Source organism: Mytilus trossulus, chromosome 13, assembly GCF_036588685.1.
Source record: "Mytilus trossulus isolate FHL-02 chromosome 13, PNRI_Mtr1.1.1.hap1, whole genome shotgun sequence".
NCBI classification, from domain to species: domain Eukaryota; kingdom Metazoa; phylum Mollusca; class Bivalvia; order Mytilida; family Mytilidae; genus Mytilus; species Mytilus trossulus.
Window position 1 is genome coordinate 41807375 of NC_086385.1, and position 72089 is coordinate 41879463.

The 72089-nt window shown below is 31.6% G+C and overlaps 2 protein-coding genes across 2 annotated transcripts; one reads left to right on the plus strand and one right to left on the minus strand.

Moving 5' to 3' along the window:
• The first annotated feature begins 9433 nt into the window (after positions 1-9433).
• LOC134694384 (angiopoietin-related protein 1-like) lies at positions 9434-12133 on the plus strand. The gene is made up of 2 exons (XM_063555389.1): positions 9434-9896; positions 11892-12133. Exons 1-2 carry the CDS (start codon positions 9434-9436, stop codon positions 12131-12133), a joined length of 705 nt encoding a protein of 234 aa, XP_063411459.1.
• A 5678-nt stretch (positions 12134-17811) lies between these two features.
• LOC134694385 (techylectin-5A-like) lies at positions 17812-59556 on the minus strand. The gene is made up of 5 exons (XM_063555390.1): positions 59250-59556; positions 56703-56839; positions 21377-21473; positions 19851-20015; positions 17812-18053 (listed from the first exon to the last, which is right to left on the minus strand). The coding sequence occupies exons 1-5, from the start codon at positions 59554-59556 to the stop codon at positions 17812-17814; spliced, it is 948 nt and encodes a 315-aa protein (XP_063411460.1).
• Between the last annotated feature and the right edge of the window lie 12533 nt (positions 59557-72089).

Sequence of the window (72089 nt, forward strand, 5' to 3'; positions counted from 1 at the left end):
GGTATCATAAGGTCAGTAGTCAAATCCGAAAACAACGAATGTTTGTAAATAAATTTGAGCATGAAAAACACTATCCTATACGTTTTTTAATCCCCATTCACATTGTAAAACAAAGCAAACAAAAACACTTCTATCCAACCGACTTTAAAATTAGTAAAGACGGAACGATTATCGTACTCAGACTCAGAAATCAAAACCAATCAAAATACTGGATAATCGTACTCAGAAATCAAATAATCAGAATACCGGTTTGGTGTTTCGAGTACAAATTCTGGAACAAAGATTACCGAGTAAAGATTTATGACCGAGGCCCTGGTATATAACTCAAATTTTCATAACAGATTCGTGATAATCTTTAGTTTTAGTGCACGCATCTCTAGAGGTTTTAGGTTTTTGTGTCTCTTGGTTGATCTTTCCTTAAGATAAAAACTTGATATTTACGCTTAATGACGGAAAATATAGGGACGCAAATGAATAATAAATGTTGAAATATACTGAGGGGCGAGTTTAAATTCTGAGTCCGAATCTCATAATTTTTTCAGTGAACACTTAAAATGAAAAATACCGTTCTCCGAGGAAAAATTACAATAGAAGTCTATAAAAACTGCCTTAATCAAACTTTATTAACAAACAGAACGAATGTTAAACAACTGCCATGTTCCTGATTTAAATCAGGCATTTCTCGGAGGAAATGGTGGATAAAATGTTTTTTTTTAAGCCATTTGAATGACAGATGATAGAGTTTTATCACATATAATCCTTAAAAGTGAAGTAATCATTAATCTACCAGACAGAGCAGCGAATCAAGGGAATTTGGTCATCAATATTTGAATTTAATTTACGAGTGCAATTGAATGTATGCACCTGTGCTAAATCAGGAATATGATGTACAGTAGTTGTCGTTTGTTTATGTAATATATACGTGTTTCTCGTTTCTCGTTTTGTTTATATAGATTAGACCGTTAGTTTTCCCGTTTGAATGGTTTTACACTAGTAATTTTGGGGCCCTTTATAGCTTGTTGTTCGGTGTGAGCCAAGTCTCCGTGTTGAAGGCCGTGCTTTAACCTACAATGGTTCACTTTTTAAATTGTTATTTGGGTGGAGAGTTGTCTCATTTGCACTCACACCACATCTTCCTATATCTATTTGAATAAGTCCCTAAATTGAAACTCAAAGAAGTGAAGTCAACGACGATAAGTAAGAAAATCTTTGAAACTTAACTTTTAGTTGAAATTCATATAGTGACTTGTCTAATGTTCATCTTATGACAATTTTTTTTCAAAATGTCAAAGCTTTTTGCATTAATTAGTTGTACCTTTTTAAATCTATAGAATCATGCATAATTTAGTTTTTGTAGATCATATTGTTTGGAAACTCAATCGTATTTCCTGTATGAATTATATAGGTCTTTTCACATATTGATTAAGCAATTAAGATTATTGTCATATATAAGATGTAAACTAGGTCCGAGATATCTAAAACGTCTGTGCGACATTTAAACGATAAGTAAGAAAATCTCTGAAACTTAACTTTTAGTTGAAATTCATATAGTGACTTGTCTAATGTTCATCTTATGACAAGACACAATGTTTTTACTTTACGCAGTATTTATACTACAAATATCTCTTCCAATTTCTTTCGCATCGACGGATTTTAAACGAAATTTGTTTGATAAGCAAAAAAATAAAAGAATTATTTCGAATAACACAACATTATCCATAGATATCGTGCGATCATCAGTTGAATGCGCAGGTGTGTGTTCTTTAGTCCATCAGTGTTGTTCTACCAGCTTTGAAACGGATTCTAGGCGCTGCATGTTAGATACACAGAGTACACCAGAAACTGAGACAACTGACAATTCACACGTTATGATGAAGATTCAAGGTATTTTATAGACTATTTTTTTTAAAAACTTTTGTAACATTTTTAAAGGGTGAATCTTCCCTAGATTCAGGCAATGGTGCAAAAAAGACAAACAAAAGCCCATTCGAATTAACATAGTTTAAGTTAAAATTGTATATTGGTACAAACATATAATACTTTTTTTTCTTCTTTTTCCTGTTCTGATATTAAACTCAAGATAACATATTTATTTGAAATGCACTTGAACTTACCAAAAAGTTATCAAAGGTACCAGGATTATAATTTGATACACCAGACGCGCGTTTCGTCTACATGCGACTCATCAGTGACGCGCAATTAGTTCCGTACTTTGCTATAATTCTAACCAAAAGCTATTCAGAGATTTCTCGAATTACAAGAAACTCAAAATCGAAAGACTTACCATTTCTCACTAAGAAGTAGAGTGAATTCAAAATATAATGCCAAGTTCGGACGTTTTGTTTCCAAGTTTGCTTTGAAATTCTTCTCACTTGTCTTATTCTGAAAAAAAAAACTGGCACTTTAAAAACGTTCGCTACAACTTTTTGTCAGGTATTCGGGTTATTTATATTTTGACCACCGAATTACAATAAAAATTACAATAATTTTTTTTTTCATAGATGTATTTGTCATAGGTTTATGTGTCATAGATGTATTTGTCATTAGGTTTATATGTCATAGGTGTTTTTGTCATAAGTATATTGTCATATGTTTATTTGTCATAGATGTATTTGTCATAGGTTTATTTGTTATAGATTTGTTTGTCATTTGTTTATTTATTATAGATGTATTTATCATAGATTAATTGTCATAAGTTTATTTGTCATAGTTTTTTTTTTGTCATAGGTTTTTTTGTCATACGTGTATTTGTCATAGTTATATATGGTTCATAGATTTATTTGTTATAGGATTATTTGTCATAGTTGTATTTGTCATAGCTGTATTTGTCATAGCTGTATTTGTCATAGATTTATTTGTCATACATTTATTTGACATACATTAATTTATCATAGGTTAATTTGTCAGGTTTATTTTTCATAGTTTTTTTTGTCATATGTTTATTTTTCATAGGTTTATTTGTCATAGGTTTATTTGTCATAGGTTTATTTGTCATAGGTTTATTTGTCATAGGTGTATTTATCATAGGTGTCTTTGTCATAGATTTTTTGGTCATAGGTTTATGTGTCATATGTTTATTTGTTGTAGGTTTATGTGTCATAGCTGTATTTGTCATAGATTTTTTTGTCATAGGTTTATGTGTCATATGTTTATTCGCCATAGGTTATTTTTTCATAGTTTTTTTTGTCAGGTGGATTTGTCATAGTTGTATTTGTCATAGGTGTATTTGTCATATGTGTATTTGTCATATGTGTATTTGTCATAGGTGTATTTGTCATAAGTGTATTTGTTATAGGTGTATTTGTCATAGGTGTATTTGTCATATGTGTATTTGTCATAAGTGTATTTGTTATAGGTATATTTTTCATATGTGTATTTGTCATAGGTTTATATGTCATATGTGTATTTGTAATAGATATTTTTGTCATAGGTTTTGCAAGAGAAGAATAATCAATGCTTAATGTATAAAAGCTCAACATAATCCTATTCTGTTGAATTTTTAATGGTTTGTCTCACAAAAATAAGAACCGAATCTGTCAATCTTTTTAGTTTTTTTTTACCTACGTTAGTTATTAAAATTAAAATTTTCATAATCGATGCCATAAATCCATCTTTTGATTGCTTTTTTTTTTTTTTTTTTTTTAATTTTTGATTTCATAACATGCATAAAGGACGTTTTCGAAGTGAAGCAATAATGCTCTTTCATGGATCGTCTTACAACACCATGCTATTTCCCCCTATTTACACTTGAGAGATTCTGATGTAACCACAAAAGCATATTCTTGCCAACCTTTGAAATGTTTAAGGAGGCTCGTGGGTATAAGATTTTCAGAAAAAAATTAAACATTTATTTTTTATTACAAATTTTATTGATTACCTTTAGTAGTTGCTACTTTATCATATGGTACAAAAATCATTCCACCAAAAAAATCAATTCGTGTTGGCCCAGGTGACTTTATAAATCATTGAAAAAGCTCCAAATTTTCTCCCGTTGGTGCAAAAATGCCATTTTTTGGCATTAAAATTCAAATATCTTTTTTTTTAACTCATCGGTGACTTATATTTGTTATTGTTGTTTTCGAAAAACTGTACATAATATTTTTTACATAAATTAGGCCGTTAGTTTTCTCGTTTGAATTGTTTTACATTGTCTTATCAGGGCCTTTTATAGCTGACTATGCGATAAGGGCTTTGCTTATTGTTGAAGGCCGTACGGTGACCTATAGTTGTTAATGTTTGTGTCATTTTGGTCTTTTGTGGATAGTTGTCTTATTAACAATCATACCACATTTTCTTCTTTATAAACTAAAAAATTATAAATCTTAGCGATTGGTGTAATTTTGTTCTTTTTTTATTTCGATATTACCTCTTAATTTATTTCAAATTTATTTAAAATACAGTTTTGAAAATCTTATAAAAAAATCTTGTTAATGTATTATAGTTTTATAAGAAAAACTTAAAATGCTAAATGTATAAACAAATTTGTAGATAAAACGATCAAATATCAATAAGTCATCAATCAGAAACAAGGAAATAAACCTTTATTTGTTTTTCTGCGTTTTTAGTTTCTGGTATTTAACTTCCCACCAAATTATATGGCATTTATCTCAATAACAAGGAAACAGATATATTTTTATATACTTTTAGTTCTATCATTTATATACTATCAAATATTATAGTCTTTTAAACAAGCTTGTTATTTTCAAAACAAAGCTGTCAACATTTCGTATGTATTTATAACATTGTGTGAGAGCAACATCAGAGAAGAATTTATAGAATCTGAATCATGATGAAAGACATCAGGAATAGCCATTCGGATGTTTTAATTTTTTTTTTCAATTTCTACACTTCAAAAGTCTAAAAGTCTTAAAAGACCAGTTTTTGTCTTAATTTGCATGAACATTTACTCGACATTCTCCAAAAGTATGACTAGTGTCCTAATTTTTCTTGACAAATTCTCATTTATATCAAATTTGTATGAAATTTACTTGACATATTCTCGACATTCTGAATATGGTCTTAGATTTTCTTGACAAATTCTTGACATTTGATTACTTTCTTGAAATTTTTCGAAATGTTCTCGACATTCTTAATTTTTCTCAGTATGGCTTGACATATTCTGAACATTTTGAATTGTGTCTTAAATTTACTTGACAGTTCTGAGTTTTACAAATCATGCCAGATATTCATGATATAACTTTAATCTGTATTTCTCTTTATATACTATACTGTTGTTTCAAGTTACACTTCAAAAATAAAATTTGGGCATGTAAAATTATTGAAAATTTGGGTATTAAATATTTTACAAAATATGCAAATATGGCTACGAATTCTAACGTATAAAATAATTTAAATGTGGGTGTGTTGATATAAAACAATTTAAAATTAGGTTTTTATATAATTACAAATTTGGATTCCTAAATCTTATAAATTAAATGATTAAAACCAATCAAACTGTAGAGTGACTGACATATTTAATTCTCGTTTGAATTGTTTTTACATTGTCTTATCGGGGAATTTTATAGCTGACTATGCGGTGTGGGCTTTGCTAATTGCTGAAGGCCGTACGGTGACCTATAGTTGTTAATGTTTGTGTCATTTTGGTCTTTTGTGGATTGTTGTCTCATTGGCAATCATACCACATCTTCTTTTTTATAAACTAAAAAAGTATAAATTTTAGCGGTTTTAACACGTGAAACAATGATGCCCTTCCTTTATATTGAGATTTTTTTTTTCAATAACTATTATATTATCTTTACTGTTAAAATAGCAAGGTCCCAATTATACGCCGGCATGACACAAAAACGTCGAATCAAAGAATTCAATTTTATACAAACATTTTACCAATACAGAGTATTTTTTTTATCTACATAATTGATATTACCAAAAATTAACGAGTAGAATATGATACCGATGGCAATAGTATATGTTACATGTAGTTTCAAATTAAGTTTAACGTTTTTCCTCCTTTCACTTTCTGGAGTACCACAACTTTATTGTTGTAAGAAAATCATGACGGTTGAAACAAAAGAGGAGAAAACAATGGACCGTATAATCAGCATGACTTTATCTTATGAATATACTATAACTGAAAATCCAGGCTGAAAATGGGCGTACCAAGGTACTTTATTTAATCCCAGCAGGTGTTTTCCGATATAGATTCATATGATAGATATAGTATAATTGTTTGATCTAAGCTATACATATTTGGTATCTCTTGTTCAATTGTCTTTGCCATGATTTTCTAGTCTCTCTACGACTATTGAGCTTGGTTCTGTATTTTGTGTCTCTTGTTATTTTTATAGATTCAATTGGTAACCTTCAACTCAGAGATTGCAGTGACCTCCCACTTTGCGCGAAGAGTGGAGAATATGAAATATACCCGGATGTCAATAACAAGATAGATGTATACTGTGACATGGATACTAATGGCGGTGGATGGACGGTAACTTTAGATAAGCTACCTTTAAATCATGCATCAATCTAATTGGGAACAGATCTTGAGTCAACGTAAAGTTTTCAAGGTTTCGGCTTCACTCCATCTTACTTCATGTTCTAGTAATTACTGTATCACATCAGCCAATGACATGCCAGTCTTTGACTTTTGAGCCTTTTGAAGGCATGTATGACAAAAGACCTTTGGAATTCCTGAAGGTCTCTAAAAAGATAAGAGAGAGGGGAATTACAATATACATGTACTTGTTATCAAATCATGGTGACAGGTTATGTTTTTAATCAGATTGATAATCATGGTGCAGCAAAAAATGTTCAAATATTTTAATGCTGAAACATATGCCAGAAATTACGATTACCCCAATACAACGTTTGTTCAATGAAAACCGATTGTTCAAGATTACTAAATAATTAATAAAGTTTTTAAATTCATGTGATTCATACATTAGATATTCTGTATATTGTTTGTTTAGATAATTCAGCGACGGGTTGACGATTCTGTAGATTTCTACAGATACTGGAGTGACTACAGGAACGGTTTTGGAAGTGTTTCTGGAAACCACTGGCTTGGTGAGTATCATTATTGAATGATTCCAAAATGAAACTCAGGCGGAAAATACCTAGTAAACAATTAGTTCAAGAATTAAAATAAAAAGGTGACTCAAAACATTAAAGAGACGCGAATGATACCAAGGGACATTCAAATTCATTATTAAACTCCTTGGTAATTGTTGTGAGGGTAAAAATGTATGTTGAGTTTCACCAGTTGATTGTCAATACATAACTAATTTAAAAAAAAAAATGGAATGTGATTTGTTCTAACACACATTATTGTTTATGGATTTACCTCACACTTTTTTTTTTATAGTTATGTGTTTATGAGTGAAACATTGTTTGAGTAAAGACAAATGGCAAGTATTTCCTTGTACGATTCGGGAAGACTTTTTCAAACGAATTATTTGTCCGGAAATGATGATGCTTTGGGTCTTGATATGGGTTTAATAGAACAACATTAAGTGATTTTTATAACAAAAACATATATCAAGTTTATACAAATATTTCTGTAAAGAACTCAATCAATAACTGTTATAAATATCAATTTTATTAAAAAATCGTTTCTTCTTTAAATATACATGGTTAAATTAATGTTCTAGATGACTAGTGTCGTGTACACTTAACCTTCATTGAATATCGACTAAACATTATTTACACTACATGTAAACATTCAGTGTTATCAATGGGAACATAAATTTTTTATAGTTTACGTGTGAGTTACACTAACACAACACCGAGTTTAGGTCAATTGAACACGGCCTTACTTGTATTGATCAATGTTTAAATAAAAACGAGTCCTTAACCAATCCAAATATCTCAATACAACTTCGAAGACACAATTCTCCTTTTCTTATAACAGCATAAATATACAGAGATGTTGAAATAAGAACGAGTCCTTAAGCAATACAAATATCTCAATAGTACCTCTAGGACACTCTCTTCTATTTTTGTAACAGCACATATCATTAGAGAATCAGTGACTTATCGTATCATTAAGGATGTTCGCTGCTCAGTATCAAAATAAATATCTTTTCATAAAACTAGTATGTAATGATAGGGAATAAACTGAGGAATTAAAGAGGCAAAACAAAAATATAGGGGTCAATGTGCTTGTTTTCGAGATGTTAGCCATTGAAATTTTGGCGGGAAAATGTTCTCTCTTTATTTTTCATTGCTTTATCATTGACCACTTAAAGTTCTCAAATACTATTAAAAAAAAAATTTATAAGACTTTTACAAATACCTTATAATTATACATGTAAAAGATTTATAAAAAGAAAAATGGGGTTCATTGTGATTTTTGTAAGGCATTCAAATGGATTAAACCAGAGGATTCTGAAAATCTGACAAAAATTCCAAAATATGACAAGCAGACATCCGTAAATACATATTTAGCTTATTTTCCTGTATCTAAATATTTGAAATAGTTGGTCAAATTACTATTAGTTTCGTTTTGAACCAAACTGTGTAAGCAAGTATCTATTTATTATTACTTCAATAGTAAAATCATACACGCATATATACGCATAGATATTGTTTAGAAATAATTGACTTGATAATGTTATTTTACCTGGTGTTTCGATTTAGGTTTTATATTACCAAGGCATTATCCTCATCAGATACCATAGCCTTACAGCAACATGATAACAATAAACAAAGTTCTTTTGTTTTTGGTATGCATAATGGGCGATTTCATTACGAGACGTGATTTGTCAATGTTCAGGTACTATTTGGTTTCAAAATAACATCCGACATAAAAAGGTTTAATCTTAAACGAAGTTCAATTTTCAGGTATTTTCATTTCAAAATGTCTCTAGCTAGATGATTTAATATTAATAAAAAAAGGATTTACGTTAACAGTTCTAAATCACAGGCTTAGCAGTATAGACAAATACAAAAACACATCATTTACATACGACTGAAATCGAAATTATCCGAGACCAATAACCTCCAACTGCTCATTTAGTCGACATGAATCACCTCCCACTGTCAAATTAAAATGAAAAATCAAACATCGTCGTATCTGGGGTATTTTTCGTCGATTCGGGGAAAATCTGACAGTTGTTTCACATGCCCTGGTATATACTCCACTCATGAATTACTTTTGTTTCCTTGAGACTTCCCAAAATTTGTCACGTGTCCCAAAAAAAACCCCAGCCGAATCAAGTGAAATTCAAAATTTATTCTTACCTTATGAATAACGAATCTCCAGAACTTAGCAATACAATTATTCGAATTACTAATATCATTGAATTTCATATTATTAATGTGTCACATTAGGATATTTCATGATGTTATGTAATTTCCTATTTGCCTCGACTGTTGATGTCTACTTGTTAATTTGAATATCTTTATAATGTCTATTTCAGGTAACGACAACTTAAATATATTAACCACATCAAGAAACTATGTCGTGAGATTTGAAATGCATGACTTCGATAACTATACTGCTTACGCAGAATATCAATCATTTAAAGTCGACAACGAGGCTTCACAATACAGGGTTACATTTAGTGGATACAGGGGCACTGCTGGTAAGTCAACGGATTTTCACACTACAGGGTTACATTTACTGGTTACACGGGCTCTGCTGGTAAGTCAACGGAGCTTCACACTACAGGGTTACATTTACTGGTTACACGGGCAATGCTGGTTAGTCAACGGAGCTTCACACTACAGGGTAACATTTACTGGTTACACGGGCAATGCTGGTAAGTCAACAGAGCTTCACACTACAGGGTTACATTTACTGGATACACGGGCTCTGCTGGTTAGTCAACAGAGCTTCACACTACAGGGTTACATTTACTGGATACACGGGCAATGCTGGTTAGTCAACAGAGCTTCACACTACAGGGTTACATTTACTGGTTACAAGGGCAATGTTGGTAAGTCAACGGAGCTTCACACTACAGGGTTCCGTTAACTGGTTACACGGGCAATGTTGGTAAGTCAACGGAACTTCACACTACAGGGTTACATTAACTGGTTACACGGGCTCTGTTGGTAAGTCAACGGAACTTCACACTACAGGGTTACATTTACTGGTTACACGGGCAATGTTGGTAAGTCAACGGAGCTTCACACTACAGGGTTACATTTACTGGATACACGGGCAATGCTGGTAAGTCAATGAAGCTTCACACTACAGGGTTACATTTACTGGTTACACGGGCAATGCTGGTTAGTCAACGGAGCTTCACAATAAAGGGTTACATTTACTGGATACACGGGCAATGCTGGTAATTCATTAGTGTTAGTTATTTATATTATGAAATCACCTTACCCGGGGGCAAATGTTTTACGCCATATACATTACATGATTACTCGTGTTTTTAGTTCTTTTAATTTATTTTTTACTTATCCGGATACAATTTTATTTAATACAAAATTATAAATATCCGAATTTCTTCAAATATCAGTATAAAAGGTTTAACTGAGAAAACACAATAAAAAACGTAACCCTACCGAAATACAAATTTATAAAATAAAAGTTAATTTGCATGGGTTTTCGTGTGATTTTGTTTCATTCTATCTTGGATACAATTAAAATAAACATAACAATGTTTTTATTTGTGGCTAATAGAGAGATACCAGTGGGGCATTCAAACTCATAAGTCGAAAATAAACTGACAACGCCATGGCTAAAATAGACCAATAGACAAACATTAGTATACAAACACATCATATCTATTCATGGATATTTTATTTGAAAATCGTTGTTTTGTCAACTTACTATGCAGCAACAGCTTGAAAATTTGTGTCTCATGAAATCCTGACATGGAACCTGAATCATTTTGCACGCGGCACCTAGACAGTCGTCCCTCCCTTAATAAACATTCATATTTAATTATCTAAATCGGAACAAAAAGACCGATTGACTGTATTTGCGATAGCGCTAATTTTTGTAAATTGTGCACCTTCATTTGGAAATATTTAAAAATATTAATTTTCTTTAACTTGATGTTTTTGGACATTGACTGATCGGTCATAAAATGTCATTATATTGTTTTTATAATCATTAGTTTATCGGAACCATTTGATTTGCAATATTTGTCCGACAGTCAATGTTATTCTATTAACATGTAACATTTTTTTCTTTATAAAGCTTTTTGTGTTATGAGTAATATTTGAGTGTCAGCATATTTTCACGAAGACGTATATTTGTTTCAATATATAAATACTTTTGATAAAAAATAGATAAAGTCACAGCTTTACACAGTTTTTAAGTTTTCTGATGTAAAGAAGACTTAATCCTTTGATCAATTCAATTAGGGCTTATTTAGCCTAAAACTGAAGCTACAGATGTTTTTTTATATTGTTTTGTTAATCCTGTAAGTGCTAAATGTATTATTTAATTGTCAATCGATAACCTTGTTTCTGTTATGCGATTGTAACCTAGCAAAATATATGATTTCTGAAAGTTTTACTTCAGTGAGAGTCAAATAATCATACTGATAACTTCCGCTTGTTTGTATAATTACGTGTATTCGATCCTGAAATCATTTAATTTTTGACTACTACATAGGACTTGTGTCTTATTGTACCAGTGGAGTAAAAGTTTTTTCAGGCAAGTGACTAGGTCAAAGACATTGTCTATCATTGGCATTGCTAATTTCTGCAACCGGTCGTGTTGCATCCCGTTATCATCGTTATTCCAGTACCCAGTTGCCCGGTTACAGTTATAGATATTCGGTCCTTCTGACGGTTAATCGATTGACAACACTACTGTTAGTCAAGCGCACCCTATGTATCTGTAAATCGGGTGTTCGTAATTAAATTGAAAGCGATGGTTTTGTTTTTTAATATTTAATTATTAATTCATTATTTGACTGTTGGAAAGATATCGTTCGTGATTAAGTCATGTGTTTGCGTTTTTTTAGGTAATGGATTTGAACTAAACAATGGAATGAAATTTACTACAAGAGATCGTGACAACGACCTTCACCCGTATCATTTTGGAAAGGGACAACAAGGTGCGTGGTGGTACAATGCATGCGCAAAATCTAGTTTAAATGGCATTTACCAACCAGAGGGAACCACAGGTTCAAAGACGATATATTGGAAAACATGGAGAGGAACTACACTGAAAGCTACCGCAATGAAAATAAGACCTTTCAATTGAAATATCCTTTAATTTTTCGCCTCATCTTTTAGTTTGCATATATGTTGTGGCATTTATTCAATTAAGAAATTGTGTTGCTTTATGAATTTTTTAAAGGAAATAATTGAAAATATTTGTTTGACTTTATTGTTATTTGTAAATGTTTTGTATCTTTTTTTTTATTTTAATAAAAAGGTTGAAATTAGTAAATTATAAATGTCAGTTGATCCTGGTATGTCTTTAAACCAACAACAACGCTATAAAAAATCTAGCCTTTTTAACTTTTTTGATTCGTGCGTTCCTGATGAGTCTTTTGTAGACGAAACATGCGTCTGGCGCAAATACAAAATCGCAATCATAATATCTATGATGAGTTTACATACACAATCATAGGCATTGTCAACGGCTAGTTCCCCCCAAATGTAAAATTCATGAAGCAGCTCTCATAGAGCCGTTCTTCTGTCGAGACTCGGCAAAGTATCAATACATAACTAACGTTACAACAAACCAACAAGACTATATAACATCAACACGAATAGAACCGTCATTCCTCTCTTTGATACAATATTAACTTTCGTCGGGAACATAAACAGTTGAAAGTCGAGGATCTACAAAAAAGAAGAAAAGTTAAGATCTTTATGATAAAAAAAGACCTTAAACAGATCTTTATTACATCTAATATCTACTAATATTATTTCTATGGGCTTTTGAACATTAGTTTCTTATCCAAGCGCTCTGACTTCTGAACTGATGATATCATCCGAGAATAACAATTCACCAGTAGTGGTAAAGACCCAGTATTTAAAACTAAATGAAAATAACACTTTCTAAATTCCATGCGACCAAAGCACGTTTCTTCATCAGAACCAATCAAACGCAAACCTTTTGAAATCCAAGGATGTCTTACTTTCGTTTTAGTACAATTGCAATAATTTTTGAAATATCAAACATAATTTCACAACCTTTCATTCCGAACGACCAGGCAGCGTTTTATCATGAAATTACATGGACACGGTGAAAAATAGAATCTTTAAGTTCATCCTTTAAGCCATTGAAGAAAAAATTTAAACTGTTAAATCTTCGGTCTTTTACTTGAAAGAGATACAGCAATGATGAGAAGCTTGCATAAATTAAATCATGGACATATGTGTCCCTACGGCAACAAGGTGTTTCATTGAAAATTTTAATTTAAACCATACACCATACACCATTACACAAATACACAATTCATCATTACACAATACACTTTAACTACACCATAACACAATGAACTATAACAACAATGCATTACAAAAATGTTTCTCTTGCATAATCTTTACAAATCTTCGCAGTTTGAAAAATAGCTGCATGACCCAATCCTGTTTATTATATATTTGTAAAAATCATGATTAAGACTACGTTTTGTTAACATATAAACATATCATTTATGAGGTATACCCCATGTCTACGGTAAGTAAACAAAAACAAATAGTGGTATGATTTTGAAAGAAAATACCAACTGCTGATTTTTTATTACGCTTTCTTCCCTAAATTAAAATTTCTGTGTAAAATGGAAAAAAGAGGTCATCATTTTTTAATCGACACGGTACCTAAATTGCATCTAGTACCCAAATTACACATATTTAGCAAAAGTAACAGTGGAAAACTTACAATTTTTTCATAGAGACACAGCAAATTGTATTTTTATGATTTGACAATATGCACGTCTTTCAACATAGGTAAATATATTCAAATATACACAAAACGTTCACAGTATACATCAGCAGATGAAGTGTATAGTGGAAAAAGTAGAATTTACGGAAACGTCACCATGCAACGTCCACAAAAAGGTCATCTTATAAAAATTATCAAATGAAATATGCAACAAGCCTCCATTTCTTAAAAAATGAATAGTAAACATAGATTAATGTCAAATTGTTCTAAATATTTGAAGATATAAAACAAATTATACATAATTCGATTTTTAAGGTTGTGAATTTTAGCATGTATACAATTTGGGTACTCGTCATCAGAATCATGAATCGTTTGGAGGTCTGTTCAAACTCATTTTTTATGAATCCCTATGGATTCAAAATTTAATTGGTGGAACCTTATAGTGAATAATGATTTATCTACAAAGTAAACACATAATGGAAACGTTTGTCTGGATAATAGATAAACATAGGCGAAAAAAACTCTGTCAAAATAAGTGCAATTTGGGTACCCTCACGTTATATATCCCTAGTTTCCAATTTTGGGGTTATTAGAAAAAGAAGAGGGGCAGCAAATGATACCAAAGTCATAAGTCGAAAATAAACGGACAATGGCTAAAATAGGAAAATACAAACCGACAAACAACATTACACAAAACAACACAAAGAAAACGGAAGACTGAGCAACATGAACCTTTACAAAAAACTATGGGGAAAAGGGGGGGGGGGTGATCGCAGTGGCTCCGGATGTGTTAGCAGATCCTGCTCTACATGTGGCAACTGTCGTGTTAGCGTGGCTTATTGAAAAAAAAAACCCGATTCGATCATAACATATGTATAATGTGTTTGTTCCGTTTCATTTGATGTAATACGGAACATATATGTGATGTAGATATGTTAAATTGCCAAAACACAATCATTAAAAAATGGTATACAAAGACATGCAAAAAGTCATTTTTCAACTTATGCCGTTCTTTTCTTCTTTTTTTCAGATTCGAATAATTTTATATCAGAGAGGTTATATACGTGACCTCCTACCGACCTACTTGTTTGTCTGCCTCTACTTATAGTTGACTGCTTAATTATTTTCATTTTTTTTGTGTCTCACCAAAATTGCTCTTCGTAAACATAAACTTAACACAAATGTTAGGAACTATAAGTATCCAGAAGGGCGACCAAATAACAGTTATATTGAAAAATGTTTTTGTAAAGAAAACTATTATTCATGGAAGAAGTAGATGAGATAATAGTCCATAGACAAAAGCAAGTGATACAATAACAACAGTTAAAATCCACTGGCCAATTTTCGATGTCCTAGTTGTGTTATGCTCGACTGGTTGTTGACTGTTTTTTATAGTCTCGATAATGTAAGCAAAATTGATAACAAAAAATATATATCTTTGCAGAAAAAATCTAGGGAATCTATATATAAAAAAAGAGAAAACAAATAATTACCGTAATGTTTGCTATCGATGACTTATGCAATACCATTGCTAATCATATCTTATTGTGCTACAAAAATAATTCTAATTAAGATGTATGCTGTTTGCTTTTCTAATATCAGTTAGTTGATTTGATTAAGGATGGTGATAATTTTGTGTCGTTAGGTAAAAGTAAAATAACAAAAATACCAAACTCCGTGGAAAAGTTTGAACGGAAAATCAAAATCTTAAATACACCAAATGAAGGGATAAGAACTGTAATATTCCTGACTTAGTACAGACAGTTTGTTATGTACAAAATGGTAAATCAAACCTGATTTTAAAGCTAGCTGAATCTCTTATTTGCATGACAGTCGTATAAGATTACATAATATGAACTTTATAGCGCTTTGATTAAATTTTCTTTGTCCTATTCTATCATAAAGCTTTTTATTACTTGTATTTCATTAGTTCCTTACTTCATCGGCTTTCAACTATTTCAGAATTCCTAATGAAGGTTAATCCAGTCGCCTCCGACCTAGAAACACAATTGTTATATACTAAACAATAATTTCTTTGTGATGATGTTAGGTATTAAATATAGATTCTAACACTGCAACAAGTTTATTACGATATTTCTCCACTCGAGACAGTTAAATTTTATTATTTAAAGCGCGAGGCTTGCCGAGCACTTTAAATAATAAAATTTAACTGTCGAGAGTGAAGAAATATCGTAATACACGAGTTATAGTGTCGGAATCTGTTTCTCTAATGCTTTTTATCGTTCTTTTTTAAAGATTTTCAGAAAATTGTGCTCTTTATATGCGACGTCATCAGGCAAGGTCGCCTTTTTTTTATGACGTCACAGTAGGAAAATTGAGAAGAAAACAAAACATTTTGACGTCATAATCAAATTTCGACTAATCATTTGCCGAGAACAGATTTTTCACTAGTGAGGAGAAATATTTTTCTCACACAGGTCAGGAAATGTGAAAAAAGCACAAAAATTAGAGAAGCGTAGATAATAAATGGTACGTATTAACAGGAGATTTACGCAGCAAAATAATCAACGCGTCATGTATACATCAGATACAATAACACATCAAAAATTATAAAAAATATTAAACAAGTATTAATAATTCTGTCATGGGTTTTGCAAATTGTTGAAGTAAAGGAAGCAAATAGTTATCCAAGGTACCAGACTTATAATTTAATTAGGTGATTTTTCGTGAAATTAAATAAATCAAAAATTTAAAATCGATATTATAAGCTGGAAGAGTATTAGCTAAGGAAAACATTAAATTAAAATTATTGATAAGTCATGGAGCTCGTTTTCGAAATATTATTTGATACATAAAATATGGCGGGAAAAGGCTGACTCGGACCATTACCTTATATTTGCATTGGTATTTTTTGGTCACAAATCATAAGAAAGAAATCAAGAATCTGCTTAAATTTTAATTAAATGACCTTTTGTGAGCTATTAGGTCTTATATTTAAAGATAAATAGGTGTGGTGGGGCCAAAATATTTTATCTTAAATCGTATGCAAAAGCATCAAGGAATCCGGACATCCGACATAAAATCCAAAGCCTCACCTCAGTACATTTTTAAGCCATATCAGTAAAAAAGGGTAAAAAGACAAGTAAGCTGTGACAAAATTTAAAAAGCGGACGTCACCTTTTGGAATAAAAACTGCAGCAATAATATTCCAATATCAATTTTATAAATGTAATATGAACTGATAAAGGATATGCAGAAGTTAAAAAAAAAACAAAAAAAAAACACAAAAAAAATTTTATTTTTGGAAGTAGACAAAAACCAGGCATAAAGGATGACATATCTTCTTCTTGTATCATTGTTAACTCTTACGTTGTTCATTTAAATGCAGTCAGTTTTACAATTTATACAACTTTCATTCACATACATTGAAGATTTTAATTGTGAAAAAAAACTAAGGTTAAGCATTCAGCAATTCATATTATACGTATTTCACTCTGATGGAGCATTAAATCGTAAAAGTTAAATGTCATTGAAAATACACTTCAAATATGCATGAAGCAACGCAATTTCTCAATTGAATGAATGCGACACCTTTGATGCAAAACAAATGACGAGGTGAAACGTTTTTAAATCTCCTTAATGATATGGCTCATTTTTTGTTATCGATAACTAACAGTGAAAAAGTATAACCGCAATGGAAATTCACTTTAAAATATTTATACAGCAACACAATGTCTTTATTACATTAATGCCACAATGTTCATGTAGACTCAAATAATAAAAAAAACAGTTTCCGGACCATCTAGTTGATTGGTCTCATTTCCATTTCGGTAGCTTCCAGTGTAGTTTCTTGTAGCATGGTTTACGCTTTCGTTTATTCTTTTATATACTTTTTTCAGGAAAAATGGTGATTGTTATTCGAAAAGAAACTAGAGTATAACATTCTTCTATTCATACTATTAATAAGTTACTCTGATTTTTATTAGTAGAAAATATTTATAAAACAGCACAATGTCTTCATTCCACTAATGCCCAATGTTCAACTACATGTAGATTCTAATAAAATCATAAGGTTTTCGAATCTTCTAATTGATAGGTCTTATTTTCATTTCGGTAGCTTTTAATGTAGTTGATCTCCAAGTTTTCCAATATATCATCTTGGCAAGAGAGGTTCCCTCTGGTTTGAACATGCCATTTAAACTAGATTTTCCGCATTTATTGTACCACCAAGCACCTTGCTGTCCTTTCCCACAATGATGCTTGTGAAGGTCGTTGTCACGATCTCGTGTAGTAAATTGCATTCCATTATTACCTTCAAATCCATTCCCTAAAAACCAAACATGAAATCATTGATCCAGTTTATTAATTGATCGATTAACAATTGATTTGTTTTCTTTTTTATAATATCATAGCAAGGTAGAACACGAATTTCATTGCAATGTTAAACATGTATATTCTATATTCATTACTTTATAATTATTTGAACAAAACCAGCATTACATATCAATATATATATATTTTCTGATTTAAATTACAACTACTTTAATGAGGTAATGCAATGTATAACACATTGTATATTATAAATTCTATTATAAAAAGAAACTTATATACAACATTTTATGCTGCAAACTATCAAAAAGTTATAACAAAAACTCGGCAGTTCGAATTTCCCATTAGTCCAAAGGTCATGAGATCCCCGAAGTTTATTTTTGACATACATCCTTTACCTAAGTGTTTATCAATTTTAACACGATAGATGGTTCTTCGCATGGAGTACAAAATTAGAGTTATGCTTTTCTATTAAGTTCTTAAATTTTTGTCTTTCAACTGTGAATAAGGAGAGTATTTCACTTGCAGAAAAATACTTAAAAAGTATATACAAAACTTTTGTTTTTCTCTGGGTCATGTGCTTGATATTAATAGATACAAAGCTTTGTTTTTCTTAGGGACTTGTACTTGTTATTAATAGATACAAAGCTTTGTTTTTCTTAGGGACTTGTACTTGATATTAATAGATACAAAGCTTTGTTTTTCTCTGGGACAGATATTAATAGATACAAAGCTTTGTTTTTCTCTGGAACATGTACTTGATATTAATAGATACAAAGATTTGTTTTTTTCTCTGGGACATGTACTTGTTATTAATAGATACAAAGCTTTGTTTTCCCTGGGACATGTACTTGATATTAATATATACAAAGCTTTGTTTTCCTCTGGGACATGTACTTGACAAATTAATTTACTTTGACCCTTTTATAAAAATATTAAAAAATCAAAAAAGTTGAACCAAACGTTTTATCAGAAATATTACACGGGTTATATAGCAGTTTGACAAACACTAATTTTGATCATTGTGGAGCTTTATATTGCCTTCACAAAGCAACGTAATTAAAACGTCTAGCTGATATTACAGAGTTATCTCCCTGTTGTGTTAGGTACCACCTTAATATACGTTTGATCTCTGGTGGATACTCGTCGCTCTTGTAATGATCCAATATATATTTATCACCATTTAAGTATTAAGCATAAAAAGGATTCAACTATTGTCAAGTTTGAATTAAAAATAAAGAGAGCTCTGACATGGCGTAAAACTGTTAGCTTTTATTGTTATCAAAGTCTTCAAAACACTGCATAAATTATTAAAGGAATAAAATACACGAGCCATACCAAAAATATTGTGGGTGCTAAGGAATGCGAACAGAAACAGCTTTACTTGTTGTATGCGTTTGATGACTCATGATATGTATTTTTTCAGAGATTGTTTTTTTTCGGTGAAGGCATATTTAAGGAAACGAAAACAGAATTTCGGTTTCTGTCATAAAAATCATAACGATCAACAAAAGCATAATGTCTGCCTTTAAATTTTGGAAAACTTAATATTAAACTTAAAAACAACATTGTAAGCAGTGGACACTTATTGTGAAGGAATCACGCCATAAAACGCTCGGGAATATGTTTTTAACTTGGATATATATATGTGATTTTGATTATTATTATTAAGTATTACCAAGGCACTAGCACTTTCGTTATTAAACCTTATTAACATTTTCTTATTCGAGCGTCACTGATGAGTCTGGCGTAAATATAAAATTTCATTCCTGTTATCTATGATGATTTTACTTACCAGCAGTGCCTGTGTATCCAGAGAATGTAACCCTGTATCGTGACGCCTCATTCTCGACTTTAAATGATTGATACTCTGCGTAAGCAGTATCGTTATTGAAGTCATGCACTTCAAATCTCACGACATATTTTCTTGATGTCGTTAACATATGTAAATTGTCGTTACCTGTAAAAGATATTATATGGGTTATCACGATTGTTTTAGTGTAAACAATTATTTGTGTGACAATGATAATAAATTATTTGAGTTTAAATGTTTATACCTCAGTTGCCGCGATAATGATGCAATGTTGGCTAATTTACTTTTTTCATGATGTTGAAAACTCATCACACACTTTTTGATTTTTTGTTTAAAGATTATACAAAATGCTTTGGATTCTTAATTTTTTATAATTTGAGAGTGAAAAAAATCTGCTTATTAAATCATGACTCTGACAATAAAAAAAGGTACTACAATTTGTCGATAACCTTTATTTTGACAATGCATAAGGACATGTTTTTTCTAACCGTTTATCACGTTTTAAATGCTGGATGTGTACTGATTGATATTTTAGTCTTAGATACAAATCTGCTTTAATTAGTTGTTTTGGTTTTGAACTGGCAATCAGAAACTTTGACTGTGAGTACTTTTAGAAATGTACTTTGCTGTATTTATTGATGGAATAACCCAAACTATTCTACGGCCGGTGTGTTTTTTGTAAGATGCTTTCTTTTTTATATCGATCTAATGAGTAAGCCATTTTCATTTTTTTTTTTAAAGTTTTTCTATTGTTGTACTTCGTTTTGTCTTACATGTATCACTTCCAATGTAAGGGGAGGACTGAACCCTAATAAAAAAAATTAATTCCGCAATAATCTGTATGTGTCTGATATCATTTATGTCTGCAATATTTTTTTCCGTAAATTGATTTGTTATAAAATAGCTGTTCTGTTTTCACAAATAAATTGTTTCATATTTTTAATGTCTCGGCATTTTGATATTTGACTTCACGGAAAGGGTTATACTCCTTATTGTACGGTAGCCCATAACTGCTTACATCTATTTAATTTAAACTTTGTGGGATAGTTGTCTCATTTGCAATCACACCACACCTTCTTAATTTTATATAATATAATGTATAAGCAGTAGATCCGGTAATGATGAAAAGCAATAGACGTAAGGTGCGAATGAATCAACGTTTACCAAATATCCTGGTTAACAAATTTTGTTTACATACATGTAATTTATGTTTTAAGAGTTGTAATCATATAGATAATTTTTATTGTTTGCTTGTTCTATAATGTTATATTCGCCTAACATATTTAAGAAATAAAAAAAGTACTACTAGTTGATGCCGCCTCGTTAGTCATCTTTTATTTAATTTTCTGCTAACAAATTGTGTTTACAAAATATTATTTTCAGAGTTGAAATCATTCAAATAATTTTATTGTTTGTTTATTCTACAGTGCAATATTCGCCTGACATACTTAAGACATTTAAAAAAAAATATACTTGTATTGACCCAATCAAACCATACTGATACTCACCAAGCCAGTGGTTTTCAAAAACACTTCCAAAGCCATACTTGTAGTCACTCCAGAATCTGTAGAAATTAACGGAACTGTTGACACGTCGTTGTATGATCTTAAAATATATTATTAAATGAGTGATTACATCATTCTGTTTGTCTTAAAACTAAAAAAATAATACAATAAATTTACATATTACATATATTTGACTAACCGTCCAAAGGTATTCCCGATGATAACATTTTGGAATATAACGTCATTTAAAGTTTGAACGTATCAAAACACTCATTAACTAAATCAAGTGTCTGTTTTATCGAAACACTTTCAGTTATAGGACATGTCTTACGATCGTCTCATGACATTTTGAAGCTCTGTTCTAAGTGTCTTTTTAAAACACAAACACAATCGATTAGAAAATAGAATTACGACCAACACAATCGATTATAAAATAAGATTTCGACAAACACAATCGATTAGAAAATAGGAATACGAAGGTTGGGTGGGATGGGGACGTTGGTGTGTGAATGAATGTTAATGTATTATCGCGTTTGATCCGTAATAAAAAAATATGGTACGTCATATTTATATAAATGATGCACGGGATTTGAATCAAAGTTGAAGTTTTGTATCTAACAACATATGGATACCCGTGTCTTAGATTACATTGTGTATTGCCCTTTTCATCGACGGAGGGTTATCTAACAAAACAAATGCGAAGAAAAACAGCCAGGTAAGATTATGCATCTACTTCAAATCCGATAAAACAAAATCATGAATGTGACTAAAAGAAGGACGAAAGATACCAAAGAGACAGTCAAACCCATATATCAAAAATAAACTGAGAACGTCTGGCTAAAACCGATGAAAGACAAGCAGACAAACAATAGAACACACGGAACAACATAGAAAACTAAAGAATAGGCAACACGAACCCCAACAAAAACTAGGGGTGATCTCAGGTGCTCCAGAAGGGTAAGATGATTCAAAACAGTTTTTTGACACAAAAAGTAAGAATGTGTCGAAGGAACAAGGATGCCCCAAAAATCCCACTATTATTTTGTATGTTTGGTGAACCGTGAAATTGGGATAACATCTTTAATTTGGCAGAAAAATTAAAAAGATCATATAAAAGGTAACATGTGTACTAAGTGTCAAAATGATTGAACTTCAACTCAATGAAAAACAACTTGACCAAAACTTAAACCTGAAATGGTACTAACGGATGATCGAGCGTACGAACGAATGATCGGACACAAGACCAAAAACATAATGCCCATAAAGAAGAGATGCAAGATCAATATGAACAAAAATCGAAGATACATGTTTTATATTTCAATCAGATCAATCTGTACAAAAGTTAAAATCATTTTGATTACTTGATACTCAAGAGAAAACCACATATTTTCGACTGTTAAACTTTAAAATAAGATATTTATTTAGTTATGCAACTTCATCCATTTATCATTGAACGGATGGTTTCATATATCTGATATTTTAAAATTTCCAAATTCATAAAATATTAATAAGTCTTTAGAAACGCTTCGCGTGTATCTTTTATTATTAAGCTACTGTGAAATAGGGTATCTGCAATTAATTTATTGACTTCTATTGAATGTGTTGTTTGAAAACTACTGATAATTATCATTTCCTTGAATGTTGCTTTGGAAAAATCATTACTTTGGCTATTGTATCATCTGTTTAGTTTGTAAATTTCATTTGCTTTTATCATAGTCAAAAGTTCATTGCTACTTGCAATAACCTTCAGATATAATGCATCTATTCACAAAATATTACTTTGACTTTCAGCTTTATCATACAATTTCAAAATGGCCATAATTTGGTTCAATAATGGAGCTTACTAAAGTCTTACGTCTTTGTTTAATTAAATCTAATCAATTTTAATTAAGGAATATTTCTCTCTCATACAGAGATCTGATTCCTTGCCTTGCCTGGGCTTGACTTGACTATTTTATGTATGTGTCCTTTTCGCTTAATAAAACATATTTTTAATAATTTTAAGATTCAAAAATATAACGGTACCGTCCATCCACCACCATTAGTATCCATGTCACAGTATACATTTATCTTGTTAGGTTACATCCAGGTATATTTCAAATACTCCGCTCCTCGTGCAAGTTGGAAGGTCACTGCAGTCTCTTGGTTGAAGGTTCATTTTGTCTGCAGAAAGGACATAATATAATAAAGTCTAAGAAAAATCATGGTTTTACTGTGTTACCCGGATAATATTTTGTTTCAATTGAGTTATGACTTTTAAACAGCGGTATACTACTGTTACCTTTACTATGGCGCAAACAAAAAAACGGACGAAGAGACAGCAGAGACTGAACAATTAATATAGACAAATCTTATATGTTGCATTTTGTTTATACAGCTGTTTCACAAACCCCGCCTCTTTTGGGGAGAATATTAACATTCATTTGTTTACGTACTGGTTCCCATATATGATGTTTGTACTTCATCTCGTAAATACAAACTTTTGAAAAATACAAGCATACATACACATGGATAACGATAGACCATAATTGACAGGAGGGGTAATACAGCATTTGTGTAAATATTTGAATTCTTAAAATCTAAAGGAATACAAAGGTTAAAAATGTGCCGCCCAGCCTTTTGTTTTGACCGTCGAAAAAATAATAGAACTGCATATATATAGTGAATTCCTAAATTTAATTTCAATTCTAGAATATTTGTCACAAAACTGCACAATTAAAGCAGAACAGGTTGAGCCGTTAAGAGTTTCTATGGGCTTTTGCATTGTCTATATTAACACTAGTGAAACCTATAATAGTTAAATATTACATATATTTTTATGGTTAAATAAAACAGTTTTATTTGTAAAGAGTTTTCTATGGGAAATTGCAGTGTCTATATTTACAGTAGTGAAACCTATAATAGTTAAATATTACATATATTTTTATGGTTAAATAGAACAGTTTTATTTGTAAAGAGTTTTCTATGGGAAATTGCAGTGTCTATATTTACAGTAGTGCAAACTATAATATAGTTTTATATTAAAACATTTTAATGCTTTTAAAAATAGAACAGATTTATTCGTTAAAAAATATGTTCGAAAATTGTATTCTCTATATTAACACTAGTGCAACCTATAAAAGTTTTAAATTACATACTTTTTAATAATTAAATAGAACAATTTTAGTCTTAAAGAATTTGTTTGGAAGTTCCATTGTCTATATTAACATTTGTGCAACCTATAAAAGTTTAACATTACATATATTAAAATGATTAAACAGAACAGTTTCAGTCGTAACATGATTTTCTATGGTCAATGATATTGTCAATATTTACAGTAGTACAACATATAATCATGATAATAGTTGTATATATATTGTAATGACTACATAGAACATGTTTACACGTAAAAAGACTTTCCATGGGAAGCATTGAATATATTTACAGTAGTGCAACCTTTAATAGTTTTATATCACATATGTTTTAATGATAAAATAGTTAGATAGGCGCTTTCGAAGAAGAATATATTTTTTTTACTTAAAAGTTTCTTTTAGAAATGTAGTTAAACCTTCAGTCTGTAGAAAAAAACAAAACACAAATTAAAATGAAGACGATCATCCAATCGAAAGTTCTAGAAACTCAAATATGCCACAATATCTGAATAAGTACATCGACTCCAAAGTCTCATAAAGGAGGCAGAAAAAAGACCACCTTGACAGTGAAGCTGATAGATTGAAAATAAACTGACAACGCCATGGCTAAAAATAAAAAGACAAACAGACAAATAATAGTACAGAAGATATAAAATAAATAATTTGTAGTCGCACGTTTTCGTTAACAATAACATGCAGTTTTTATATGTTGTGATGTTATGCTATTGTTTCAGAAAAAGGGAGAAGGTTTGGGCCCATTAAAACGTTTAATCCCGCTGCAAATGTTTGCACCTGTCCTAAGTCAGGAATCTGATGTACAGTAGTTGTCGTTTGTTTATGTAATATATACGTGTTTCTCGTTTCTCGTTTTGTTTATATAGATTAGACCGTTGGTTTTCCCGTTTGAATGGTTTTACACTAGTAATTTTGGGGCCCTTTATAGCTTGTTGTTCGGTGTGAGCCAAGGCTCCGTGTTGAAGGCCGTACTTTAACCTATAATGGTTTAATTTTAAAATTGTTATTTGGATGGAGAGTTGTCTCATTGGCACTCACACCACATCTTCCTATATCTAGTAAATTTTAATTTGTAAGGTGTATAGTGCGAAGGTGTAACGTTAACGTGTATGATTTAATGGTACAGGGGGTATGGTGAAATGGTGTATGGTGAATGGTGTAATGGTGTTTGGTGTTAGTGGTACATTTACACCATCCACAGACTGTAACGACTACTTATACAGCATCATAGGTAGTGATAAGGTGCTAGAAAATGACGTTAACATGTATGATCTAATGGCACTTGGTGAATGGTGAAATGGTGTATGGTGAATGGTGAAATGATGTAATGGTGTTAGTGGTACATTTACACCATCCACGGACTGTAACGACTACTAATACAGTACATAGGTAGTGATAAGGTTCTAGAAAATGATAAATATTTAGAAACATCAAAGGACCTTTCTAGAATTGTCCTTAATCAGGGTTTGGATTTTTAAAATTGCTGTCTCATGTTGTTTTCAAAAAAAGTTATGCCTATAAAATAAGATTTGTTTAGACAATGGTAAATTGATAGTAAATTTACAGAACAGAAAAAAAACAGAAACAAATACTAGTAGGTCTTTTTTTTACGATACAATAAAGGCAACAGTAGTAAACCGCTGTTCAAAACTCATAAATCCATGGACAAAAAACAAAATCGGGATAACAAACTAAAACCGAGAGAAACGCATTAAATATAAGAGGAGAACAACGACACAACACTGAAATGTAACACACACAGAAACGGACCAAGCATCAGACAAAATCTCACGAGAATAACAAATATAACATCAACACCACATACATGAATTTGGGATAGACAAGTACGTGACACGTCTTATCGCAATGTGAATTTACAAACCATAGCAAATTTAGGAAGAAATTTAGTAACAGAGCTTCAACATTGACAAAAAGAAGAAAACAAATAAATTGTCCATGTCTTCGATTGTTAAGATAAACATTACAATTTGGTTTACATTCTCTCTTTTATGTATAATATTTATTTTATAAATTTCGTATTGGAAACTTTATTCTTATAAAAACTATGATAATTTTCAACAAAAAGATTTCCAAAAGGGATGTTAAAACTATATATATATATTAAACACTTGACAAAACTAAAGAGAAGCGTGCACATTTTTTTTTTAATAAAACAACATTGAGAAATCAAAAACAAGATCAGCAAACATCCTTATTTAATATAAAAAGTTTAAAAAAAGTCTTACAAATACCTGGAATCTTCATCATAATGTTTGAATTGTCAGTTGTCTCTGTTTCTGGTGTACTCCGAGTATCTAAAATGCAACGTTCAGATGCCGTTTCATAGCTTGTAGAACAACACTGTTTTACCATAGAACACTTACACGCACATTCAATCGATGATGGTGTGATCTCTATAGATAATGTCGTATTACTCGAAATTATTCTTTGATTTGTCTGCTTTTTAAATCTATTTCTGTTGTTATCTGCTGATGCTAAAGATATAGAGAGTATCACATATAAAATAATATACATTTTGTCCCGTTTTCAAATTACCGAAAGAAATGTCATTATATGAAGTCGCAACAAATTAGTGAGTATTATCGGTTTTACTGAATTGTATTACCTGCAGCACTGATTGGTAGTTCTTTGTTTACATTTCATATTTAAAAATAATATTTATCGATATGTTAAAATAACCCTAAGATTCACACGGGACAAAAAATTCAAACATCCAAAAACTTTCTTTTACAATACATAAACTATGCACGACTCTGATGATTTTCAAAGATACATGTATTGCATGAGAGTTTTTTTCAATTAGATTTCGAGTTATTTAAGAGATTTATTGAAAATTTAAACCTATTTGTCTCGTTAATTAGTACACATATTGAATACTGAATATCCTTGATATAATATCCTGTCTAAAATATTGAAGAGTCTACTCTTATATAGGACTACATTTAATTCAACAATAAACAACTGCTGTATAAATTTGGAAGTAAATCTAGCTTCAAACGAATCATTTTTTTTTTCGGAAAGTACTTTTACCAAGTCAAGTTTAGACATTGTTTTTTTCTTTTGTTCCGTTGATTCATGAGGTCTTAAGCTGTTTATTTTAATAAATATATGTCTTTTTTTAAAAATTTCTAAGAGTTTGTATGTTACTTTGCGACTGTCAAAATAAGCTATGCTGGCAATTACGCTATCCAATTGCAATGTGTGAATGCTTTATAAATTGTTTTTAATTATTTTATTTTAATACGATACTAAATTATAATCCTGGTACCTTTGATAACTATTGCCTTAAATGCTTGAAAAATAAGCATCATCATGAAATTTACTACAGATATGTTTTTGTTATAAACTAAAACTTTGCCTTATACCTCGCTTTTTTCAATTTATGTGTTTATGCAATATCTTTAAAACAAGGGTTCATCAACATTTAACACTATTAGGGGATAAGATTTATAGTACCATTTCTACTGACACTACTGCTAAGATATTAGTACATGACAAGCAAGTTCCAATTTACTGGTTACAACATATTGATACTGTATTATTAAAGTTCCTCATACAAATTTTGAAAATCAGTTTAAATTATGGGATATGTCTTCATCTTGCAAGTTCTTATTCCTGATCAGGTTTTCTTTTTTTTTTTACCTTAAAAGTTTTTGGTTTATTATATTTCCCTTTTTGTTAAAATTGGATTTAAAATATTTTAGCTTCGAAAATTAACGAAGAAACAACTTTTGCCAAAAATACGCATCTTGTCCTGACATTATTTTCACCGTTAATGTTATTACTAAGAATTTTATTGAGTTATCTCTCCTTATAGTGCTTAGTTGAATTCATTAAATCTTATCAAATGTTCAGTATTAATACACATAGCTCTTGGTATGAAATAAATCACAGTACTTTTTCAATAAACAAAAGTACAATTAAAAAGCAATCCTATCTCAAACTTTGCATATTAACATAATACTAATGTAGTTTGTAATATACAACATTTTCTACATTTGAAAATGTCTGTACCAAGTCAAGAATATGACAGTTGTTGTCCATTTATTTGATGTGTTTTATCATTTGATTTTGCCATTCGATTAGAGATTTTCCGTTTTGAATTTTCCTCGGAGTTCAATATTTTTGTGAATTTTCTTTATAAAACATATACACTGATGTATTTCGTGTATGATTCAAACAGTGATGATTAATGGAAATCAGAGCATGGGCTATTGTTTCGGAGAATAATGTACTGGTGTTATTATAGTGAAAAGAATGATGTTATTTTAATGTGTAATGGTGTTTTGTGTAATGGTGAATGGTGGAATGGGTTATATTGTATAGTGAAATGATGTAATGATGTGTGACGGATGGTGTAATGTTGGAAAGTGTATATTTATTGTGTTATGGTGAATGGTATAACGGTTTATGTTGTATGGTGTAATGATGTAAAAGTGTGTAGTGGTGTAATGGTGAAAGGTAGGGCGATAGGCGTATTTTTTAATGGATTGTGGTGTATTTTCTGAATTTACCTTTATCAGAAACACTCAAAGCCAAACTTTGTAATCCGAGTTATGAATAACAGGATATTAACAAGTCGAAAGCAAAATGATTATAACATTGAAAAAAAAAGTAAAATCGAAAAGACAAATAGCTATAAATACATCGCAAAGAGAACTTAAGACTGAGCAACACGAACCCCATCAAAAGCGGGGACGATATAAGGGGTAGGTAAGCAGTTGTAGATAAAATCTATCCATACTTTTCAAGGCTGTTGAAAAGTTCGATGAAAGTCATTTTGTCAATTTCATAAAATTGATATGAACTCCTGGTTGTAAAAGAGGGGCGAAAAATAGCAGAGGGACATTCAAACTCAAAGATCTAAAAAAAAAAACTGTCTTTGCGAGGGACAAAAAAAAAAACATCAAACAAACAAGTATTACTTCAAAAGACACAACATAGAAAACTAAAGACCAAGAAACACGAATCCCCCCCAAAAAAGGAAACAGATTGTAGACATATAGTCCATCAGCTAGTTCTTAAAAGCGCTCTAGTTAAGGAGTTTGTGTTACACCCCAGGGTACCGCGATTTGTTTTGATAGAATTCAACTTCATTATCTTATTGATAAAATACAAGGTGTTAGACTAAAAAAAAAGTGTCCAAAAGAGGTTTAAAAACGTCCCTTTCAAATGTCCCCTTATTTAGCAATCACGACTAAGTAATTTTTAATTAAATTTTTTTTTATAAAGCGACTAAGAAAAAATAAAAGATAGGTGTAAACAACTTAAACAGATACAAAACTATCATATTTAATGTTACTCTGAAGACTTTTTGTTTAAAAAAAAAGTTTTTTTTACGTTACAAACAATCCGATTTTTGGTTAAAATTAAGGCATATTTTTTCCTTTCATAAAGAAATTCGTTATACATTTACCCGTTTTAGTTAATTAAACTTTAGAATTAATCATTATACAATATTTCAATCATTTGCAGTATTTATATATCGTCTAAAATATGAAATATTTGATAAAATATATGTACGTGCAAATACTCGTTAAATTACGGAAATCATCAAATTACCGTCTTTGATTCAGTATACAACATGTACAATGCATTCACACATAAGCATTATCAATTTGCAACTGAAAACACACATTTAAATGTCGATTTATGATGTTTTGGTGAGACAACTTATTTTATAAAGTGAATGTGTAACAAAATATTACTGAAAAAGTACAAATTAAGGTGGATTTTTTTTGCGTTCAGAAAAGGTGCACTCTATCGAACTTAATAAAAGTGTGCTTGATTACATTTTGTGTTTTAGCTATGTAGTGATTGACTTAAGATTATTAAGTCCTTCAATCGACAAACACTGCTTTGAATGAACATCAAATAGTCAGTAATGAGGATTGGCCATACTTTTTACTTTCGTAGGTTTCTAAGAGATACAAAAAAAAAATGGCTTTGTTGTTTTCAGTTTAAATAAAGATTCTGTTAAGCGTTGATTGTAAAATGTATGTATGAAATTGTTATCAAAGGTACCAAAATTATAATTTAGTATGCCAGACGCGCGTTTTGTCTACAGAAGACTCATCAGTGACGCTCATATCAAAATATTTGTAAAGCGAAACAAGTACAAAGTTGAGGAACATTGAGAATCCAAAATTCCCAAAAGTTGTGCCAAATACGGCTAAGGCAGTCTATGTCTGGGATAAGAACATCCTTAGTTTTTCGAAGAAATCAAAGTTTTATAAACAGGAAATTTATATAAATGGCCACATTATTGATATTCATGTCAACACAGATTTTTGACTACTGGGCTGGTGATTCCCTCGGGGACGAAACGTCTACCAGCAGTGGAAAGAGCTTCAATATCCTTAAAATTCGAGATTTGGTAGGAATGGGTAACCCTGACACATCCGCCAAAAAGAACTTTAAAAAACTCGAAAAAAGGCTCTCTAGTTTGAATTAGGTCCTCTTCCAATGTATCTTGCAAATTTTGATGGTACACATGTAATGAAAATTAAAATCTGTCCTGGATGGATTTTTAGAAAATGGTCATTCCTTAGGAAAGCATGTGGATATTTGATGACATGGCAGTTATTCAACCCATTACTAGGATACCAAGCACTTGTTTTTATTTGACAATTGTTATTTTAAAAACCCTCCATTCGAAAAGAGGTCCCGCACTGATTAGTTTCCCACAATATCCATAAAAAATTAAAACAGCAGGTCCTTGGGAGGGCAAATCATTACGATAAGTTCTGGACCTTCACAATCGTGTTCTTGGGAATGGAAGAAATGTTTGTTAGTTGGGGAAAACAAAGTTGCTCTTGTTGAATTCTTTGGTTCGGAAAAGAGTAAATAATCCAATAGATTTACACTTGAATGTATTGATTTATTTATATCACATGGAAGTATGTGCCACAAAATAAATGTTGGAAATGAAATAGCGTAGAATGGTTTTATCTTATAATCAAACAGGAAGAAGCCGATTACAAAATGTTTCTTAATGCAAAAAAATGCAGCTGACAAAAGTTACGACTCCATTGTTATAAAACCTTCTGACATTGATGTGGAAGTATTGGCGAACTATTTCCACAGTTGCATATCAATTGTAACATTGTTTAATTTGTGAGAATGTTTGTAGAAAACTGCCAGGATTTCACGGCAGTACAGGTTGTGATTCAGTAAGTGTTTTGTCTGGTAAAGGAAAAAAAGCAAAGAATTCGGCTTTTTGACACGTAATGTGTTTTCGGAAGGTCTATTCCATCGTGGTGAAACCTTTGAAGAGTTTGACGAAGAGTTAGCAAAACACTCATGAGGTTTTCGTGTTATATATATGGCTACGAAATTGATAATATCGATGAATAAAGATCATAACGTTTTGAAATGCAACCAAAAAAAGATTTATTTTCATCTACTGCCCCCAGCAAAAGATGCAATGTTAAAGCACATTAAACCATCCAAATTTCAGACGAAGATTTGGAAATCTGCTCTCAAACACAACACTGGTATGTTGCTAAACAACTATAGTTCAATTGTTTAGAAAAATTCGATCACTATCAATTGTCTAGACCAACAACCAGCGTTAGATGCTTTAATAATTCTGAAGTGCTGTTCATTTAAAGCTGGTTGTGCCAACAATAGATGTTCATGTATTCAACAAGGTTTATCCTGAACAGATACCTGTATGTAAATGTTCGAAAGCTTGTAGATAAGGATTATCAAAACGTTGATATTGCTAACGATGACGACGAATATGATGGAAATGATGATAATGATAATTCGGTAGATGCAGGTGACCAAACTGATGATGATTCTATGGATTGACCTTCTGCGTGACCTTAAAATGTAGTGATCTTGTTGTTAAAAAAAATTAAAAAGATAGATATCAAGAAACCCTGACAGTTTTGTGTGTTTTAATATGTAAGTTATTTCATGAATGTGGTGTATAAATTTGTGACAGAATCGTGCATTTCTAGTTGCCTATGTTTGTGTCTGTCGTTGATTCTATGTTTTTGTTTCTTACCTTTAAATGTTTTTTTTCAACAGCCTTTACATTGTAGTTACATTATGCTTCATGTTTCAATATAAAAAGTATACCATTTTATCAAGAAAATTAGTACTTTTGCTTCTTTTCATTCAAAATCATGAATTTTGGAAATTACCCTCCCCCTTTTTTCTTGGTCCTCTACGATTTAAAAATTAATTGAAAATTAGCCTGCGTTTTAATAAGATATGATTTGTTCCATTTAATAAAAAGAATAGTACTGAATTATTGGTTATTTTTACATTTTTCTGTAAATATAAGCAAAACAAAATTTTTGTTAAACCCTTAAATAAGTCCCCTTTTAACCCCTTTTGGACGCTTTTTCAAAAGTCTAACACCTCTTTAAATATTCTTCATATATTACTCTTTAAATTTATACCAAAAAATTGCGGTACCCTGGGGTGTAACACAGAATTGAAATTGTGCCCTACCAGCATATGGACTAATATTTATGATCAACTAGTCGTTCAATGATTTCTCAAGATTTCTCAAGTACAAACACTTTCGATAAGTAAGTAAATTGAATAACAAATATGTATAGATTGTCAAACCTGCCCAAGAGACCACCTGAATTAACAAAAACCTGTGTTAAAAGACCACTTATTTCAGATTCCTCGGTGGTACATAAAAAATGAACACATATTAAAAGACCACCTGTCTGAAGAGACCACTTTTGTTACACTCTCTTGAGTGGTCTCCTAAAAATGAAATAAATCAGTTAGTAACACGATGGCGTCGTTTCATTGGATTGAAAACCCATGTCTGTCGACGTCCATTATGTTGTTGTTGTCATTGTTTTGTGGTTCAGTTTTATGATATATGTTTTAATGGTGTATACCTTGATGTGTAATAGCGAATGCTATATTGTGTTATGATCTTATATGATTTGTATATCTATAAACATCTAAATTGATTTTGTCCGTTTCAAATATTACCTTGGTATACAATTCGACACACCATATTGCCGAAACTACTTCTTTATTGTTACGTTTTTGCGCAATAAAGATGCATGGAATTAGTGATTTAAAAAACCCCAGATGCATATCAGTTATTCATATTCTCATGAATCATAAATAGAAATAATACATTGGAGTTTATTTCTAAATTATGCGAAATTGTATGAGCTTGGACGTCACATGAGAATGAAAACTCCCAAGATGAAGATTATTCCGTTTCTTGTACGCTTCAATTTGTAATAATATCTCTTCACAATGAAGTTTTTGAGGTAGGTATTATTTCATTCTAGATTCTTTTGAAGTAATCGAATATTAAATGGATTTGAGAAATTGAATATAGAAGTTGACTCCTAAGTACCGAAATGTCAATTATGCATTTGATGATTAAAATTTGCCAGAGTTTCATCATTTGTTAATTGAAAATTGTGAATTTTAAGAATAAGGATTCAACATATTTGTTCTAGAGGTTACTAAATCGCTGGCTCAAAACTTTATAAAGTTATTAAGTTTTTGAGTTAATCGCTTAATTTAACACACCAATAATCGTGATAATATCTAGCATACTCATATCAGAAACTTGCATTTTTTTTGGCAAAAAACTAAACATCAAGTGCGTAGAACTTAATTAGATTAATGTTAATTTAAACAAGAATCGCATTTTCTGATATTTTGCTTTAATCTTTCTGTGTATAGTGTGAGCAGTCCAGAAGATTGAGAACACAATGACGTCATATACCAACATTGCTAATGATGCATTGAAAAAAAAAACCCGAGAGGAAGTGTGTTGACTAAAGATTATTTCAAGGTTATCACTCTCCGACGAGTTTGTAAACGGGACACTACCACCGAAATCAAAGCGTTATGAATGTTCGTAATATATAATTCAGACAATCTGTATCAAGAGTATAAACATTATTAACGTTCAAGTAATAGTTAATGCAATTAGGTTCAATACACCATTTTGTACATAAAAATACCTGTATTAATGCAAGTTATGAATATGACAATTGTTGTCCATTCGTTTTATGTGTTATGAGTATTATTTTTGCTATTTTACGTTTCATTTAAAAAAAAATGCATCAGTAATATTGCTTCTTTTATATCATAAGCAATGCAAATTGTACTCCAAAAAAGACTATACATTCTGGGACTTCAATTTATAGGTTTGGGCGTTTTTCTTGAAGGTTATCTTTCCAATTGAACTACAGATAAAGGATACAACAGATACACTTAAGTCGGCCCCATATCTTGTCTTACATCTAAAAATTGACAATGCGCGTCGGTTAAAAACAAAACTTACCGACAAAAGAGATGATTTCAGCTTTCCAATTGTGAACTTTCCATTTCTAAGTAGCAAAATTCCCGCAGCACCTGCATACAGGACATATACATGTATCTCCGAATAAGTACGAGATTCCAATGCTAGCATTTCTTTTATAATTTTCTTGAAAGAGAGTTTTTGATATGAGCGTCACTGAAGAGTCTTGTGTAGACTAAACGCGCGTCTGGCGTACTAAATTATAATCCTGGTACATTTGATAACTATTTACATCACTACGTCGATGCCACTGCTGGTGGACGTTTCGTCCCCAAGGGAATCACCAGCCCAGTAGTCAACACTTCGGTGTTGACATGAATATCAATAATGTGGTCATTTTTATAAATTTCCTGTTTACAAAACTTTGAATTTTTCGAAAAACTAAGGATTTTCGTATCCCAGGCATAGATTACCTTAGCCATATTAGGCATAATGTTTTGGAATTTTGGATCCTCAATGCTCTTTGACTTTTGTCTTGTTTGGCTTAATACATATTTGATATGAGCGCCACTGATGAGTCTTGTGAAGACGGAACGCGCGTCTGGCGTACTGAATATAATTCTGGTACCATTGATAACAATGTACACCACTGGGTCGATGCCACTGCTGCTGGACGTTTTGTCCACGAGGATATCACCATCCTAGTAGTCAATACTACGGTGTTGACATGAATATCAATAATGTGGTAATTTTTATAAATTTCCTGTTTACAAAACTTTGAATTTACCGAAAAACTAAGGATTTTCTTATCCCAAGCATAGATTACCTTAGCCGTATTTGGCACAACTTTTTAGAATTTTGGATCCTCAATGCTCTTCAACTTTTTTCTTGTTTGGCTTTATTAATATTTGCTATAAGCGTCACTGATGAATCTTGTGTAGACGAAACGCGCGTCTGGTGTAATAAATTATAATCCTGGTACCTGATAACTATCTGCTCACAAGGAAGCTATTAAACCAAGAATTCCCAATGGTGAAGTTGAAATCATCCCTTCGTAAATTTTACGGACGCCATCACGAGTTGGTTGACCGTTATGGAATAACCGTTTCACAAATGATATTGTATATTTCCTTGCGTCGTAACTACAATCCCCTTCCCTTTCATGAATGTGAGCTACCGAATTAGACTATTTACTGGATTTGTTATAACATACGCAACACGATGGGTGCCACATGTGGAGCAGGATTTGCTTACCCTTCCGAAACACCTGAAATCACCCCTGTTGTATAGTTTGTCTGTTTGTCTTTTTTCATTTTTAGTCAGGCGTTGTCAGTTAATTTTCGATTAATGAGTTTGACTGTCCTTCTGGTATCTTTCGTCCCTCTTTTATCTAGAAAAGAGCATCCGAAACATAAAATATTTTTAATTTTTTAAGTTTTGTAACTTTTACTCAATTGTGACTTCTGCCGGTAAACTTTCAATCTCCAATGGTACTATTAGTTCAGATGTCAGCAGTTTCATAAGCATGACATGATTTGTAGCATTTCTTTTCTCAAAATTCTCCGTCTATGAACTTCGAAAAAGATAAGGAACTAAGATTCAAATTCACGTAGCCAAAATTTACTTTATATGTTATTAGCAGTTGATTTAAAATTAATTTAGAAGAAAGATTTCTTAAATCGTCCGATTATAACATTTAGAAATTGTAAAGAAATTAAGGTTTCAACTCCCTCGGACAAAGTACACCTTAGATAATTTTTGCTATTTGTATGATTCTTTTGAGTCATTAAGGTTGCAACTGTTTCGGTTCTTGTAATCAAATATTTGGCTTTGAGTGTTACTGATGAAGGTAAATCACGAAAAGCGCGACGAACACTTGCATCTTATAGCTCTTTGTTTTCATTTTCTTTGTTCTATTATATCATAAAGCTTTGATTGTTTCTTTTGTTCATTACATCATCGGCTTTCAACTATTAGAGAATTCCTGATAAAGGTTAATCCAGAAAAATCATCGGACGCAACAAAATTTTAATTACCAATCAACAATTTCTTTGCGATGATTTTAGGTATCGAGCGTAGATAATGAATGGTATTTATAAACACGACAGCAAAATAGTTCATACGATTTGTATACATCAGGAACAATATCGCTGCTAAAGTTCTTAAAGAAATATATAATTATAAGTTGATGGTATTTCCGCCATTTGAAGTGAACTAGGTTTAACAAAACAAGGAAGCTGTGAAAATATTAAACAAACAGAAAGCAGTTCTTGGAAAAACAACTAAACACTACAACGATTATTCTAATATCAATCGGTAAAGGATATTGCAGAAGTTAAAATAAAATAAAAGAAATATATAACAATTTGATGGTATTTTACCTATGGGGGTTGCTAACTAACTGTTGAAGCAAAGGAATTACAAAAAGACAATCAAGCTTAATTTTTTTTGAGAAAACCGGACAGTAGATCTTGGAATAACAACTTGACACTACAGCGATGATATTCGAATATCAACTGATTATTGATGTTGTGGAGGTTTAAATGAAAAAAAAAAACAACAAAAAAAACAAAAAACAACAATATTCTTTTACTTCGGGTAGTGCCATGGAGTAGAATAAAGTCCAATCATGATGAATGAAATTTCTTCATCTTTCTTTTAGCAAGGTTTACGTTTACATTTTTCATTTCAATGCAGACAGTGTGCAACTTTAATCCACAAACAGTAATTATTGTAATTCTGTAAGATACTACAGTATAGCATTCATCAATTCATTATATTAATAGGTTACTCTGATTTATTTTTCCTTAGTTTGTTAATCTAATATATAACTGCAATAGAAAATATTAATAAAGCATGTCTCCATTTCATCAATGCAACAATCTTCATGCAGTCAAAAGCTTTCCGGATCTTCTAATTGATAGGTCTTATTTTAATTTCGGTAGCTTTTAATGTAGTTTGTCTCCATGTGTGCCAATATAGCATCTTGGCACCTGTTGCGGTTCCCTCTGGTTTGTAAATGCCGTTCAAACTAGATTTTCCGCATGCGTTGTACCACCACGCACCTATCTGTCCCTTTCCACAGTGATACAGGTGAAGGTCGTTGTCACGATCTCTTGTAGTAAATTTCATTCCATTATTACTTTCAAATCCATTACCTAATAAATAAATGCAAAAACATAACATACAGTTGAATGCCGGAAATATGTCTTCCCAACAGTTCCTTTTGAAACACTTTTATTCGACCGCTACTTAAGATCTTTCGGAGACGAAACTTGTGTCTTGCTTACAAAATTCAATGTTTCAATTAGACATAACACATATTGGAGTCATTAGTTATGATATAATTTCAAATTCTATTTAAAACTGGAGTCAATCATGAAAGCAACGTTGATGACGTAATGGTCACATGACAAACCTATGACACTGAGCTGATAGACAAACCACTGTTAGCCAATCAGAAGAAGCGTTATATTCAAAATTGTGGACACATTACCAACAGTTGAAACTATTGTTTTCTGCAGATTAATCGTCGGAAGATGCAGAAATATTATTCGTTTAATCAAACATGTTTCCATGTAAATACATTTGGCATGAATGTTTATTGAAATCGTACATAACAATTATCATCATGATTGTAATTCGTGAAAGCATTGGCAGTTTATTAATTGCTCGTTTAACAATGGATTTCTTCTTCTTTATATTTACACAGCAATGTTTTATATGGCGTCATATATTACAATGAATCAATATGTTTTGTTGTTTTGAAATTCAAGTTACAATTACTTTACTGAAGTTAATAGTTTAAAAATTTCATCATCAAGAGAAACTTATATACCATATATTATATTGCAATATAATAAAAAAGGTTCCACACAAATTCTTTCATTGCACCACGAGACCAAATTTTACTACATGTAGCTACTTGAAGGCTTTTGTTTGCACACAGCTTGTTCTTATCTGAGCATTTATCTTAGCATTTACCAAGTAGAACAATGGATGTTTCCTGCTTGGAGTTGTTATTTGGGGTTAATATTTCCTATTGACATTCAACTGTTGATAAGGAGAGTAAATCATTTTCAGCAATACACCAAAAAAAGTGGATAAAAAGTTGTGGTTTTGCCCTGTGTTGTTTCGAAATTCATTGTTATGTATTCTTGACGTTTTGACCCTGATAGATATTTGTCAAAATTGTAATGTTACAGCATATACTTATCACTATTTAAATATTTAGTATAAAATGGATAATTACACTATTAAAAGATTAATTATAAGAAACAACTAAGATTTTCAACTATAGAGTTAACACCTATTAGCTGAAAAGCAAGCTCCACAATGCACTAAAAACAAAAGAAAAACACTTTTTTTAATTTATCAAAGTATTCAAAACACTACATTATATTTATTTAGAGAATGAAAAACACGAGCCCTACCAAAGAGATTTTAGATTCTAAGGAATGCGAACAGAAACAACTGGTTGCGTCTTTTAACTCATGATGTAACAATTCAGAGATTAGTTACTTTCAGTGAGGAAACAAAAACTGAATCGTGGTTTCGACAGTAAATATAATCTATGGTCTGTCATAATATCAAAACGATCAAAACAGACATTATTTTCCCGTTTGAATGGTTTTACACTAGTAATTTTGGGGCCCTTTATAGCTTGTTGTTCAGTGTGAGCCAAGGCTCCGTGTTGAAGGCCGTACTTCAACCTATAATGGTTTAATTTTTAAATTGTTATTTGGATGGAGAGTTGTCTCATTGGCACTCACACCACATCTTCCTATATCTATTATGTTGTTCCTTAATTTGTTTTAATAAAAATTTTACAATATGGACCTTTGTTTAAAAAACAATGGAAATTTCTGTTTAAAATGAAGATATATGTTTAATATACACGTGATTCTGGTTATATTGTGACCTTAAATAAAAAAAGGTCGCATTTTTTAAAGCAAATTATTAAAGTATTTGACCCTATCATTGAAATAAATCTACCAAGGAATAAGATACGAACACTTACCAGCAGTTCCTTTGTATCCAGTAAATGTAACCCTGTATTGTGAAGCTTCATTGACTTACCAGCAGTTCCTGTGTATCCAGTATATGTAACCCTGTATTGTGAAGCTTCATTGACTTACCAGCAGAGCCCGTGTAACCAGTAAATGTAACCCTGTAGCGTGAAGCTCCGTTGACTTACCAACATTGCCCGTGTAACCAGTAAATGTAACCCTGTAGCGTGAAGTTCCGTTGACTTACCAGCATTGCCCGTGAAACCAGTAAATGAAACCCTGTAATGTGAAGCTCCGTTGACTTACCAACATTGCCCGTGTAACCAGTAAATGTAACCCTGTAGTGTGAAGCTCCGTTGACTTACCAACATTGCCCGTGTAACCAGTAAATGTAACCCTGTAGTGTGAAGCTTCATTGACTTACCAACATTGCCCGTGTAACCAGTAAATGTAACCCTGTAGCGTGAAGCTCCGTTGACTCACCAACATTGCCCGTGTAACCAGTAAATGTAACCCTGTAGTGTGAAGCTCCGTTGACTTACCAACATTGCCCGTGTAACCAGTAAATGTAACCCTGTAGTGTGAAGCTCCGTTGACTTACCAACATTGCCCGTGTAACCAGTAAATGTAACCCTGTAGTGTGAAGCTCCGTTGACTTACCAACATTGCCCGTGTAACCAGTAAATGTAACCCTGTAGTGTGAAGCTCCGTTGACTTACCAGCAGAGCCCGTGTAACCAGTAAATGTAACCCTGTAGTGTGAAGCTCCGTTGACTTACCAACATTGCCCGTGTAACCAGTAAATGTAACCCTGTAGTGTGAAGCTCCGTTGACTTACCAACATTGCCCGTGAAACCAGTAAATGTAACCCTGTAGTGTGAAGCTTCATTGACTTACCAGCAGAGCCCGTGTAACCAGTAAATGTAACCCTGTAGCGTGAAGCTCCGTTGACTTACCAACATTGCCCGTGTAACCAGTAAATGTAACCATGTAGCGTGAAGCTCCGTTGACTTACCAACATTGCCCGTGTAACCAGTAAATGTAACTCTGTAGTGTGAAGCTTCATTGACTTACCAACATTGCCCGTGTGACCAGTAAATGTAACCCTGTAGCGTGAAGCTCCGTTGACTTACCAGCATTGCCCGTGTAACCAGTAAATGTAACCCTGTAGTGTGAAGCTCCGTTGACTTACCAACATTGCCCGTGTAACCAGTAAATGTAACCCTGTAGTGTGAAGCTCCATTGACGTACCAACATTGCCCGTGTAACCAGTAAATGTAACCCTGTAGTGTGAAGCTCCGTTGACTTACCAACATTGCCCGTGTAACCAGTAAATGTAACCCTGTAGTGTGAAGCTCCGTTGACTTACCAGCAGAGCCCGTGTAACCAGTAAATGTAACCCTGTAGTGTGAAGCTCCGTTGACTTACCAACATTGCCCGTGTAACCAGTAAATGTAACCCTGTAGTGTGAAGCTCCGTTGACTTACCAACATTGCCCGTGTAACCAGTAAATGTAACCCTGAAGTGTGAAGCTTCATTGACTTACCAACATTGCCCGTGTAACCAGTAAATGTAACCCTGTAGTGTAAAGCTCCGTTGACTTACCAACATTGCCCGTGTAACCAGTTAATGTAACCCTGTATTGTGAAGCTTCATTGACTTACCAGCAGAGCCCGTGTAACCAGTAAATGTAACCCTGTAGTGTGAAGCTCCGTTGACTTACCAACATTGCCCGTGTAACCAGTAAATGTAACCCTGTAGTGTGAAGCTTCATTGACTTACCAGCATTGCCCGTGTAACCGGTAAATGTAACCCTGTAGCGTGAAGCTCCGTTGACTTACCAACATTGCCCGTGTAACCAGTAAATGTAACCCTGTAGTGTGAAGCTCCGTTGACTTACCAGCATTGCCCGTGTAACCAGTAAATGTAACCCTGTAGTGTGAAGCTTCGTTGACTTACCAACATTGCCCGTGTAACCAGTAAATGTAACCCTGTAGCGTGAAGCTCCGTTGACTTACGAACATTGCCCGTGTAACCAGTAAATGTAACGCTGTAGTGTGAAGCTCCGTTGACTTACCAACATTGCCCGTGTAACTAGTAAATGTAACCCTGTAGTGTAAAGCTCCGTTGACTTACCAACATTGCCCGTGTAACCAGTAAATGTAACCCTGTAGTGTGAAGCTTCATTGACTTACCAACATTGCCCGTGTAACCAGTAAAAGTAACCCTGTAGTGTAAAGCTCCGTTGACTTACCAACATTGCCCGTGTAACCAGTTAATGTAACCCTGTATTGTGAAGCTTCATTGACTTACCAGCAGAGCCCGTGTAACCAGTAAATGTAACCCTGTAGTGTGAAGCTCCGTTGACTTACCAACATTGCCCGTGTAACCAGTAAATGTAACCCTGTAGTGTGAAGCTTCATTGACTTACCAGCATTGCCCGTGTAACCAGTAAATGTAACCCTGTAGCGTGAAGCTCCGTTGACTTACCAACATTGCCCGTGTAACCAGTAAATGTAACCCTGTATTGTGAAGCTTCGTTGACTTACCAACATTGCCCGTGTAACCAGTAAATGTAACCCTGTAGTGTGAAGCTCCGTTGACTTACCAACATTGCCCGTGTAACCAGTAAATGTAACCCTGTGGTGTGAAGCTTCATTGACTTACCAGCATTGCCCGTGTAACCAGTAAATGTAACCCTGTATTGTGAAGCCTCGATGACTTACCAGCATTGCCCGTGTAACCAGTAAATGTAACCCTGTAGTGTGAAGCTTCATTGACTTACCAGCATTGCCCGTGTATCCAGCAAATGTAACCCTGTATTGTGAAGCCTCGTTGTCGACTTTAAATGATTGATATTCTGCGTAAGCAGTATTGTTATCGAAGTCATGCATTTCAAATCTTACGACATAGTTTCTTGATGTCGTTAAAACATGTAAATTGTCGTTACCTTAAAAAAAAAAGATATTATAAAAGTAACCATATTAGTGTAAAAAGATTACACAAAATTCTTTAAATGATGAAATTTCTTAAATTTGAAACCAAATTTAACCGTTGAGACTGTGACTCTGATACTGAAACTATTCTGAAATAGGAAACGCTATTTTTAGTCGAGAAAAAAAAGCTTGATATTTGTTTTCCTAGTTATAATACACAAACCAATATGGAGACATATTTCAATGATGTGTAGCAGGTAGTTTGGATAAAAACTTACAAACCTGGAATTAACCATTTTTTTTACTGTACACAACTCTTTGGATGTTTCAAACAAATAACGTGCTTTTAATGGTTTAATTTGATAGTTTGTCGGCAGGTTGAATGTATTCCCATTAATTCAAGTAATCAGCTATTGTCCGTTGATTTTCTTTGTCAAGGAATATAGTCCTTAGTGATCTTTTTTTACATCCCTTTCAAATGTACTTCTTTATGTTTTATGCCTCAAGTAAGGTGATCAAATTACACTGTACTTAAAAAGCTGTCAAAAGATTGCATGACCCCCTTTACAACAAAACGTCCATATTTTGAGTTGAAGCCAATGAAGTTTTAATTTTCCCCCAAAATAGTACAACACATTGTAACAATATTATTGAAAAAGCGCATGTAGGAGTTTTTTAAAATTTATATTGATTTTCTACAAGAAATGCACTACGAAATAACTTTGTATTCGGACCTATTGGCACCAATTGTGCCCCTGTAATATCAGACTTGTTCCTTTACTGTTTTTGCCAAACTCGGAAAGGATTAACATTCAATCTAATTGATACATTTTACAAAATTTACCCTTATCTTGATAAGATCTTTAAATGCAATGAATAAGAATTTTCGGAATAGTGCCCACATTAACAAACTTTAAATTAAATAAAATGTTTCCTTTTTTTAACCAAAAACTCTATAAAAATGTAATTGGCAAAAGGAATGTTTTTTTAATCCCTATTGGTATATTTCCCCCTATTTGGTCGGTGTTATTCCTTTGGCATCGTGTACGGTGGTTATTTTTCCAAACTAGTTTGTTATGTTCGCAAATGTAGCAACCTTTTTCATTTAATGTTTTCTTTTGTAAGTCATTCAGGCAGATATATAGTTTAAATCTAAACCTTTGCTGAATTCTTTGTAGATACATAGATAATACTTACAAGTATTACTAAAGAAAGCTTATTGTCAACAGAATAGCACATCATTAATTGAACGGTGATGTTGTTTACCTTAACCCTAAAATTGATAAACTATCCTGAAAATCTAAAAAAAACATTCCCAATTTTATTCTTTTCTCGAAAAGTTACCTGTGACCTCACTTTTATTTGGCGTTGATACAATTTATCATAATAGTGATGTACTCGTGTAATTTTGTAGATTAATAGAATGTTAATGTTCGTTGCTATTCTGTAATTTACATCTAAATACAGCTGTGCATTGGTTTTGTTATCTTTTGAGGTAAATGACTACATTTTTGTGCTTTGCTTGAAATAAAACCATAAAGATTGGATGTGAATTATCTGAACGTATAAGATGTCTGAATGTTGATTTGAATATACGAATGAGGTACTTGTACCGATGATAAATAAGATTTTTTTTAATAAACAAAGTTAATTTACAAAATATATAGTTTTTAAAGTTTTGATCAAATCATTGTTGTCTTGTTCTTAGATGCTCAGAAATGGTATGTCTAATATTCCAAATATATATATTGAACTGGGCTTTCAAATATTCTTTTAGTTTATACCGCCCCTGTTTTATTATCAGAACAATTCAACACTGATACTCACCAAGCCAGTGGTTTCCGAAAACACGTCCAAAACCATTCTTGTAATCATTCCAGTATCTGTAGAAATCAACGAAACTGTCGACGCGTCGCTGTATGATCTTAAAATATATAAATGAATGAGTAATTACATCTTTTGTCTCAAAACAAAAATACTGCAATATCTTAATAACCGTCCCCAGGTATTCCTGATGATAACATTCACGGTTAGTAAGTAACCTCGTCACACCGAGGAGTGGATAATACGGTGGTTTTGTCATAGTTTGGTTAAGTAAGACATGACTGTGTTTAGTGTTTTGATGACAACCAATGCCAAAATGTCGATATTTAGATATTTTTGGAAGGAACTTCATACCATTAATTCAAAGAAGCTAGTAGAAGCTAGTATCTCTGTGTATAGCTAATATGTTAATACATCAACAATTGTATCAGATAAATTGACTCAGACAAATGCTTGACTATGTCAGTATTTCAAACTTATGATTTGTTTCTAATCTTAATGAACAGTTGCTTGCTAACTGTCTGTTACATCTAATATTATGTTATGATATAAAATTATCAGTCATATTTTCCGAAACATAGTTACTCTTGCACACAATTTATGATTACAGAAAATTCGATGAAGTGAAGAAGGGTGATGATTTTTTTCATGTTAAGTTATGTAATTCCTGTTGTTTATTGCATATGAGATCCAACCGAGACCAAAATAATGCAGATTTTTGCAACTATATGTCGTCGTATGGCCACCAACAATGAGCTAAATATATTTCATAAAAATGGAAGACAAATCGGCTTCATTCTTATGCGACAAACCAACATTTTTTTCGTGGATTGTTGAAGACTTATAGTGTCTCTTAAAATCGTTTGGGTAGTTTTGAAGTTGGGTTACTGAATCATTGGCGTATAACCCCACATCTCTTTTTATTCATCATAGACTGGTTCAAAATACAAGTTCAGCAATAGATGTGTAGTTTGCAACTTGAAGTAGACGTCTTAACTATTTTACAAGTGATGACGGTGACGATATTACCGACAGAGTTCATCATGGACACACGGAGAAATATTTTATGTGAAACAAAAGATGCGCGTTTGGTTGATGTAATTATTATGTCGAAAGTTAGTATAAAAGAGCAGTGAGTATTAAAATTATTTCGGAGGAAGACAAAAAAAAAACTAACTCCGAAGAAAATTCTAAATGGAAAATCAAAAGCTTTAACACTTTCAAACAAATGAATAAGTTAAGAACTGTCTTTTTCCTTAATTGGTACAGGAATTTCTTATGTTGAAAAGAGTGGATTTGACCTTGATGTATAGCCAACTAAACCTCTAACTTGTATGACAGTCACATAAAATTCCATTGTTTTGACAGCGTTGTGTGAACAGACATTATAAGTAAAAATCTAAAAAATTGACGTTAAGCAGTTAAAATTGTAGTATAATCTTAATCACTATAAAATAAAACAAATATGTCAACGAAGAAAATCACAGAGGCCTATAAATAAAGCACATTTGAAAAAAGCAAAAGACAGGAACACAAAATTTTACCTTAGCACAATATCACAAAGAGGGGATATACAATACCGAGTTACGTCATATAGATATTGCCAACAATAGAAAAAATAGTTAAAATAATGATTTACAAAGTCAAATAAAGAATACCATAACACTACATAAAGATGTCAAACAACGCCAGAAACTATATACCATGCTTCGAGAACATCGTTTATTAGTGTAAGGTATACAAAACTCTTGGTATCTTCCTATACAAGTGCAGTTATATTTGAAATACCCTCTAATTCATGAAATGTCTTGTCTGTTAATTTTTACAAAGTCAGTGTTGCAGCTACAAGCTCTTTAATACATAGTTGGGAAATGTATACCCGTATGCAGGTGATGTTAATATGTTGTTACTAAAGGAAGGGAATTAATAATTTGTAAAATATTAAAATCAAATCGTTTGTCATAAATGTTGGTACTAAAATGACTTCTCATGTCAAATTCGAGGTATAATTCTAAAAATGAGGCAAAGAAGCCGTGTCTCTTGAGTCTTTAATTTCTTAAGAATATAATAATTGAAGCAAATTTGAAAAGTTCTGTTTGCTAATTGAAAAGACGACATACATATATCAGATTGATATGAAAACAGGAAGAGACCGTCAAGGCGTGGCGCACAGTTTGTTCCCATAGAAATGTCGACAAATATTTAGAAAAAGTTTTCCTCCTATCTCAAATATGTCGTCAAAAAAAATAAAAAATCAAACAAACTGATCACTTGTTCCTCTGTTTAGCATGCTTTTCTTTTTTATTGTATATTTAGAAAAATGTGTCATATGGTATCCCAAAGTAATACATGTATTGTGTATGCTACCATTTTGATGTTGAAAAACTTTGTTAATCATTTCTATAAGAGGATTTTACATTTTCTCATGAGAAACAGGGATGAGGTCGATATCTTTAAAATATAACCGATTATATTACAATAACTTCGATAATTTGATGTAATCAATTACATTTCAATAGAGGTTTCCAGATTTGCTACCGTACCAACTGTAGTACGAAGTGGGAGCCGTCATTTAACTTTTGAAAATTATTGATGCAAACGCTTGATATCAACACATGTTTTAGGAATCATATGCAGAACAGTTTTGAGAATTTTTACCTGTAATTTGGGACTAATTTCATGTGGTTTCTTCGTAGGAAACAATAGTGTGTGCACTCGATTATGCTTTCAACCAACCGTTGCAAGTAACCGTTGGTACGAAAGATTTATAATTAAGAGTTATTTCCCCGTGAAACTACATAGATACAAAGAAGCTAAATTACAAAACAAATTTAAAACTTTATAAATTTGGTTTGTAATAACTTTATGTATCATTGTAAAATGTTAAAGTTTTGTATTTATTTTGGTAAGTTTTTAGAAAACATGATCAAATAAAATGAATTTGAACAAAATAAATTGACCTTAATAACAAAAGAAAAATGACAAAACTAATATAAAACCAAATCGTTGCTCTGTCTGTACGCGTGTGATTTAAAACCCTTGTCCATGGGCATTCAATCAAGATACTTAAAAGTCCAGGGAGACATACTATATAAAAATTAATACTCTGTTACAAAAAACCGAAGGTGTCAAAACGTTTGATTTCTAATTATTGTACTGATTATGTATGTCATTATACTTTTAAACAACATTGCCTTGTGATAATTTTGTGTTATATGTAGTATATCTGTTGTATATATATGTTGAAGAATTAAAATAAAGATTAAAAAAAAATCAGACGTCAGGAAAAAAATACAAGGTTGTTTACATCTTCAATTTGAACAATTATGCATAGAGATATGGCTGATATCGTATTTACTTGACACTTTTCGGACAATTATCTTCACCGTCGGGCTTAAAGTTTTTCTTCATAAAAAAACCCCTCATAAAATCAATATGCTCTATAAATTTTAGAAACATGCCCTTTTTATTTTGCTCATATATCTTTTTCGCAGTAAGCCGAGAGAGAAAACTCAGAAAAACTGGAGTTAACTATTTTAAGTAGTATCGTATTCATGATACTAGTACATATAACCCTGAACAAACTACATTGAAACATTTACAAACCTATGAAAATTATCCTTAATTTTGAGTCCATAAATCAGTTGTAAATGGTGCAAAAGACATTATATAGCAACATAGTATTTTCCGTGCAACATTACGAAGAGTTAGAAAGACATATTCATATTGCATTAGAGTAAGTGTAAATATAGCGTCAAATTATTGCCGTTATCAGTGAACAAAATACGCTGTGTTGTATGAAGTTTTGTTGGCAAATGAATGCTGTACGACAAAAGGATTAATGGATGGATGTTGGTTTAACATTACCCCTCGTAGATTATATTATACTACTCCCAGACACGTGCAATACACAATTTTACTCGCGACAATGTTTACAAATATTAATGTAATAACAATATCTAGTGAAATAATAATAATAAGCGAACACGATGAGGTAACATCGTGACGATAAATTAATATCTCGACTCCAAAAATGTTTTTCGTTAGTGTCATAAAATTTATATTTATTCTTTAAGTAATTAATGATCATTTTTTAAAAAGTTCAGTGACAAAATATAAGAAAAAGATAGATCGATGGTTTACAATGTGTATTGCGTTTTATGAAATAATGTGGCTCCAATGATCGAAAAGATAGCTTAATTAATAAACAAATATTTTAATGAGAAATCAACACAATTTTGAACTCAATTTTGCCATTAAAGTACGTGTACTAGTTTAGTGACGCATCCACAACTTTTCATAAGGGGGGGGGGGGGGGAGGGGGGTTTCCAACCATGCTTCAGTAATTCCCTATATAGTCAACCAAATTTTTGCCACGAAAAAGGGGGGGCTGGCCCCAAGCCCCCTCCCCCTGGATCCGTCTATGTAGTCATTAACGACACCACTAAGGTACAAGTAAGATATTATTAATAAGTAATTTTTAATTATTACAATTTATATTTGAGTATTACTAAACATTCTTTATTCTTATCCTTTCCTAATATATACAAAAAACAAAAACATAGCAATACAGAAACGCAAATCTATTTTTAGAATATAAAGGTCGAGGCAACTCAGTTCAAGTAAGGACTGTTTGATTCATTCTCTTGTGCACAAAATAAATTTTATCGTATAAAATCACGTGCAAGGTTTTTTAGAAGCAGAGAAATCGTAATAAAATAAAAAAATAAGGTTTTTATCACTGATAAGCAATTTCGTTTCTTTATTTTTATCATGATACATACAATAATCTCATGCATTCAATGAAACCTCCCAAACAACACCAACGGTTGTGTTACGTACCAACCGTACCTGATACGTAGCAAATCTGGAAACCTCTACTAAGACCTATATTAAAGTAACTGATGACATTACCTTACTTTTTTTAACATATGATTTCAATGTATACTGTGATATAAAAACCCTTTTAATTATACATTTGACTATCAAATAAAAAGCTTATATGGGTGAAAAATTGGGTTTTGTAAATACTTTAAATATAAACAAGTTAGTTGTAAGAATTTGGAAAAGGAGTAGTGAATATGAGGCAGGCATTACCTGTAAATGGGGACGAAGTCTGTATGAATTATTTTTTTGTTACTTAAGGAGGCTCGCGGGTATAAAAAAATCGGCAAAAAAATAAACATTTGTTTTTTCATTACAAATTTTATTTATTACACAATTAGCTATTACTTTATAATATGTCACGAAATTCATCAAGAAAAGTCGATTTGGTTTTGCCCCAGATGACTTTTAAAATGTTCGTATAATTGAAAAAGCTCCAAATTATCTCCCTTTTGGTCATTTTTGGACGTTTAAATTGAAATATCTTTTTCAACTTATCGGTGACCTATACTTTTTATTATTGTTTTTTAACAAGCTGTTCATAAACTAAATAATTGTAAAATTTTAGCGATTTCTGTAATTCAGTTTTTTTTTTATTTCGATTTTACCAATATTTCTCCTATTAGTGCAACAAAAAAAAAGACATTAACAAAAATGTATGCTTCTTTCGGAGGCAAATTGTGAGCTTAAATGAACGGTGACCCCATATTTTTATTTTATATTTTCATTAGGTATAAGATAACGTTTTATCATAGAAAAACATAGGAAAATCCTATATTAGAAAAAAAAAGTTGATTTAGACCCGCGAGCCCCCTTAAATATTTGTAAAAAAAAAAAGAAACGGAAATACCGTTACGTTGCCGAGTTCTGTTGTGACGTTATTTAAGTTATGACGTCACATGCAATCTAAACAAAGAAACGCTATCATAAGGGAACGTTTTGTCATACACTGAATTATTAAAAATAAAATTGGTATTGCGGTCCTTCATATTTATGCTAGACTGATAACTATAAATATTTTACTCAAAGATTCATACAAACGAGACCGGAAAAAGGAAGTACATTGTAGATTTCTGCGCAGGTCCGGTTTTCAAACGCACATCAAAAAAATTGAACGATGTTAAGTTCATTAGTACAATGCAAAAATCGGAAAATATTTCCCGAATTTCATTTTTATTGAATTTTCTAGTGTTATTGAGGATTTGTTTATGTGGTACATATTTGTTTTCCGTTAATTTTTTTTTACATAAATAAGACCGTTAGTTTTCTCGCTTAAATTGTTTTACATTGTCTTATCGGGGCTTTTTATAGCTGACTTTATGCGGTATGGGCTTTGCTCATTGTTGAAGGCCGTACGGTGGCTTTGATAGTTGTAAGAATTGGAAAAAGAGTAGTGAAATATTAGTTTTCTTTCATAACATAACTTTATTTCCCTGTTTTAAAATCCAAATAGACAACAGAGAACAAACTATATGTTATTGTAGTATATAAATCATTATTCGAGACTTGTTTTGCCCCTGGCCTTCTTCAGTTTATTTATTATACCTTTTGACAAAAAGTAGACATTTCACTTTATTAATAATTTAGATGTTATAGATGTTGTTTCTTTGTAATCAATACCGATGGCATAATATTACCAAGAAACTAAATCAAATCAACAGCATCTTAATAAGTGTGAAATTTAAAGGTCTACCATGTAATTTAGAAGAATAAAAAAAAACACTTAAGAAAGCCAGTGACCGAAACGTATAAGAAAATGTTTTATATACTATACAGTTTTATTGATATATTTGCTTTGAATGTAATTGTCTCTTTGCTGTCTTTGTTAAAAGAATACTATTGTTAGTTATTAATATTTTAGCTCAAAACATATTTTCAATTAAAAAAATAAATTAACAAATATTGACCAGTCTTTGGAAGAAGCGTATCGATAACAACTTTTCTTATATCACATAGCGATATTGTCTAATATCAATTGTAAATATGCAGACATTCCATATGGAACATGTTGTTTTCGGCAACGAAAAATTGAGAAAATACTAACTTTAAAACATATTCTTCAAATATAAAAAATCAATTGAATCTAAACATACATTCAGAAGTTATTTAGAAGCAAACGTTTACGTCCGTGTAAAATTTCAAGTGCTGTGTTTTTTTTATACACATAAATATACAAATGCTATTAGTTCTAATATCAATGCGATACTTTTAAAAAATCATAGCGGTGTTTTTGTTTTATCAATATAAGTACTGATTAGTATTAATATTTGACTGCTGTACCCATATTTTGCCAATTTTACCCATTTTGTCTGTTTTGTTTACGCATCGTTGTAAATATGACAGAATTTGACTAAACTGTTTAGCGCTATAAAACCAGGTTCAATCCACTTTTTTCAAAATCTTAAGATGCCAGTACCGATGGGGTTTAATAAATAATGTCATAATCAAATAGCTAAGTATCAAAATTATTTATATTCTATTATAAACGGACCGAAATAATATATAGCTGATATGCTAGCAACGCACGCATGGAATACTTTCTTTATAGATAACAATGGAACTTTCTTGTGATGAATTATACTGTCCTCGTTCAGATGGATTCGACAAAATCTGACCAGTACTCTTGAAATTTTTTTTTTAAAATACAAATTAGACCGTTGGTTTTCCTGTTTGAATGGTTTAACACTTGTATTTTTTTTAGTTCCTTTATAGCGTGGTGATTGCTGTGAACCAAGATCCGTGTTTAAGGCCCTACTTTGATCTATAATGTTTTACTTGAAACAAATTATTATACCTTGATGCACCATCTTCTTATATCTATAAATGTTTAAAATTTCTCCTTATAAATATCTGCTTTCCAGTCCTCCAAAATGTCATTTGGGTGCTGAATCTTTCGTACAGTGCAATATGAACTAGCACACTTCTAAAGCTTCAATCGTAACGACAGTTTATAGCTCTTCATCTTTTATATAAGCTTTGGATTTCAAATATTTTGGCCACGAGCATTACTGAAGAGACATGTATTGTCGACATGTGCATCTGGTGCAAGAAAAATTGGTACCGTTAATTGTATTACTATCACTGGGTCGATGCCTCTGCTGGTGGACTATTAGTCCCCGAGGGTATCACCAGCCAGGTAGCCAGTACTTCGGTACTAGCATGAAAATACTGTTTTTTGTGTTATTAAAATTTGCTGTTTCAAAATATTAGAAATTATTATAAATTAAAGAATGTATCTCCCTCATGCAAAGCTCTGATTCTCTTCACGGATTTGGCAACTCTTTTTTGACCTTTTGGATTAGAGCTCTTTATCTTTTATATAAGCTTTGGATTTTAAATATTTTGGCCACGAGCATCACTCAAGAGACATGTATTGTCGAAATGCGCATCTGGTGCACAACAATTGGTACCGTTCATGTATTTATATCGCGACGACTGTGAAGACATTCCGATGTATTGTTGTTACATAGATTTGACCTTAGTTTTTGACTAGTAACCGATCATATAAATACGCGAACATTTTTAGTTCAAAAAAATAATCCGTATCCAGATTTTAGAACCCTTATATGGTTAATATCACTAATCGAGTAAAAAGTCACAGTTTTTGTAAGGAGCTTTATTAACTGAGGAAATAATATTTGTCAATATAATGAACATTTCTTACGTCGAACAGGTAGAATAGTCGGCAATGTACTGTTGTTGGAATTGAATTTTGTGCAGCTATTGTATCTTATACAAACAAGGTGTCCTCCGATTTGCTGTTCAATGTAAAGTTCTTTGAAGCAATAAAAGACTTTTGAGCAGCCAAAAAAACCATTCTTATCAAGAGATGAAATTTTATGTATCCATTTAATCATAATTCTTTTAAAAGACACTCGAAGTAGTACGATATGCATTTAAAGACAATGTGTCGAAAAAAAAGAATTGCCGATTACACCCTCAAAATAAAATTTTTTTTTGTCTTTGTCAGTTGTTAAAATAGTGTAACTTTACAAACTAACTCTCAATACTGAGCTAAAACACAAAAATATTTCTGATGTACAAAATGTAGATCGTTTGACTAACTATACATATTCAAGCACTTCATTTGTTTTTTATTTGCTCGTTTGAATAGAACTGATGTTATTGTTCTGAGATGTTATTTAACTTACCATGTTCAATTTAAGACAAAATCACTGAATTTAACGCTTGTCGATATGATGGCATTTTTTTTTATTTGAAATCATGTCAAGTTTGAACTTGATAAAAGATAGCAAGAGCCTGTTTAAAAAAACGTGTTAAGGATCATGACAGGTCTTAGGATCGTGTCAGGACATTTCTAAGTTTTGTTCTATGTGTCTTTATAAACAATCAATTAAACATACGGAGATTAAAAGGTACATGTACTTACAACGTAATCACTGTGATTCATAATGAAATAATTCATGTAGTTTGTTTGCACGACATGTGGTTTTGAACTCTGATAAGTACAAAACCGTAGCACATGTTTTTCAACTAATTAAAAGTATACTAATGCCGTAAATGGTTGCATAAATTGATTTAAGATCGGTCGAAGGACAGATCATAGGACAGTGACGATTAATTCGCCCAAAGCTAATGAAAGCATTGAAAGATATACAGCAGATATAAAAAAAAAGAAATTATGAGACTTATTATAATATGAATGTGTTTACGAATAAATGATACAATAAGGTCGTGTAAACATGTTTACATTTGGTTTAATGTAATGCACACTAGTTTCACATTAAATGTGTTCACATATATACACCTTGTTTAGCTACCTGTACATAAGTTTTGTTCACTGTTTTAAACTATATGTCATTTAAATGTTCATTACGTTGAACAGAATTCAAATTTTCGAACAACTTTTCTAGCAGTAAGGGAACGACCATTTGACTTAAAAAAAAAAGGGGGGGGGGAGTGATTTTACCACAATTTAATTTTTAAAAATCGGGTCATACAGATGATTAGAATGAACAAATATTCTGAATCCAAAGTTTGCCCATACATTATAGTATACAAATATAGCCTTTGTATGAGGTCGATACCAGGATATATTGACCTGAAAGAAGTATATTGACTGAGGACGAAGTCCGAGGTCGATATACTTCTTTGGGTCGATATATCCTGTATTGACCTCATACAAAGGCTATATTTGTTATATTATTAATTTCCGACCATATTTGTATCAAAATCGTCGTTTAGATTTGTTGGAATTTTATAAATATTACATCAATTTGTCTCCTTGACAATAACAACATATTAGTTGTTATTTAATTTACTTTTTTTTTTACATCTTATGTATATGAAGATGTTTTCCGTCAAATTATTGATCACAGATATCATGTGTTTCAAAACGTTAAACAATATCCTGAAATTCATTACATGACGTCACAAAGTATATCGGTTTTTAGATATTCTAAAAATAACCGTGCGATATGCATTTTGCCGGTCAATATGCTTTTTGCTATACGCCGTTTTCTCTCTACCTTCGAAAATATAGTTTAACATGTGACTATGCCTAAACGAATCAAATTTGTTAAATAATACGAATTAATAATATTGTCAAATATTGAATTGGTACCATAGAAAAAAAAAAAAAACTTTCGCCCGAATAAAAATTCTGACTCAGATGTCTCGATTACGCATTAAAAACGTAGGCTGCATCAGCTTGCTTACAGACCAGACGAAGAAATAGAATTGCGATGTTAAGGATCACTACATTTCTATCTTTTCTGTTTGTTTCAAATGGTATTTTTTTCTCCAAGGATTATTTAGCAAAAGGAGGGGGTTATGTTTTTTTCTAACTGTATTTTAACGGACTTGAGATACTGCACAAACAAACAATTAGCCTCACCCTTTTTCAACAATAAATTTATGAGTGAATCGTTGTTTGAGTAAAAACCAGTGGCAAATATTTCTGTCAGTGTGTACGTCCAGTCGATTCGGGAAGACCTTTTCAAATGAATTAAGTGTTCGGCAATGATGATGGATGAGTCTTGTTTGTCTTGATAAGGGGTTAATAAGGCTACGTAATTTTTTTTATAACAAATAAATATATCAAGTTTAGACAAATATTTCTGCAAAGAACTTTATTAATAAGTGTTATAAGTATCAATTTTATGTAAAAATCGCTTCTTTTTTAAATATACATAAGAGAATTAAAGTTCTGAATGCCTAGTTTAGTGCACACTTAACCTACACAAGGCCTACATCGACTATCGATTGCATGTAGACAAAACATGATTTACACTACATGTAAACATTGAGTTTTATCAATGAGAACGTAATGATGTTTAGTTTATGTGTGAGTTACACTAACACAACACCGAATTTAGGTCAATGTGAACACGGCCTAAGATTGTAACAAACTAGTCTGGAAGAAACATATTTCATTATTGTAACTGATAATTTATGGATATCAGTGACTAAGATTACATTTGTTATTGACCTTTTGTTCGACAGGACCTTATCAAAACCAATACCGACCACGAACAGCCAGGTTAGTTGTAGGCTATGCATATAACGTCACACCAATCAATACAATCATGAACAAAATTAAGATGATCCGAAAAGGTTTCAAAAGAAAAAAAGTTGCAAGATCAATATCGAAAAATTTGGTACACATGTTCTTTATTGCAATCCGATTGACATTTGTCAATATGTGCAAAATGTGAAACCAATTTTGAAAACTATTTGATAATCAAGTGAAACCCTTGATAATTGACTTAAACTAACATTCCTGGGCAATTTAGATCAAATAATTACTTCCCTTGCCACTAACAGGGATGAGTTTCACAAGTGCTAATTGGATATCTATTATTCAACGATACGGTTTCCCTCCCCATAAATCCGTAATTGAGAAATATAAAGCGTCTACGGACGATTTAACATATCTGATATTTTTACATGTCTAAATTCATTAGTCTTCCGACACGCTTCACGTGTATATGTAATTAATAAACAACTGTGAAATGAGGTTTTGCATAATATATATTTGCAATTGTTTTTTTTTTCATTTTAAACTAGTTAAACTGTTAACTAGTGATATATAATTTTACCAGGAATAATGCATTGGAAACATTATTATTTTGGCCTTTGTTTCATCTGTTACGCATGTACATATCATTTGCTGATCACGGCCAAAAGTGCATTGCTTCTGACAAGAGCATTCAGATATAATAAACTTTAGGGAAAATATGGCTTTGAATTTCAACTCGTTTATATAATTTCAAGTTTTGGTCTAATAAATATTATATACCGTCCATCCACCGCCATTAGTATCCATATCACAGTATACATCTATCTTGTTAGTGACATCTGGGTATATTTCAAATACTCCGCTCCTCGTGCAAGGTGGAAGGTCACTGCAGTCTCTTGGTTGAAGGTTACTTTGATCTGCAGAAAGGAATACTATATCAGAGTGGATGAAAAATCATGGTTTTACATTGTAATCCGGATTTGTTACTATCTCAATCGATTGATGATTTTTTGAACAGCGGTATACTACTGTTGCCTTTATCATGACATGTAGGTTGCATCTTGTTTATGCATTTTCCTATGTAACCGGATGTGACATACTATGATTTGATGGTTTTACACCTTATGTGGAAAATTTGTTATAGATCAAGGAAGTACCAACTCGACAGCTTTTGATCATATGATTGGTCTATATGTCCTTTCGTGTGATGTGATAAGGCTTTTGATTTTGCTATTTGATTAGAACTTTCCGTTTGGAATTTTCCTCAGAATTCAGGATTTTTGTGATTTTTTGTTCACCACTGATACTAAAATTACCTATGGACTACTAGTACAACATCATTGGTAGCGACAAAGAGTCAGAAAATGATAAGGACTGTTCTTGAATTTTTCTTCGTCGGGATTAATATTTTTTAATTGTTCTCTGATGTTGCTTTCACAATTGTTAAAAAATTATACATACAGAATGTTGGCTTTACTTTTTAAGATAACAAGTTTTCTTAATAGACTTAAATATATAAATAGTATATTGATAACAGAGCCAAAAAGCAGAAAACGTGTTTTTTTCAATACAAACCAACGTTAAGTTAGCAAGCAATTAAGTAACAGATCTTATAAAAATCATTAAGATCCTTTTATGATTTGCATTTTGTAGACTACGTTAAAAAGACTTGTCGAAAAGACTTCATGTAGTTATTCTTGATGATTTTATTTTCATTAGTCGACATTGACCGACCTACTTTTTGTAACCAATGTAAACAATATGCATATGGGGGCGTCAATAACACAATCTGGCTCACGACTTTAGACATATTTATTTTCACTACATGTTTTTCGTTAAATTAAATGATAAAAACAAAACTTTCATTTAAATGATACAAAAGTTTTTGTAGTTATTATTTATCAGCTGGCAAACTTCATGTATTACATAATTTTGCGTTAACCAACAGATATATTCATGAGCCAGTCCAATTCAATGCTACCAATATATAATTTACGTGTGATCGATATAGATTACGGTTGTGAAAAAATATGTTCCGTGTCTTCAATTTAAAAAAAAATAAATGAAATATATGAACAAAAAACACATGTAAAAGGATTTTACAATTGTATAAATTGGACCGAGTCACTCTTTCTTTAAAACGGCGTTTAATCATATATTGAAAAGAAAAAGTTCGTTGTTCGGATTTGAAATTTGGTTCGATGTTATTTTCTCTTATATTAAACTTTATTTGAAAGATAACTATGTAAGCATTTAGAAACTTAAGTCTCTCTAAAATTATGATGAATAAAACAAAGGTTTTTAAAAGTAGATTTTAAAATTATATATATTTAATATAAGGGATGTCAACGAATACTCGAGTACTCGGGAACTCGATCAGAAGGCCGAGTACTCGAGTACAATTTTAGAACTCGGATACTCGTTTGCCTGTTGTACTTTTTGAGATAATTTTCTTCACATTTCAACCTACTTGAGTTCTGTTGAAATATCTCATTCGTAATAAAATCAATTAAGAAAAAAATACGTTTATCCTGGAACTACTTTTTTGTATAGTAGTACCAGCAACGTGCTTGATGTAATCCATGGAAGTGTCGATCCTTGAACAAACACCGTTAAAAATGCTTCTAATCAGTTGTGTAGGGTTCAGCGCAGGTCACGTTGATTTTGTTCTTGTTTAGAAATATGATCTGTTCAACAATTTCAGACGAAGACTGTTTGATTTTCTTTTTTTTTTGATACAAGAACATGAAGTGCACTTGAAAACATTCCCTCGGGAGGAAAGGCGTTAAACTGATACCTTTGTTTGTTAATCAAGACTTATATGTAAACAGGATTGGTTACAGATGTAAATTTCAATTAATTTAAATAACTTAACTATAATTGTTCAATTTACAATTGAAAGATAGGCGAAAGTACGCGAGCGACATTCTAACCCAAAAGTCGACAATAAACTGACAAGACAATTGTGAAAAATATCAGACAAATGATGGTGCAAAAAACACCTAAAAAAAGTAAAACTGAGCAAGACGAAAAAGTAATTTGCAGTCCAATATTGTTTTTGACACAATAATTGACCAGACGTATTATAAACAAGAATGTGTCCCAAGTACACGGACCGCCCCCCCCCCCCCCCCCCAATCCCACTTTATCATTTTCTATTTTCAGTTGACCGTGACAATGGCATAAAAACTCCAATCTGGATTATCTTGATTAAGTATCCATGTATTACATTTCAGATATTCTAACATCCCTAATAACTGTTAAACACATGTATGCATATATTTGAATAGAGCAACATATCTAACGTTAAAAAAGGCTTTAAAATACCTGGAATCTTCACCATTATGTTTGAATTGTCAGTTGTTTCTGTTTCTGGTTTAGCGCGGGTATCTAAAATGCAACGTCCAGATGCCGTTTCATAGCTTGTAGAACAACACTGTTTTACCATAGAACACACACACGCACATTCAACCGATGATGGTATGATCTCTATAGATAATGTTGTATTACTCGAAATTATTCTTTGATATGTCTGCTTTTCAAATCTGTTTCTGTTGTTATCTGCTGATGCAAACGATATAGAGAGTAACTGTATCACATACAAAATAATATACGCTGTGTAAAATAAACTCATTTTTTTCGTTTTCAATAAACTAAAGAGATGTCAGTGCATGATGTTTTAACACATAGTCGGAGTTTTATCGGTTTTACTTTTTTACCTGCGACTCCGAGCGTTTTGATTAGTAGTACTTTCTTTACATCTCATATTTCAAAATTACCTTTATCGATATTTGAAAATAATCATATTTTTAAATTAGTTTTATTGATATACACTAAGTATATTGGTATAGGTAAACATAAGATTTTACAGACAGAAGAAGAAGTATACCCAACAACACAATTTAATTTTTATTTACCTTTGTACAATATAACGTATGTTTTTTCAAAGTTGATATTTTTTGAAAATGTTCAACATTTCACAGCAGTATAATTACTCTATTATTTTTGTATTTACATTGTATCGTCGATCATTTGTTCCTTCACTGTGTGTTAATTTGTGTTACTACGTTTTTTGATTGGAGTTAATCCTTTCCAATTGAGATATTTTTAGTTTGTCTTTCTACGTTGGGATGTTTCACTATTGTTGCAGATATGGGAAAAGGTTTGTTACCATTTTCACTTTAAATCCCGCTGCAATTGTTTGCACCTGTTCTAAGTCAGGAATCTGATGTTTAGTCGTTTTTTTTATATAGATTAGACCGTTGTCTTTTCCGATTTGAATGGTTTTACACTAGTAATTTGTTGGCTTTTTTATGGCTTGCTGTTCGGTGTGAGCCAAGGCTTTTATAAATTGAGACGTGGATGCACTCACACCACATCTTGCTTTAAATATTATTGGATATAAAACTGAACCTCAAAGACGTGTGTTTTTTTCAATACCTAAATTATACGCGACACTGATGATTTTGAGGTATGTGACAACATTTATAGTTCCAATTCTACTAAACCCTATTTGTGTGGAATACTGAAGAACATGTACATGTAGAAAGTGTAAATGCATATCCTCGCAACCATACTAGAAACACCAATGCGTACTTTACAATGCTGTTGAAATCGATAGGTTTGCATTATGTTCGTTCATAATTCATAAATCTTCATTAAAACATCTGCATATATTGGATGAAAAAAGTATGTCTGTTTTGAATGTTATCAAATTAATACATATGGATGAACTCTTAGTTGACGCATGATCGGCTACACCTTAACTATTGTAATTGAAGAACATTTTATTAAATTACCAACTTGAATATTTATACACAAATATCTACATGTAAGTATTTGGATTTGAAATTATTTCAATTGGAAACACAGCAGAATGAACGTCACATTCGATACCCTTCCCCATCATTTTGAAGACCTGTGTTTTAAATGACAACTTAGAACAGTAATAGAGGCAATGATATAATGGATTATTGTGTTCATTTATCTTTTACTCTATTCTGTCAGGTTATGTTGTCATGTTAATGGTATATGTAGTATTGCCCTAAAGCGCGAGGTTTGACTAGCCAGAAAACCAGGTTCATACCACTATTTTGTCATACATTATTGTTTGTTAGACTAATGAAAAGTATTGATTACTTTAATTTTAGTTAAATTGGTTTCAATATGTTTTACTTCAAATATTCAATATTTTAAAACCATGTCTTATCTATAAGTTACAAAATTCAAACTTTTAAATGAAATAAATCAAGAAAAAAAAAATGTAAAACTTTTAAAACTACCAATCAGGCAAAACAAATATTTCAGTTATATCATTAAAAGAAAATTGTTCATTAAATACATCTTCACATCATACAAGTTTATGACACGGACGTCAGCGTGGGAGAAAAAGCTTTCCAATTTATTCATGAATACTATATAAGTGCAGTCAATTGATTCATACGTTTTGAATACATTTGGAAAAAAAGGTTGAGGAAGTTTTGAGGAAAAATAGAATATATCCCATAGTAAATGAAATGAAACTTAAAAAGACAGGCAAGGTGAGATAACATTAGAATAAGGGAAGAATTCTTTTTAGAATAACAAAAAAATAAAGGCAACATTAGTATACCGATATTCAAAACTCAAAAATCGATGGAAAAAAAAACAAAAATGTGTCATCAACCAAAATCTCGGGAAACGCATTAAATGTAAGAGGAGAATAACGACACAACATGAAAATGAAACACAAACAGAAACGGACTAAACATTAGACAAAATTCGATGATAATAACAAATATTACACAGCTTAACCCGAAATAAAGTTAGTCTACAGTACTATATGTATGATAAGGCCTTTATTTGAAATCTTTAATTGCCTTAGAAAATACATTTAGAATAATTAAATAACAGTTTCTTAATAGAATTAATGCCACAACATGTATGCAAACTATAAGAGGAAGCAAAAAAGAAGACATATTTTAATTAATAGATCTTATTTTCATTACATTGTTGTATCTCTTCATTGTTTTCCATTGTATCATGTTCGCACTCGTGGTTTCCTAGGGTTTGTACCTTCCATTTACATGTACCACGCACCTTGCTGTCCATTTTCACAATGATACGGGTGAAGGTCGTTATCACGATCTCGTCTAGTAAATTTAATTCCATTATTTTCTTAAAAACCTTTATACCCCAGTTCAACTAGGCAACGATCGCACTACCATCTGTGAAAAATGCAAATTTTGATGACCGTAGTACGATCGTGTAGATCGCAGTAAGGTCGTATCACGGTCGTGGTGAGGTCTTCAAGATCGTTATTGAGCGTGGCTAACTTTGAAACATGTTCAAAACAATCGTGGTGCGGTCGTGGTGGAATCTGGTCGTAGTAAAAGCGTAGTGAGAGCGCACTAAGATCGTAGTAAGATCACAAAGGTCGCTGTACCATCGTAGCGAGAGCGTAGCGAACGTGTGATTCTATTCAGAGAAACTGTATTACGATCTCATTGCCACGTTATAACGCCCTCACTACGACCATCACGTTATCACAGCTACCCAACTACGCTTCCACTACGACTATACCACGCTATTCACGATCATAGTACGATTCTAGCACGCCCTTGCCGTCCCTACTAGTAAACAAAAGAAACGACACAAGGCAATACATTAATCATATAAAACAAAATTAGATACAAAAGCTTTGCTCATTGTGGAAAGCCGTAAGGTGACCTATAGTTGTTAATTTCAATGTCACTTCGTCTCTTTGGCAATCATATCACATCTTCTTTTTATATAAATTTGCGTTCATCAGCTTCATGTGAATTTGGTAGAAAGCAATAGTTTGAAGTTGTCTCATTTTCATTCGAACCACATTTCTTTCGTTTTATTCTTTCAAAAACCGGGAATTATAGCTGCAATATACATTGATAAACAAACAACAGCAAAAAGCAGCGTAGTGGCCATTTGAGCTTGTCAACTAATTTTAATTTTGGTAGGAATGGGTTGGGGGGGGGGGGGGGGGGGCGGATGAGGCTTAACTTTTCAACAAGGTTAACAGTCGAGCGGGATAAGTCAAGTGTGGACAATATGTCTGTACTGAAGTCTACCCTTTGGGTTCAAAAAAGGAAATAAGAGTAAATATTGATGAGACAACAACCAAACCACATAGAAAATCAAGACATTAAAAGTTAACAGTCATTTGTTTTTATCAAAGAGAGATCCCTATACACCTTATCAAGGCAAACAAAACCGTCCCATATATAAATAAAGTAAGGAGCTAATTTTATATTACCTGCAATTAAAATTAACACAAAAGGAACATATATTTTGTGTGGTTGAAAAAATTTAACCATACCATTTTTATAATATCAATTCGTGAAAATCAAACCAAGAACATAAAATATAAATCAGTACAAGGAAAATACTTCTCTTTTTATTAATGATAGAGTAGATAATGAACGTTGATGATGCCTTATTTTATGTCCTGACCTGTCCAGAGACAAATTCAAGTTCCAAATGTTATATGATTAAATATATGATTGAAACGGAAATCACCGAAAAAAGTCATTGGATTTATTGCATTAACGATTATTTTATATGATATTGAACTTGCATTCTGTTCAGTACGATTCACCAATAAGAATGAACAAATAATAATTTGATATAAGAAAATCATGTTGGAATCGCTATAATTTAATATGAAACAATACAAGATCAACAGTTTTTATTCTCTTAATATCTATTCTATTGATTTGTGATGCTCCTAAGTCTGAACCACACACATTATTTGCATTGAAAATCGTACTGTTAACGTGTTTGTAAAATACAAACAAAAATGACGAATCCATCTTAGATGACAAAACTTATCCAAATTTAATCCTATGGGAGAAAAAAATAATCCTATAGGACAATGTTAATCATAAGGGAAAACAAAATTATCCTACAGGACAAAATTAATCCTAAGGGAGAGAAATAATCCGGTAGGAGAAAAAAATATCCTATGGAAGAAAAAACATCCCACAGGACAAAATAAATCCCTTAATAGAAAAAATAATCCTAAGGGACATTTGTTTCTGAGAAAAAGTCGTTCATGATAATACTACATTAAAACAAATATTATATCGAATTCAACACTTTTTTTGAAAATACTACAGGATTTTGAATCCCGTAGGATATTAATTGTATCCCATAGGAGATAAATTTTCCTATAGGATAACAAAATCCGATAGGATTTATATATCCCATGGGATATTCAAAATATCCTATGGGATTATGACTTTATCCTCTAGGATTCATAAAATCCTGTAGGATTTTTAAATATTCTATGGGAGAAAAAGATATCCTACAATATAGTGTCACTGTTTTCACTCCAGTTGCCGAACCGGGCGAGCCACACCAACATTTTTTTTTGTATTGTGTTATTTATCTTCAGAGGTACATTATTGCCAAATTCGATGATTCTACGACAAAAAAAGGTGTGGTTCCAATTTGCACTGTATGAAGTGGAAATTAATCCAAGAACATGTTTTACGATAAAATAATAATTAAAGATAGGCATGATGGCAATTTTGCCGAATTTTGGATTTTTTTATCTGTTTCAATAGAAACGTTTCAAAAATATGTGATAGTCAAAATATAAGAAAAATAATAAATGAACTAATGTTTACTGGTTTTATTAATTTAATCAACTGTAGTTTACATTAGAAAATATACTAGAGGAGTTACCCTTTAAGTTTCAAAGAGGAAAACATTTTGAAGTACAAGCATGTTCACAACTCTGTTTGGTATAACTAGCTTTTTAAAAGACTGTCATCAATTGAAAGTATGTGAAAACCAGGTGCTCTGTAGGGGGCAGCTTTATACAACCGCAGTGGTCGGACCCTGAACAATTGGAGCAAATTAAAATTGGTCACAATGTTCAAGCTAAATGCTGTCTGAATCTGGATTGAATTTTTGACAAAATACTTAGTAAAGGTTTTTGTTACAAAATAAATGAGGTCAAAGATCAAAAAAATCTATTGCACAATACTGAAGAAATTTGAAATTTGAAATTTGAAAATTTTTGAAACAACAGAAGTCTCTTAAAAAAATTGTTAACATATCCCCCAACTTATCGAAACCCCTCTTTAAGCAATAACCCTTAAACTCATTCCCATCCTTTCTCTTGTAGTATGGTTCCTTGAAATACAATTACAGACAGATCTATACACTTAAATATTTTTTTTACATAAATAAGGCCGTTAGTTTCATTGTTTGAATTGTTTTACATTGTCTTATCGGGGCCTTTTATAGCTGACTATGCGGTATGGACTTTGCTCATTGTTGAAGGCCATACGGTGACCTATAGATGTAAATGTTTGTGTCATTTTGGTCTTTTGTGGATAATTGTCTCATTGGCAATCATACCACATCTTCTTTTTTATACTTAAACCCAAGTTATTTTTTGGAAACTAGAAACATGCTTCTTTTTTGCCTTTTTTTGGCCCCAAATTCCTACATATGTTGGGCAATTAATCCAAAATTTTATCTCATCATTCCCTTTGTTATATGGAACATTGTGGTACAATTTTAGAGAGTTCCATGCAATTTCACACAAATTTTTGTCTTAAAACTAGAAAATGCTTGTCTTTGGCCCTTAATTTCTAACTTTGAACCCATAACACATTAAGTGAATTCAAACCTTCTACTTGTGGTTTTAAACATTGTGGTACAATATCAAACCAATTGAAATACTCATTCACAAGTTATTATCCTTAAAATATAAATTGCGTGTTTTAGGCCCTTCTTTGGGCCCTTAATTCTTAAACGGTTGGGACCATCATCTCAAAAATCGATCGAGTCCAACCTTCCTTGTTTGATATTGAACCTTCATCAAGATCTATACACTAAACATGAAGTTATTGTCCGGAATAAAAATATACTGTAATCAGTTTTAGTTAAAATATTGAGAATCAAAACTATTACAAATAGTGCATTTTATAGATATTTTGGGAGCATTTTTTTTACTAACTTCCCATTATTTGCCAATCTAATTTTTTTCACTTGTCTTAGAAATGATATGCACTTTTAAAAAAATCCTAAAAGTAAAAAAAAACCCAGTTTTTGAATAATGTTCTTTGCAAAATATAACAAGATAATGTTATTTATCGCTATTTTGTGCATTTTTCCTTTGATCTTTTTTTGTGATAATTTTCATATCATGCTTCTCGCTTGAGATCGAAAAATTATAGCTAGAAACTAAGGAGACCACGTTGCGTTGCTAACGAAATTGACATTGAAATTGACAACGTCGTCATTGGTAAAATAGCGATAAACAGATTATCATTGGTCATCTCAACTCGATTGCTTTCCTCACTTTCGCTGTTCCAGCTCAAGCGAGAAAATCAATCTCGTTGAGATGATCAACGATAATCTATAAATCTCAGAGATATATCAATTATACAGACCTTTAAAAAGTACATATGTCAATCGATATACTCATGTATAATTTAATGTTTGTAGCTCGAATATTCGGTATTTCATGTATAAATTATAGGGTTAACTTTACATATCGATAAAACAATTAAGTTTATTGTCATATGTAAAATGCAAACTAAGTGCGATAAACGTACGCGTCGTATGGAAAAGATAAAAAAAAACACCAATTTATGAAAAGTTACATCTATTTAAAATTCATATAGTGTCTTTTCTAATGTTCATCTAATGACAAGTCAAAATGTTTTTACTTTACACAGTATTTATTATTCTACAAATATCTGTTGCTTTTTCTTTCGCATCTACTGATTTTAAACGAAATGCGTTTGATAAGTAGAAAAATAAAAGAATTATTTCGAGTAACACAACAGTTTCGATAGACATCGCGATATCATCAGTTGAATGCGCATGTATGTGTGCCTTAGTTCAGCAGTGCTGTTCTACAACCTATGAAACGACATCTGGACGCTGCATTTTAGATACACGGAGTACACCAGAAACAGAGACAACTGACAATTCAATCATAATGGTGAAGATTCCAGGTATTTCAAAGATTTTTTTAAATACTTTTAACATTTCGAAATGGTCAATCTTCCTCAGAATCAGGTAGTGGTGAAACATGACAAACAAAATTCCATTTAGATTTCATTATCTAAATTAAATATGTATTATGGTGCAAAAGATAACATTCTTTTCTTTTTCTTGTTCTGGTAACTCAATGTATCATTTAGTTAAAATGCACTTTAACTTACCAAATAAGTGATGATAACTCCCAAAACGCTATCATTCTTAGAAAAAGCTATTGAGAGATATCTCGATTTACCAGAAACTCAAAATCGAAAGATACCATTTTGCACTCAGAAGCTGAGTAACTTCAAAATATAATGGTACGTTCGTACGTTTTTTTACCCAGGTCTGATTTGAATTTCTTCTTAATTGCCAAATACTGACAAAAAATGGCACTTTAAGAACGTTCGCTGATTATGTTTAATTCAACTTTTTGTTAGGTATTCGGGTTATTTTAATATTTATCATGGAATAACATTAAAAAAAATCCTAGCTAATCTCTACATTTTTGATACTTTCGTAACATTGTGTTTTATTAGCCATTTTTGTCATAGATTTATTTGTCATAGGTTTATTTGTCATAGGTGTATTTGTTATAAGTGTATTTAACATAGGTTAAATTGTCATAGGTTTATTTGTCATAGATTTATTTGTCATAGGTGTATTTGTCATAGGTTTATTTGTCATAGGTTTATTTGTCATAGGTTAGATTGTCATAGGTTTATTTGTCATAGGTTTATTTGTCATAGGTTAAATTGTCATAGGTTTATTTGTCATAGATTTATTTGTCATAGGTGTATTTGTACAATATACAATATAATATACAATATGCTTGATTTAGAAAAAAAAATCCGTCATATTGACATGTGAAACAAGAGGTATAGGTTTGTCATATATTGAATTGTTATAGGTGTATTTGTCATAGGTTCATTTGTCATAAGTGTATTTGTTATAGGTATATTTGTCATAGGTTTATATGTCATTAGTGTATTTTTCATAGATGTATTTGTCATAGGTATATTTTTCATATGTGTATTTGTCATAGATGTATTTTTCATATGTGTATTTGTCATAAGTTTATATGTCATATGTGTATTTGTAATAGATATTTTTGTCATGGGTTTTGTAAGAGAAGAATAATCAATGCTTAATGTATAAAGGTTCTACAGAATCCTATTCTGTTGAATTTACGATGGTTTGTCTCACAAAAAAAAAGAAACGAATCTTTCAATCTTTTTATCTTTTTACGTCCGTTATATAATTGCATTACAACTTTCATAATCGATGCCATATGTCCATCGTTTGTTACTTTGACCCTTTGACATGTTTAAGTGAAAAAAAAATTCCAAATGATGACAGTCCAAGAAAAAATATCCTATACGAAAAGGATAATCATATTAATAGATGTCATAGTTCATGGGTTTTTTTTGGTTTTTTTTCAATTGTATGTATTTGACGTCTCTTGTTATCTTTACAGATTCAATTGTTAACGTTCAACTCAGAGATTGCAGTGACCTACCACTTTCCGCGAAGAGTGGAGTATTTGAAATACACCCGGATGTCACTAACAAGATATATGTATACTGTGACATGGACACTAATGGCGGTGGATGGACGGTATATTTTGATAAACAATCTTTAAATCATGCTTCAATCGCATTGGGAATAGATCCTGAGTCAATGTATCGTTTTCAAGTCTTCACTCCATCTAAGGTCATGTTCTAGTAATTACTGTATCACAACAGCCAATGAAATACCAGCCATGGACTTTAAAGACATTTAAAGGCATTTATCACAAAAGACCTATGGAATTCCTGAAGGTCTCTAAAAAGATAATGAAAGGGGAATTGCAATATTCTTGTTATCTAATCATGGTGACAGGTTATGTTTTTAGTCAGATTGATTATCAATAATTTTAATTTAAAATTGTACATGGTGCAGCAAAAGCTGTTAAGATATTAAAAGGATGAAAAAATACCCAAACCGAATGCAAATTTTGTTCAATGAAAATTGATTGTTCAAAAAAACTAAATAATAACGAAAGTTTTGAAATTCATGTTATTCATACATGAAATGTTCTGTTTTCGTTTTTTTAGATAGTTCAGCGACGGTTTGACGATTCTGAAGATTTCTACAGATACTGGAATGATTACAAGAATGGTTTTGGAAGTGTTTCTAAAAACCACTGGCTTGGTGAGTATCAGTATTGAATGATTCCAAAATAAAACCCCTAGAAAATACATAGTAGACAATTACAGTTCAAGAATCAAAATAAACTTGCAATCCAAGTGCCAAAAAACATTATATATATATATCCTCTATTCTGTAAACCCAAATGGCACCACACTCTCATGTATAACAGATGGAGACCAATAGAGTAACCATAAATAATGTTTTTTTCTTTTTATCTTAAATTCAATATACTAAGTAACTGTATTGCTACAATTATATATCTTAAATCATAAGGTATGGCATCATTGCCATGTATATTCAACACTATGCATATAGAACATAAATAAGAAGAAAGAGTAAAATAGCAATGAGGCAACTCTCCATCCAAGTCCCGGCAATAAAATATTTAAATTATGTAGACATTTATAGGTCAAAGTACGGCTTTTAACACAGAACAGAGGCTTAAACTATACAGGGCCCGAAAACGTATACTTATATCACTACAAACCATTAAAGTCTGAAATGGCCTATATCTGTACTCGACTGTACTGATTATTACTCGACCCCAGTCTGAACCGTTCTAAGTCAGGAATCTGATGTACAGTAGTTGTCGTTTGTTTATGTAATATATACGTGTTTCTCGTTTCTCGTTTTGTTTATATAGATTAGACCGTTGGTTTTCCCGTTTGAATGGTTTTACACTTAGTCTAGTAATTTTGGGGCCCTTTATAGCTTGTTGTTCGGTGTGAGCCAAGGCTCCGTGTTGAAGGCCGTACTTTAACCTATAATGGTTTAATTTTTAAATTGTTATTTGGATGGAGAGTTGTCTCATTGGCACTCACACCACATCTTCCTATATCTATTGACTGTACTAAATCGTACTTGACCATAATCTTTGCCGTTGAAAATAGTCTGAACTATTACTTGACCAGTCTTAAACAGTCTTAACCAATTCTCGGCATGTACTCGACCTATTTTCCCAGTCTAAACCATACTTTACCAAAGGTCTGAACAGTACTCGACCAGTCTGAACCATACTAGACCAAAACAAATCTACTTTTTTAACTGTTAAAATAAAGTTATTTTTTAACTGACATATATAACAACAGCCAACAAAATTTATATATTTTTTAACCTTATATAAGAAACATATCTGTGATTATATTTAGGATGAAAAAAAAAAATATATATAACTTATATATAAAAAGGATAAAATAAAATGAATAAATAAATTTGTTCTTCTGATTAGTGGTGAATTATGAAGAATAACCTCTGCTTGGGGACAAACTCATAAATAAGATCACACCTGGTAAGAGGTATTTTAAATTCTAAATAACTTTGATTCAAAATTGCAAAATCCTGTTTAAGTTAAATAACAAGGCCTTTCGAATATACATGTATGTACTAGATAAGTAATACACGAATTTAAGAAAATAGGCCTTTCTGTTAACCTGTAAAACACACATGTACTAGGTAATTAGAACATATTAAAGTGCTTTATATATGTCATCTTAATTTGACAAAAAAAAAGACTTAAATTAATTGAAATAAATTTTTACCGTTACTTTGAAATACATTTTCTTTTTTAAAATGGTTATCAAGGATTGCTACGGAAATTCTATTACCATGATTACATTAAATTCTTGGTTTAATAAAACAAAACAATTAAGCTCTTATTTTATAAAAAAATATTAAGGTTGTTTTATATTCTATTTTATATATATATATTAATAAAAAAAAACATTCACTGCATTATCAATTAAACTCAACTAAATCTATACTAGGCTTAAGTTAATGGTGAAAATAGTCCAGTTACCATAAAATACTTCCGAAATATTCATAAAATTTTGAATAAATATTGAATATATTAGTCATTTGTTAGTCACATTTTCATTTTTTTTTATTTAATTGTTCACCTTGTTTTATTTATATTTTAAAAGTTGATTTATATTATTATGTAAGTGTTGATTAATATTGTGTTGAAGTTATATTATGATTGATTATTGTGAAATTGTAATTTCAATACAGTATTGAATACATTTTTAATAATTTTCTAATTTCACTTTTATTAAAAAAAAATCCTAAATTGATAAAATTCAGTTGATAGATACAAAGAATAGGCCTAAGTTGGTTATTACTTGGTGAATATGTTTCGATACTAGAACCATGGAATAGCAAATAGTACTTTTTTCCTCGACTGCACCTTAACTTGAATGGCGAAACGTTGAACGAGTTTGAAACAACCTGGTGGGCGTGAAAAATATTTCAAGACTTTGAATAAAAAAGAAGAATGACAATTCATGATCATTTAGGTTAAAAAAAGTCAGAATAAACTGATTGAATATAAGGCAATACCGATTAATCATCATTAGGGTGGGAAATAAAAAGGCAAGACAGATACATGTATGATTCGATTAAAGGCAAAATTAAACAACAAAAAAAAGAAACAAAAATGTCTTACTTGCACTGATGTTTTCTTGCTAATTTCATTATCTTGATAATATTTTTTTCAGGTAACGACAATTTGAATATATTAACCACATCAAGAAACTATGTCGTGAGATTTGAAATGCTTGACTTCGATAACAATACTGCTTACGCAGAGTATCAATCATTTAAAGTCGACAACGAGGCTTCACGATACAGGGTTACATTTACTGGATACACGGGCACTGCTGGTAAATGTTAGTTATTTTGTTATCATTTAATTTAGGATGTAACGCGTCTTCTGATTGTTATTTTGTTTATCAGCTCATAGACATAATTAGGTCCTGTGACCGTGATGTCATCAACTTTTTTCATGGTTTTCTCCGGTTTAAAATGGAATTTAGAATTAAATTATAAGAAATGACTGCAATATTTCTTCTTTCTTTTCGAATTAACAGACAGAAACAATATTACAGTCATTTCTTAAATAGGGAAAACGATGGAAACTATCACTTCCAATAATTTGTATATTTTACAAACGTGAACACT

What these genes read in the sequence shown, in the direction of transcription:
- LOC134694384 (XM_063555389.1), top strand. Translation starts at nt 9,434, where the DNA reads ATGCATGACTTCGATAACTATACTGCTTACGCAGAATATCAATCATTT. An exon ending in TGGTTACAAGGGCAATGTTG is followed by an intron (nt 9,897 to 11,891) that starts GTAAGTCAACGG and finishes GCGTTTTTTTAG; the next exon opens with GTAATGGATTTGAACTAAAC.
- LOC134694385 (XM_063555390.1), bottom strand. Translation starts at nt 59,556, where the DNA reads ATGAGTTTATTTTACACAGCGTATATTATTTTGTATGTGATACAGTTA. An exon ending in CTAATGGCGGTGGATGGACG is followed by an intron (nt 21,474 to 56,702) that starts GTATATAATATT and finishes ATATATTTTAAG; the next exon opens with ATCATACAACGACGTGTCAA. An exon ending in TTTTGAAAACCACTGGCTTG is followed by an intron (nt 20,016 to 21,376) that starts GTGAGTATCAGT and finishes TATCTTTTACAG; the next exon opens with GTAACGACAATTTACATATG.